At 44.5% G+C, this 71,512-nt stretch overlaps 1 protein-coding gene and 1 long non-coding RNA gene across 2 annotated transcripts; one reads left to right on the forward strand and one right to left on the reverse strand.

The window, feature by feature from the left end:
* Nucleotides 1-3,469: 3,469 nt before the first annotated feature.
* Nucleotides 3,470-27,184, forward strand: SWAP70 (switching B cell complex subunit SWAP70). The gene is made up of 11 exons (XM_026034685.1): nucleotides 3,470-3,606; nucleotides 9,084-9,257; nucleotides 18,039-18,266; nucleotides 20,337-20,483; nucleotides 20,891-20,999; nucleotides 21,388-21,569; nucleotides 22,558-22,665; nucleotides 23,754-23,920; nucleotides 24,593-24,791; nucleotides 25,104-25,200; nucleotides 26,263-27,184. The coding sequence occupies exons 1-11, from the start codon at nucleotides 3,574-3,576 to the stop codon at nucleotides 26,370-26,372; spliced, it is 1,554 nt and encodes a 517-aa protein (XP_025890470.1). The 5' UTR covers nucleotides 3,470-3,573; the 3' UTR covers nucleotides 26,373-27,184.
* Nucleotides 27,185-47,314: 20,130 nt separating this feature from the next.
* On the reverse strand, nucleotides 47,315-58,102 carry LOC112943472. Its single transcript, XR_003248599.1, has 2 exons — nucleotides 58,039-58,102; nucleotides 47,315-47,419 (listed from the first exon to the last, which is right to left on the reverse strand). It is a non-coding gene; the product is annotated as an uncharacterized LOC112943472 (long non-coding RNA).
* Between the last annotated feature and the right edge of the window lie 13,410 nt (nucleotides 58,103-71,512).

Consider the following 71,512-nt stretch of genomic DNA (forward strand, 5'->3'; position numbering starts at 1 on the left):
AATATTCTGAAATATTCTGAAATATTCTGAAATATTCTGAAATCTTGGAGGTCCAAAGGAAACTTTCTGGTGGTGAGGGGACGAGGGAGGTGAAGCTATTGGTAATGATGGCAAATGATCATGCATTGTCCTAGAAAAGGAGGAACAAATGAAGGAACTGAGTGGTGAGGTGATGGCAGCAGAGGTGAGGAGAGTGGCCCTAACTTCGTGTCCAGCTTCATGAGCTGTCAGAGCTTGGCCATGCTCTCTGCAGGACCAGAAAAGAGGATGCTGCGGAAGCCCAGATGTTAACCGTGAAATGTCTGAATAAAGTATCTGCTACATGGATGGGTAGGGGCAGCCTCTTAGATGTATTATGAAGCAAGAAAATGAGTACTTAGACATATCCTCATTGGAAATCCCCCATGCCTGTGTCAATTGGCCTGCAAGGTAGTGGTGTCCACGCTGATAAAAGAAAGCAAAAGGGAAACCTTGTGAGTAAGCTTCTTTGGCTGGCAAGCTGCTGACATGGATGTCATGGAGAGATGAGCCAAGAATGTCTTGGAATGGACTTGCACAGAGCCCCTGAATGGAGCTGTCAGCTTCTGTAATACCAGCATTTTAAAATCTTTAAAAGAGATGGGAGGGAGGAGACCCAATCCTTCCGAAAAACAGAAAGGAAAAAGAAAAAAGTACTGAAGAAATTGTTAATAGCCACTCTATGCCTAATCTCTTCTGCTAAGGGTCGACCAAATTTTTGTCAGTGAGCAATAAATTGTCTAGCAGACTTTTCTCTGGCTTTTAGAAATGCAGCTCAGTTTTATGGACAAGGTTAAATGGAACTACTCATGGTAACAACTCAGCATGTGTGCATAAGTTTTGGGAGATAATGTCTTGGAATGATCAGAGCTTAAAAGGGAGCAGCTGTGCAGAAGCAGAGCTCTGCTGGCCTTCGATACTCCAGGTGGAGCGGCATGAAAATGGGAATGAGTGAAGTAAATCCAAAGTCTGTAACAAGGGTCCACGGTGCTTTCTGACCCTCTGGTGTTCAGCTTGCTCATTTCAGCTGAGTGGCAAAATGCTGCTAAACTTCACTATTTCCCGGGGACCACTAGGAGACTTTGTTACAGAATTCTTCATTGAAAATAGAAAAATAATGCCAATAACACACCATTTTTATGGATCTTTTGCAGACTGCACTGTGTAGACTCATAGACTACAATTTGGGAAGGATTGGTCTATCAATCTGCTTGCAACACAGACAAGTTTCTGGCTTAGGTCAGGAGCTGGCTCTGGTATGAAGGTAGATGGCTGATCGTGGCATCCAGAGCATAATAAGTGCTGAAAGAAAAAGCTGCCTAGCAACTCTGTGGGCACAGGGAGAATAACTCTTACGGGTGGAAAATTTCCTCATGACTGACAGGGCTTCTGCAAGACAAGGCACACTTTTCTGTACCACAATTAAACTAGTTTCCAACTGTCAGTCTTTTTTAAAAAATGATCATTAAAATAGCTTTTATGATGATTTAAGAAATGAAATGTGATTTCAGTGCAGATATTTTCAAACTTAACCTGCAGCTGAAGAATTCAGATGGAGCTTGGCTGCATTAAAGACTGGCAAGTGTTGGCAGGCGTTGAGGAATTTCCTGAGTTATGAAAAGAACATAGGAGAGATCGCAGATAAGGCAGATTTTAGAAAATGATTGGAAGTGGAATTTTTTTCATGGTAATGAGTTGGTTGGTGCCAAAACCACATACATAGGATTGTGGCAGCCAAGGCATAGCAAGAAAACTAAGGGGGAGAGAAGAGAATTGCCAAAAAAGTACACAGTGAGAAAGTGTTTCATTGAGAATTTAAGTAATTTTGGTAATAATTCGTTTATATGTAATATAAATAATAATCAGTAATCAGTTACATTTTAAAATATTTTTATTAGTGACAGCTTGGTTGTAAAACTGAGTTCATCTTTATCAAGAATATGTCTATCTTCCATAAATCACAAGAGAAAACTTAGAGAGGGAAGCGTAATACAAGTTTTCCCTCACAGGTAAATCGCATAGACTCAAATGCTTCATTTATTTATTTATTTATTTTTAATTAAGAGTAAGTGTACATTGAAGGGGAATAGACACCTGATGGAGAGAAACATGAAATGTGAAAACTTGCTGATAAAATTATATTCCTTTGGGAAATACAGCTTTTTTTTTTTTTTTGTAGTATTTCTGATGCTCTTCTTTTTCTGTTCTTAATTTTTTGCATGTGGCTAGATCTAATTGCTTAACTTCAGCATGCAAGTAAGAAAACAGATATTTCTCATGGAAATGTGGGCTTTTCTAAAAGAAAATGCAACTTTGGAGATGTGTGTAGAGGAACAGTCCCCTGAATTTATATTTGAGATGTCTTTGGAGATTTTTGTGCTAATCGGTACTTAGACTTGTGCATGCCTTCTAACATCTATAAGGAAAGTAGATTTGTACAGAGGTTGTTTTATTTGGGGGAAAAAAAAAAGTGTGTGTGTGGCATTGCGTTTGGCAATGGAGCTGTTCTTGGACATGTGGGGTTAATTCCTTAACCCACTTCCCGTGCTGATGCCTGGTCTGTAGCAAGTGAAAGGCCTGTCTGGGAGAAAGTCACAGGACTAACCCAACACACAGGAATGTGTGAAAGGCAAAGGAAGGGGCACCTTGTCTTAGAAATGTGCTAATGGCCCAGAAATAGCCATTCTTCAGGTTTGGTGTTGCTGTCACTGGTGTGAGTTTGTGTGCGCAAAACACAGCCTATGTTGAAAAACTTAAGACGCATTGACTACCAGTCAGTTTTCAGTAATTTTGTACTTCCTTAAAACTAATCAAGCATGTAGCCTCTTCTTGAAGGTCATTTCTCAAGAAAGACTTGAGGGTGGTTGGCATTAAACTCCTCATATAATTCATGCAAATACCTTTTTTTTTTAAAAAAAAAAAAAAACTTTTAAGAGCACATCTAAACCCTTCCCCTTTTTGTGATACTGCTTTTTGTGAAGCTGCTTTTCCTCTACCAGCTGAAACACAGCATGAATGCTGAGAAGTAATCAAAAAGCAAGCATTTAATTTGAGTGGTCATTTCTTTGTAAACTTAAGGAACGTATTGAACTGTTTCTTTCATGACTTGTTTTCCTAGTTAATGAATATTTATAGTTTCAAAGACTAGAGGTTGCTAGTCATTTCCCCCCAAGTGTCTAATTACTTTGGTGGTTTTGCTTATTTCAGGCTGTCAAATGCGTTGGTATAAGCATAAAAATGGTATGTTTGCACCTATTTAGTAAAGAACTTGTTATAATCCCATATTTTGCTTTCCAACAAAAATACCCAAGGCAAAGCTCATGTTTACAAGTGAAGCTCATGCTTCACTTTCTGTGCAGAGTCTCATGGAATTGCAGATCTGCTGTGGAGGGAATGCAGTGGAATTAAGGTCTATAGTGATATCACTGATTTCTGTTCTGTTCTTAGGTCCTCTCTCACAATTTGTGCACAGTGTTGAATGTTCCCCATGATCCTGTGGCCTTGGAAGAGCACTTTAGAGATGATGATGAAGGACCAGTTTCCAATCAGGGTTATATGCCTTATTTAAACAAATTCATCTTGGAAAAGGTAAGTTTTGAATTCTTATGTTTTGTTTTCCCCTGATCTGTTTTGTATTAGCATCTTAACTCAGAGTCTTACCTCTGCAATAGACTTTTACTTGCAGGAGGCATACCTCTCCAAAGAAAAACTGGTGGTCTATGTGTGTGCGCTGGGCAGGACAAATACTCAAAGGAGTCTATGCTTTAAAATGGAAGGTTGCAATTTTTTTTTTCTTCTCCTCTTCTCTCTCTGGTTTCTTCTTCCTGTTATATCTGTATTTTCTCTAAGCTCTGCTCATGTAAAACTGTGTTCATATTACTAAACAACCTCAGTTTAAATGTGTTCTGAAGTGCCTTGGAGCTGTAAATTGCCCTGCTTTATGCTGTGGCTTTAGTAGAGTGTTATCATAGTCTGCTCTGCAAGCAGAAAGGGCAGAAATATCTTTAATGTAAAATATCTTTAATGTGGATTCACAAGGCATGTTAATTAACAGATATCCTTAAATAGTTAAAGCAGGTGATATCAGGGCACGTTGACAAGTTTGGCGTTCCAGATTCTTTCCTGTAGTCTGAGCACTGTTGAGTTGTCTGTGCTTTCGTGCTGTGTGTTGTTTTGCAGGAGCTCTGGAAAGCCACAGTGATCCCCGCCTATTCCCCTTTCCACCTTAATCTGAGCAGAGGAGGTCACTGGACCAGAGCTGTTCTCTGGGAGCTCTCTGAGATTTGAGTTGAATTTCTTTAAAGTAAAAAAACAACTTTTTGCTTTTCTGTGTGACAGCCTCTGTTGGAGGCAGTAAAAAATACATTAGGATGAAAATATGTCAGTTTGGTACCACTGATTTCTCTTACACTAGGGGACTAACACCATAGAGCTTCATGCCTTGATACTGTGACTGCAGAGATACGCATATGCTTTCTTTCATAATGTTGGAAAGCCCTGAACTGATTTATATCTGCAAAGTTCTATCTGACAATTTCAGATTAGGCTTTTTAACCCAGTTTGATAGTTGTTCTGTTTCCTCAAGTTTTTAGTCTACATTTAATACTAATGAAAAATGCAATAGCTACCTGATATGCAGCCTTGCAGCCTGGAAACGGGAAAAGCTTCATATCTCTGGCTAAGACTAGTGAGCATGGGGGGTTACTCTCTGCCCACCTGTGCTCCTACCACTTGTCAACCTCTGCCGCCATGGCATGTGCTTTCTTTTGTACCCAGTTCTCTGTGTGAGAGCTGATGGCCATTGCTACACATAAAGATACCCACTTACTGCCTTGACTATTTGCTCTTGTCCTTGCTTTGTCCCTGGGAAGGCTATCATTTCATTTCCACTTAGCGTTGGCTCTTTGAGCCTCTGTAAGATTCTACTGAGGTCAGAATTTATGAACAAAGAAAGGGCCTTATTTTATTTTGATTGAAGGATTACAGTTGCAGAGTCTGAGTCACAGGGTTTTTTTAGTGTCATTTGTGGGCAGTAGCAAGCCATTAAATCAAAGGGGAAAAAAGAAAAGGATGGAAACGGCAGTTTGTTTCAAATATAAACATGTTTCCTTGTTTAGGATGTTTATAGGAGAGAGAGTTAGGGAAATGAGGAACAGTTCTACTAATAAAACAACACTTTAAATCAAGAATGAAAGACCTGGCTACATAAACAAGTTAACTTGATGTGAACAAAGGTGTGAATTTACTGTTCTTGGCTACTTTGTCTTATTCTTGTTCTGTTCTTGGTTACCTTCTTATTCTATGGTAACTTCATATTATTTAATCCCAATTATTTTTTCAAACAATTCAGATATGTTCTGGTAGAAGTTAGTAAAATTCTGCAGACACAAGGCTATCTTTGTGGACTTTAAAAATCTTGATTGTGACATGCCTTTCAGAGATGATGTATTTTCCTATGTCTGAAATAAATCTATTCTTTTTCTGTAAGTGCCCTTTTCAGAAGGGAACTGTTACTTGCCAGCATTATGTCTGTGTAATTTGTTTTACTCTGTTTCATTACTATTCTATCATGTTACATTTTATAATACATGTTGTTCAGTGCCAACTGAAAATGTTTCCTTTATACTGATGCTAGTGGTGGTATTTTACAATATATCTTAGGAGAGAAAAGACATTAGTGGGGATGAGCAAAGGACATCATTCTAAAGCTTGGGTTATTTTGTCTTACAGTCAACGTATTGAATATTACTTATACTACTAATCTTTAGTGTATTTTCGGAATTGATTCCATCATAAATAGTTAACCCAAATATTTTCTGTATTTCTTTATATTTTAAAGTTATTTAGTTAAGCTACGAGTACTAGTATATTGTGCTTTGCATAGCAATGTAAATTTAAGATCTTGAAGTTTTATGGATATTATTGTGTTTTTCTTGTGATACTTGGAAAAGGACGGCAAATGTCTTTAAGTATGGTGTTTCTGTCTCTGTAATTTTAAGCTATTTAGGGGTTGGAGGGCTCAGGTCATCTGCATGTTTCATCATTTGGATACATACACAAGTAAGTGATAGTCTCTTTGCAGATAGGCTCTACAGTTAATAGTGTGTGGTACTATAGAAATTTTAAAACGAAACAGATACATGTAGTGTTTTGGGCAGACACAGTGAATGAAGTACAATTGAAAAAGCGTATACTAAAATCTCCTGTACAAGGATTCATTTGTTAATCAAGCCATTGAATTGTTGGCTATTCATGCTGGTTGCAAGCAGGATGAGTATTCTGCTCCAATAAAATTGAAATACTAGTTTCTCAATAGAGTTTCGTAATCCCAGTATTTTAGTTCAAATCAAGATGATATAGTGTAGGATTCATAGTAGAGTCTTACAGTAATTAGGCTTTTTTTGCAATCTCTCTAAATTGGAATTCTAGGATTGTCTCTGGCCTCATCTGAGTGTATAAATACATGTTTTGTTCATGTCATGAAAAGGCAACTTGTATTTGCATTTATGGCTCTCTGTTCTTTTGCCATCAGTTCCTCCTGTCTAAAAATCTTTACAGCTTTTCAGTTAAGTTGGAGATAACTTTATGAATAATTTCAAGCGCAACTTGAAAATCTATCCAATTATCATCAGTTTATAAAATGATGGTTAGAAATCATCTCTTACAAATTTGGAGAGATTATTTATTTAGAGTGATTAAAATATGGCCCTTAGAGTGGAACATTGCCCACCAAGCAAGTCAAAGCAGTACAGCCAGGACTTCAATACTATGGAGTAAACTCTAAAGTGATTTGGTTTTAGTTTCTTTGTTGGTGGTGGTTGTGGTGATTTGTTTCTTTGCTTTATTTTCAGCTGTAGGATTTTCTTCTTTCTTCCTTTCAGACCCCCTCAAATATTCCTGAAGAAATGATGCACCAGAAAAAATTGGCATCACTACAAGAAATAGTTGAGGAAAATTGTTGTCTTCAATAAAGAGAACTATTTAGTTCCACACACCCCAGAACAATGCTGGAATTATATCCTTTATTTAACAGCCAGCTTAATTGTTTATAGAAAACAAAAGCAAAACAGGACTGAATCATAGTTATTTTGGAGAGCTGAACTTGTGCACTAATCTGTTTATTTTTCCTGAATAATTTCTAAATAGTCTCTCTGTTTCTGGTGCCACATTGACCGTCTTTTTTTTTTTTTTTTTTTTTTTTTTTTTTTTTTTTTTTTTTTTTTTTTTTTTTTTTTTTTTTTTTTTTTTTTTTTTTTTTTTTTTTTCTTTTTTTTTTTTTTTTTTTTTTTTTTTTTTTTTTTTTTTTTTTAATKATCAAATCTGGGTTCTGATCAAAGGAGCTGCTTATCTGAGTTGAGGCGCTGATGGAACTTAGTCACCTGCAGCAAAGTGACCCTCGTGCCTCCTGCTTGGCTGCCGCCTGTTGTGGCAGCTGTAGCACCCCGCAGGTGACCTGGGCTGCTCAGGTGTGCCTGGTCCTGCTTTGCATGTGACAAAAACCGTCTTGTTCCTGCGGAGCCCGGAGCGGCTGGTTGCCTTGCACTAGCCTAGGGTCCATGCAGGGGATGTTTTGCCACCTCTCTCCCTGTGCATCACTGTCAGCTACCTTGCCTCAAAACACAAGCTGGCTGTAGAATCGCCCGCTGCATTTGTGGTGCTTAGTGTACTTGCCAGCTGGTGGCTCTAGGAAAGGAGCCACTGTACCCGAATATTCCTTCAGAACAGCATAACCACAAGGCTTTTCCAGGGCTGAGGTGTTCATTGTCTGGACTGGTGTGACTGGACTAGGTGGGGAGGGCAGTCAAGAAAAAGCAAAGGCAAATAAGTGCAGTTGTGGGATGAGGCACTGACAAGCAGGAGGACAGAGAAGGAAACCCTAGTTCTGGACCTGCCTCCAAAGAGTATTTCTGTAGTTTGCTTGGTCAGCATTTTGTTTAACGCCATGTTTCTCATGCGGATAACCCAGACGCAGAGGTTGTGGCTGTAGGATCTGGAGCTCCTGCAGCTTCCGCCTTCTTCCAAGCAGCTTCTGCCTGTGGCCTGCCTCTTGCAGTGTCACTTGCCTTGGTGTCTCATAGCGTGCCAGGTCTATGGTTTTCTTCCATGGTTTCACTTGCAGTCCTTGGGACTGTATTTAAGGTATTTGTTGGCATACAGTTGGTTTCCTCTTTCCCTCTGCCTTTTTTTCTCTGCCCACATCAGTTCATCCATTTCCTTAGTTAAGCTTTAAAAAAGTTGGGCGCTGTGGCTCAACCTCTGCTATTTTTGACCACTTACCAGACTGGGTAGGAAATCGTACACTTCACTGATCCTGTCCTTCACACATATAGAATGTGGTTTGGTCTCTCATAGGAAAATCTGATCTGAGTATTATTGGTATCATTACCAGAAGAGGTGCAAAAAACCTGTCTCTTAGATGTGCATTCTGAAACTGCAAGAGACTTCCATTGCAATGCAAAGCTTTCATGCTGGCGAAGATGTAGCATTGCAGAGCTGCAGGGTGATGCATAGGTTTCATCTCTAACATAAGTGAGGGTTTAAAGTAAAATAGAGGAAATGAGGGCTTTGCCATATGTAAATAATTCACAGATGTGTATGCACAAATATTAGATATGTTAAAGAATAACAAAAACAAGTGGTTTTAAAATCTGTTAAGGTAAAGATTTGCAGTCTGTGAAAAAATAAATTTCCAGTGGATTAACTAGTCAAGAAAAAAAGTTCAGTATCAGAAGGTGAGTTGCAATTAAGAAAGTTAAAGTGATGATTTGGAAGCTAAAACTGTTGTGCTAGAGTGAATACTGACTGCAGTATAGTCTGCCTCACATGAAGTGTGACTAAAGACTAAACCAAAAATTGGAGGTTGGATGCAGATTTTGCTGGAAGAAATTTTTCAGTTTACTGAAAGTTTACTCCTTTTGGGAAGTCAGACAAGGCTGCTGCAGTGCTCTTTTTGGGCCATAAATTTTCTTGAAAACTAGAATTTCCTCAGTGCTTTTTGTATGAATTTGCTATTATGTTTCTGTCTGTACATGTTTAAAATACATATATTTTAATTTTGTTTTTAGGTTCAAGGAAACTTTGACAAAGTTGAATTCAATAGGATGTGCTGGACACTCTGTGCTAAAAAGAACCTCTCTAAGAGTCTTCTGCTCATTAGCGATGAAGATGCATTTAAAGTGTGGGTTATCTTCAACTTTTTGTCAGAGGACAAATACCCCCTAATCATTGTACCTGAGGAGGTAAGAAACAAAAACTTCTGCTATTTAACACCAGTTTGTTGCATGTTCCTTTTGAATTATGCTAGTATTTACTCTTCTCTAGAGATAAGTACTTTTTGAATATAGAAGCCCTACTCCTCTCTTATAATAATGTAAGACCTCATACAAAAGGCACAAAAGGATATGTGTTTGTTTTGCTTTGTTTTATTTTTTATTTCCAGACTGTAAATGAGGAAAACCACAAAGAACACCTTAGATATCCATGTCATTAAAACAGCCTAGACTAGATGGGACGTGACGCTTAGCACCTAGTAGTAACTAGCTAATTTTGCAGTTTGTGGGGACTGACTGGTGACTCAGCTTCAAATCACAAGCTGCTGAGGTTGTCACTTCACTGATGGATAGTGCACGTGTGTGATCTCTGAATCACTGCACTTGCTTGTATGTTGGTACCTGGGCTTTGCACAGTTGGCACATGAGTGTGATTCTAGGGGGAAAAAAATCTCCTTTCTGCTCCATGTTACCATGATTTGCAGATGAGTGTTCGGTCTCATGTCATCCTCCTGCTGAAAAGCAGAAGTACTGCTCTAGGAGGACTTCTCTGATGGTGTCTGTTTCTGAACAAAAGCAGTGTCTGAACTCCTCCTGCTTGAAATGGTTGAAGGATTAACAGTAGTGGGCAAAACACCAGAGAGATCTCTCTGTACTTTAGGTGCATGAACAAGTACAGGCAAAGTTTGAATAGGAATTTTAACCCTAGAGGAGAATTTTAATGTCTTCCAAATGTAGTGCTTTTTCCATTGAGGGAAGATCGGGAAGATTGGATCTGCAGGCAGGAATAACCTCCTGCAAAACCCTACACAGAAATCCCAGGACTCAGCAGTTCTTCACAAAGTACTGATTAATATGTTTTGCAGACTGTTAGCATTCAGAGATCAAAACATTTTGATTTGTGTGTCAGAGCAGTGTAACTGTGCAGCTTTAAGTTGTTATGCCAAACTGTAAAGCAGAGAGAGTTCCCTTCCCTAGCAAAATGAGCAGCTCAGCTCTGCCTCATCACTTACTTTTGAACAGGATTATTTCACTCTGTAAGATTTCAGGTTTTACCCAGATTGGTGATGACAGGGTCCTACCTGGCATGCTTCTTATTTCTAAGGGAAAAAAAAAGGGGACAAAGGGGACAGTTTTCATACATTCTTTCCTTCTTCTTTTTTTTTTTTTTTCCCCTCTAAGTTTGGGAGATGGAAACATTTTTGAAACTTAGACAACTCCCTTCTTAATGGTGTCGGATTTAGCCTTGGCAGAAGGTCATAGCCGTGAAATGTACAGCCTGGGACTCGAATTCACTCCCCAGGTGTGTCCTCCCTACGGTCGCCCAGCTTTTCGGGGCGGGGGGTGAGTCTTTCACCTCTCCGTATCCCTTGGCATGGTTAAAAGCTTTGGAGCTGCCAGCTCCGGGTGCTGGCAATGCTCGCGTGCTCTCCTGCTGCCAGAGAACCTCCCGCACTCCTGCTGCCAGGTGTGGGTGTCGCGGGGTAGGTCCAGGGTGTCTCTCCGTGCCGAGGGCTGCGGTGTTGGGCCAGAAAGATCCGCTCCGGATTTCAGAGTTGGGGTCATTCTTTCCTTCCCGTCCTTGAGGTCCGGGGTAAACCAGTGTTGCTCTTTCACTTGAATTGCTTTAAATCTCTTTGAATAAACCTATGTCTGTATCTTCTTGATTACAGTAGGATTTAAGTTGTGCAATACAGTTTAAAGAAAGCTTATAAGGCCTGGCAAAGAAAGGCTGCTCTGTTCTTATCATGTACAATGCCTGCATTCACTCTCTAACCTCTTGCCTTGCCTCAGACCACACAGGTAATGTAATCAGGCAGCGGAGGAATGCTGTCTGGTGAATGCACTGCTTTCTGTTTTGCATCAGACCTCCTGGGTTTTCTGTGTTTCTGAAAAACTCCATGTTTACCACATTTATCCTTTTACCCAGAATTCCAAAAGCATCAAAGCAAAGTCTTAATTTTGGTCAGTTTTGCCTTTTCTCTGTGTGACCTTTCATGTCAGCCTTTTTAGTTGTTTTGTCCGTTAATTTTTAATTACCAAAGCTGAACACCAGATGAGATTTCCAAAGCATCCTCTTATACAATCATTAATGGTGATCCTGGGGCTGACAATTTTTAGCAGAAAATAATCCCTTTCCGTAGTGTTCAGAATGATACTGCTTAAGTATTTTTCTTCCATTTTCTTTTTATGCATCTGGAGTTCATAAATACAGTTTGATTTTAATGTCTTGATAGATTATGTAATCTTCACCACATTATCGTCCCTTCTGTCATTTAATTAAAAAAACGACTTGTGCATCTTGTTTAAATGAGCTGCAAATGGGCTGTTTGTCAGGGTTGTTTGTAGATAGGATGATGATAGAGCTGTTGTAATTCTGTGTTTATGTTTTATTAGAACAGATGTAAACCTTTCATGTGAGTCGGGATCATTTTCCAGCCAGGGAGAGAGCTTTCCTTTTCTCCCTGCTTGTTTCTGTTATCGTTGGCTGAGAATATCACCACACACAACTTCTGCTGCAGAGTCTTCCCTGTGGAGCCAGTCTCTTCCCCTCCTCCCTGTCTTCCGCCTCCTAGGCTTTGTTTTCTTTTTCCCCTCCTGCTTTTATATAATTAGGAAAATTGTCTCATACTATCAGATGAGGAAGGTGATCTATCCCTTGCAGATTTCCTATCCCAACTCATGGATGGAAAGATCTGACCGGTAGATAGGAGGGAACCCCCTGGGTCTCCAGTGTGTTGGTACAACTTCATGTCACTATGAAGAAAGATGTGTCCTTCTCCTACTCAGAGGAGGAACTCTGCTCCTTGAGATTTTTGGTGGATCCTTTTTGTTTGATTATTTATTTTTAATGGCATAGGCAGTCTCTGCACTTGCTTGAATAACTACATATATTGGTTGGGTGCAGTTTCATTTTCTTTGCACTGTTTGGATTTCTGCTCTTCCGTGATGGCTTTAGGTCCCTTGGCTCTTGAGCGGTGGTAGGAGGCTCTCCTGTCAGAAAGTGGCTTATGGGGGAGGGTTTCTTCCCACCTCCTTCCCAGAGTGTTAGGGCCAGATTCCCTGCCCAGCTGGGCAACAACAGCAGATCTGGAGCTGCTGCAGCGTCTCCCTCGGAAAGACTTCCCCTCGGACACACTTCAGAGGTGGAGGAAGGCTTTAGGAAGAGCAAAGCACGGAGAGCAGGTGCAAAGTGGGAATTTTGAAGCAACAACGCAGGGGGCTCGGAAGTTGTGCAGTTCTGAGCTTCTTGTATTTGGGTTAAGCCCCAAGGTGGCGGCCGGCCGGGCCTCCCTGCCCCTCTGAGCGCAGAGAGGCAGTCGGGCTGCCCGGGCGCTCAGGGAAGGACTGGCCGGGCTGGCCTTGGGTCTCGGAGGGCACCGTGACGGCCGCGGCCAGGGCCTGCTCCGCCTGCCCCCGAGCGAGCTCACTTCGAGGTGAGAGCCCTTGCTCTGCACACAGCAAAAGGTTTACGAAACTGGGTGAAGGCGGTGGCGGGGAGGCTGAAGGGCTGCAGAAAGGTTGGAGACAACAGCAGTTTTGTTTTCTCAAGATAAAATTAGTTTGTCCAGGTTGTTCAACTGATGGGGAGTTTTCAGAACTAGCACAGGCTTAGCTAGGGACATGGCCGCCTTCTGTGGCCATGGGGGCGCCCACGTTGGGGCTGTCCCTGCTCCCCAAAGCCAGGCTCTTCCTCAAGGTTCCCTGATTGTGGGCATCCAGAGGGCTTTATCTTCTGATTATCTGTCTTGAAAAGGAAAAAACAAGAGAGAAGATGGAAAATTTTGCAGTTGTAAGAAGAAAAATGTTGCTTATTATTTTGCCTAGAGCTTTCTTTACAGCTCCCGCCTGAGTCGTTACAGACTCCTTCGTCAGCCTTGGTATTGTTTAACCAGGCGTGTTCTGTTTTGTGAGAAGGTCTCCAAACACTTCCCCTTCCTTTTTCTGGACACGTGACCATAGCCTCGGGAATGTGGTACCGCCTGCAAGCTGCAGCGTGTGGATGGCTGCGTCTGTGGGACGCCCTCCGTCGCAGACGCGGCAGAGCTCTGCGCTGGCAGCTCCTCTGCGGGTGCAATGCACTGTTCAGGTGGCTCCTTCTCAATAAGCCAAATATGCTCACTGAGTTTATCCTCCAGCCTTGTCAAGTGGCATTTCTAGCTCTCCAAATCTAGGACAAAGAGGGCCCAAATATTCTGTGGGTTTGCTGTGCATTTGAAAATGAGTTTTTTTTAGGTTGAGGAGATGAAAATCTGAAGTTACCCATTGGTGATTCTTTTGGAGGAGTTTCCTAGAGGGGTGTGTTGTTTTTTTTTTTTTTTTTTGTGATCTCATTTGCTTTGCTTTCCTGTTCTCAGAATATCAGAGTTTGGCTAAATACAATTAATTTCATTAATTTTATGATTTATAATAAATTCAGAAATAAAGTGAAAACTGCTACAACTAAAATGAAAGGTACTTGAGTGGGGTTGTAATTCATCTGTGTCCTCTACAAGTTGATGATGATGGTCAGAAAGAGATGAGAATGAGATGCTGGGGTCACTTCTTCCCATTTCGCTTCTCCTTTCCTTGGTAGCTGCTGCAAAGAACAAGAGATTTTTCAGTTTATGCAGCAGGTTGTCCTTAGGGTTATCAGGAGTATTGAGTCCTTTGTTCTGTAAAGTTTAATGCGAGTTTAATGCTAAAGGAGTAAGTTTAGGCTGGATCATGAGCACAGTAGCGTGGGTTTTTGTTTGTTTGTTTTAACTACTACTCTGGTTCAACTGATTTTATTATCTACAAGAGTATTATACATTATAGTATGGGGATTTTTTTATTGGTGGAAACGAAGGAACAAATATTGAATAAGTTATGTTCTGGTGGGGAAAAAAGGAACTGGAAACAAGATATAATTGTTTTCAGGGCCCTTGCTGAGCTGCACATGCTCGCACAGAAGTTAGTTCAAGTCTGCTGTGCTAATACTGCAAACCTTGTCTGAATGGTGCAAGGCAGAATAGCCGTGTGCGCCGTGCTCTGCTGGGCGTGAAAGCTGCATTTTAAAAACTAAAATCATCCTGTAACAGGCCTACTGGCACCTCAAAAAATACATGAAACAGGTATGATGTTTCATAGTCCCCGGAGAATTGTGCCAGGAATACCTGGAAAAGAAAGACAGTAGGCACTGAAGTGAAAAAAAGGATACCAAATAGACTGTATATCTAATTTTTAAAAGCTTCTTTTCATTCTATTCTGTTTGTTTTCTCTTGACAAATTCTAGCTAGAAAATTTTTGTTGATTTGGGCTGGAACCAGTTTCTCATAGTGCTGGTACCAGTTGGTGCACCCTGGTGTATGCAGTGCTAGTTCCTCCTGAAACAAAAGCCTTGTGTCTTTACATCTGTGTCAAAAAGTGAGTAAGGCCCAGCCAGAATAGCAGCGAACATTGCTTTGCATTTGTTATTTGACACACTGCTTTTTAACCACAAAAGTGAGTCGTGCCAGAAGACTTAATTTGTCAGTTATTTGCTGAGTTGTCGTGTCTCGTTGTGGAGGAGGGGAAATGCACTTTGCTCTCTGAACTTCCTCATTTGAGCTCTAAATGAATGATCTCTTGTTTGCGTCCACATTTACCAAATCCACCTCATTTCTTCACTTGTCTTATGCTGCTCCACATTTGTATTTTCTTCTCCCCGACACTCACTGTTGCCACAGAGGAGATCCACTGGACGAAATTTTTGTGCAGATCTCAGTTGGTTATGTGCTTATCTCAATAAAAGATCAAGCTTTATTTCTTTCTATTTTAGAAATTGCAGTATGCATAGCCTAGTTTGAATATCGTTAGAAATAATTGGATATTTTATGTACTCTAAGAAGATTTAGCATATTTGTGGTGATGTTAGTGACTTGTAGGTGGTTGGTTAGTAGTCTAGTGTATAATCTGTCCAAGAATAAAAATACAATAAAGGTTAACCAAAGATGTTTTGGCTTTCTGTTAGCTCATTGCGTGTCATAGCCAACCGTTTGCATTACTTACTGCGCTTCCAAACCATTAGTTTGATGCCCATTTTGTTCACATAGTTCTGAGTACAAAAGAGTGGGGGAGATGGTGAAATGTGTGGTCTTTTTTGTCCCTTTTCTGTGAGTCTAGCACTTGGAAACAGCTAACCAGAGGGACTTCAGAGCTGCACACCTCAAGCAGCCTAACAGGTTGCAAAATCTTGGAGCAAAGCTTGATGAATTTTAATTTTGCACTGTATTCTTTTTTTTTATTATGTGCTGCCCTGCATGGTGGGCGCAGCTCAGCAAGTCGCGGCTTTAGGAGCCTCGTTTCAAAACAAGCGGTGGGCGCTCCTGCTCGCGTGCATGTGGAAAAATCTTTGCTGCTTTTTCCCTGGCCTTTCTGTGGCGCTGGGCTGGCGGGAGGAAGCGAGCTGCCTCCTGCCGCTCGCCGACTGTGGGGCACGTGTGGCGTTTGGTGCTCCGAAGCCTGGGGCTGCTCCCGCTCCGTGTGCATGCACTGGGCTGCAGCAGGAGCATTTTTGAGAGTCGCAGTCGGCAAAGCACACCTGCATGGTTCTAAAAGGAATTAATTGCTGAGTTTAAAAAATTCAAGCCACTCAGAACCAGCACTCTCTACGGCTTCTGTGCCAAGCTTAAAGACCTGTTTCATGCTTGGGCTGGCAACTCCTCTTAAGATACTCTGGCAAGGAGCACAAGCCGCGTCTCAGGAGCACGTGCTTCCTGCCCAGTCACAGTGGGAACTTTTACTGTAGACCGGACGGTGACTTTAAGGAGCTCCTTCGTTTTGCCCTAGCCATGCCTCTCATCCTACCGGAGTAGGGCTGTAAGACAAAGGGTTACTGCGCAACTGAACGGGGAGCCGAAGGCCGCCCAGCTGTAGGGTGGATTTCAGCTCCAGTAAGTATCTGCGGTGCCGCGCAGCACACGCTCCGCTGCGCTCGTTTCGAGCTGGCAGCTGTGAGGGGGAGGGGGGCTGGCGGGTGCCCCATGCGGCAGAGAGGAGCTGCGGGTGCAGCGCGGGGCCTGCACGCGAGCCCCTGCGGGGACAGGGACGGGCAGCTCTCCTCATGCCCCCGCGCAGCGGCTGCTGCCTGCGCCAAAGCCCCTTACACCAGGGGGAAGGACATGAGGGCACGGCTGAAAGGTTCATCTGTTCTGTAATCCACCGGCTCCATTAGCTGGGTGTTCGAGCCCATAGGAGACATTGCATTTTGTCCGGCATTTTGGGGGTAGCGATAGGAGCCAAGGTGGCGAATAAAGAAACGAAGCCTTCGAGAGTATCCAGCTCCTACGGCTTCTCAGCAAGGCGCACTCACCTGCGCCCTGTGTCCTGGCTAGTGGGAGTCAAGCTCCCGAATCACTTAGCGCTTCCAAAAGCATCACCTGAAGTAAGCCTGCTTCCCGCTGACCCCTGCGGGTGTCCCGGTCAGCAGGGTGGCGCTCAGAACGCGCGTCCGCTCCTGTGCGTGCAGAAGGGCGCTGGCTGTGTCCAGCTACGGTCTTTCCTCGCTCTGCTTCGGAGCCTGCGCTTCCCAGTGCCTCCTTTGGAGCTGCAGGGCTGCTGTGTGCAGGAAAGGAGCAGCTGGAGCAGCCGCTGCCCACTGGGCAGACATGAGAGGAGGTGGCTTCCTGCTGCACTTGTGGTCCCGGAGAGAACGGAGAGCCCAGGGGAAGCCGGTGCTGCTTTCTCTGCCTGGCTCCGGTGCGAGCCGCGCGCTGGACGGGCCTGTCCCGGGAGCGGGGCTGCCCAGGGCAGCGCATCAGCGCCCTGGCCGCCAGGGCCGTGGTTGGGTCCAGGGGACAGTCAGGAGCCGGCGTGCGAGGAAACGCAGCGACCCGCACCCGGCAGGGGCAGGAGGCACCGATGCCTTGTGTGTCTGCAGCACTGCGTTAGACCTGGGCTTGGCACTGAGTCGCTGCAGCGGTCGAAGCCCGGAGGTGCGGCCCTGGCTCCGTGATGTGGAGGCCTTAGGAGGAGGGCGTTCCAAGCTAATTTGGCTGAAAATGCTCTGTGTGTGCCTAGAGGTGCATGTGGGCTTAAAATACTGTGTTGGTTAGAGAGAAAGCTGCGGTGAGCTAAAAACAAATAAAAATAGAACCCAGGAAAACAAAGAAACACAGCCGCCTTTCCCTCTTTTTCATTCTTGGGTTTGTTTTGACTAGTGCTATTATTAGTGTGCAGTTTGGTAACGTGTATGGCCTGGTGAAAGGTGAAAAGAGAGGGAGAGTCTGTTTTGGAAGCAGCAAAAGCAAAGGTGAGAATTGTGATGGTGGTTTGACTCTCAGTGAACGTTTGCCAAGACTGTGCGCAGTGACGGCGAGGCGAGGTGGGGAAGAGGACTCTAGTGAAGAAGCCCAGCCTGCCACGTGTTCTGTAGGAGTCTGAAATATTGAACAGGAGGCTCTCGGGTCCATCTTTCTTTTCTTCCTTCAAATGAACAGAGAAGATGCAGGCAGGCTCAGCAGTCAAAAGTTGGACCTTGTGAGATAAAAAGCTCTGGGAACCTAAATGTTTTGTTATTTAGACCTTTTGCTTTTGGAGGCCTAAATGCAAGTGTAGGAACCTGGCTATACAATAAAAAATAGACATTAAAAATAGAAATAAATATAAAATAAATTATAAATATGTATAAATAAATACCAATAATAGTCAAGTATGTAGATTAGCCTCTAGAGAAGCTTACTTTTCAACTGTGAAACACTTGATTTCTGTGTCTGAAAAGGATTAAATTGTGTTTCTGTTTCTTTACAGATTGAGTACTTTCTTAAAAAGCTCACGGAAGCGATGGGGGCGGGCTGGCAGCAGGAGCAGTTTGACCACTACAAGGTTGCGCTCAACACCAGCCGGGAAGGGCTTTCCGCGTGGGAGCTCATCGATCTCATCGGAAGTGGGCAGTTCAGCAAAGGCATGGACCGGCAGACAGTATCAATGGCAATTAATGAAGTCTTTAATGAGCTCATATTAGATGTACTCAAGCAGGTAAGAAATATGGAAAACGGGTATTTTAAAAGAGAACAGGTTTATTGCACGATTAGAAAATGTTCCTTGGTACTGCCGTTTCCTTCACAGCAGTGGGAAAACGAGATAAATTACATCTAGGGTTTCTTTATAATATCATCTTCCTGTAGGAAAGGAGTTGTGGTGCTGTCAAGATTGGTGTAATTGTTACAGTATTACAGTATTATGAATCAGTTGCTTATTAGGAGGACTTGTTTTTAGAAATAAAGTGGGCTTCAGACTTGAAATGTAACCTTTTATTACTGGTGTCAATTACTCATAACTTCACAGACAGCTACAAACATGTTTTTTTGCCAGTTCTTAAAAAGTCTGGCAATTCCTGGATTTTTCCGAAAATGCCGCTTTCCAGCTGCAGTTAGATTGTAGCAAACGACTGACAGGTTGTGCTGATAGGACTTCTGTACTGGACAACATGGTCCTGACAAGCCCGGAGCATCTGCTGCGGAGCTGACACAGCTTAGCAGGGCAGAAAGGTACCGCTGAGCTCCGGGGCTTTGCTCTTCTCTGCTCGGCAGGCGGCTTGAGTAGCGACTTCCCTGTGCTCAAACACAAACAGTAAGGGGAGCCTTAATATTCTTAGCAAATGTCTATCAGTCTTCCATTGTTTCAGGTCTCCAGTGGATGGGTTATACGGTTACAAATGGCTTTAAAACTGCACATTTCCTCCATAGGAAGTATAAATTTATTAAAGCTCAGTGAGTCGCAGGCCAAGTTACCTAGAGAGCTAGATAAACTTGACTTTTTTTCACCTAGGGAGTGTTTTTTTCAACTTTGCTCCTTGGTAGCAGGGAAACAAAGGCTCTCTTGGCAGACTTGCCAAGCCATTCTGAAGAAAGCATCAGCAGGTCTCGGCACGGGAAGTTCTTTCAGAATATCCACCGAACAATGCGATGCCAAGGGCTATTTTTGGTTCCCCTGCTTGCTCATCGGAGGCGAGGGCTGGGAGGGGGGACCTGCTTAGCTGAGGACAAGTGAAGTCATTGTGCTCGTTATGGACATCGAAATAGAGAAACCGCTGTCGTCAGGCCTGCCTCCTAAAACCTGAGAGCAAATCTGGCTTCTCTGGAAAGGGCAAATTTTCGTTTTTTATGCTTTTTTTTTTTTTTTTGACTGTCTCCTTTTTTTTTCCCTCTTTTGGTGAATAGTCTGAGTACCTTTGAAAATAGATCCTTGACATGTGAAAAAAAAAACATAAAAATAGTTTGCGTGTTTGAGTCAGGAGTTGATCCAGCTCCTCCTGGGAAAACAGTGCTGCCCGGGGGAGCTGCACCTCTCGGCTCCGTCCCGGCAAGGCCCGTTCCTTGCTGACTGGCGCCGTCGGCAGCGCGTTTATTGGTACGTGATGGCATCGGCGTGGAGTTAATGAGACACCGTGTGGGCTCAAAGTCTCATACCACCATTCCTGTTGAGCGCTTGTCCTGTCATCTCCAGTGTGGTGATGGGTAGCAGTGATAGTTACATTTGTGACAGTCTTCTCTTCCTCTTTCCTGAGACATATCTAGCCTGCATGTGATAGTTGGGGTGAAAAGAGATCGCTAAGAGATACCAGAGGACTATTAGAAAATGATGAGAAGCTTCTGCACAGACACAGGTTTAGCATGGATTTGGAGGGGAAAATAGTAGTCTTGGAAAGCAAATTCACCCCGTATATAAGGCAGGAGCACGGCCAAAGTGTGGAGGGTTGCTCCGTTTGTGTGTGTATTTGTGTGTGTGTGTGTGTGCATATGTTACTTGTGTAGACAGAGCTGTGTATATGTATTTTTTAATATCCATGTGTACATTATATACTCTTTATACAAAACAGACAGCTAAAAGACTTTACAGAAGAATGTTCCTTGGTCTCCTTTCTGACATTTTGATCCTCTTATTTTGGAGCACTTTGAGCCTGGGAATGGAAATGTCGAGGTGAAATATGTTAGGGCTGGGATCAAACAGTATCAGCTTGGTACAGCGGGCCATAAACCACATAACTGCAAGACCAAGCGGTTCCACAGGGACCAGGCGGTTCAGTTGCCCTCTCCCTTCTTGCAGGGCTATATGCTGAAAAAAGGCCACAAAAGGAAAAACTGGACAGAGCGATGGTTCGTGCTGAAGCCCAATATTATTTCCTACTACGTAAGTGAAGATTTAAAAGACAAGAAGGGAGACATCATGCTGGATGGCAACTGTTGTGTAGAGGTAAAAGAGAACAATTACTAATTTCTCCAAAGAAAAGAATTTGTTCTTTTTGTGCGTGTATGGGATGCATTCCTCATATCTACCATTAGCACGGAGGTGAACTTGGGTTGTCTGTCCCAGGATTTCTGTTGAATTAAGTGTCTCTTGGTACTGAAGTGGCTGCTTGTGTTTGAAGTGAGAAAATCACCTGATGATTTCATGTTCAAGACATTTTGCCTAACAGACTTACTTTACACACAACTTTACTTATAAATTTGACTTTATAGGAAAACGGGCCATAAACACTCTTTTTTTTATATTTTAAAGCTGTTTTTTGTAGACTTGTAACACAAACTGAATAGAGGGGTCCTAACAATGCAGCAGACAATTTAATGTTTGGAAGCATAATCCTTTGTTATGGATTCTAGGCCTTGCCTGATAAGGATGGGAAGAAATGCCTTTTTCTCATAAAATGCCTTGACAAAAGCTTTGAGATCAGTGCCTCTGATAAAAAGAAGAAGCAGGAGTGGATCCAAGGTAAGGATCCTGCAATCCTGAAGTTGCATCCGGTGGGTGGTGGGAAACCTTGGAGCTGTTTTTCCCGGCTAGGTGTGCAGGTGCCTCGCACCGCACACGTCCTGGTGCGTGCGCTGCCTGTTAGGAAGGAATCAGGGTTCGGGTTGACGTAACGGGCTGGCCCTGCCCACGGTCCCCTCCTGGGACACAGGCAGCAGCGATCGCCAAGAGTCTTTTACTTTTGATTTGTGTTGGCAGCTAGGAAAACTAACAGTTAATTTTGATTTAAAGTAAATCCATTAGAAAAAAGAAAAAACCCACCAGCATTCACCAGGGCTGCCCAGAAAGTTTCCGATTCCCTTCCCTTCTCTTACTCTTCTCCCGTTGTGTCTCGCCTGTTCCCTGCCAGCCATACAGACCACTGTGAACCTGCTGCGAGGGGGGAACCCTCCTCCCCACAAGGAGGCTCGCCAGAAGCGGAAGGAATTGCGCCAGAAACTCTTAGCCGAGCAGGAGGAGCTGGAGCGGCAGATGAAGGAGCTGCAGGCGGCCAATGAGAACAAGCAGAAGGAGCTGGAGACTGTGAGAAAGGTGGGCGAGCGGCGGGAGCGGCCGGCCCCGAGCGCCGGCCCTGGAGCTTCTGCAGGGGCTTTGGGCTGTTGGGGCGTCGCACGCAGCGCCGGGGCCCGGCGGGAGCCGCCTCGCGCGTTACAGGAAACTGCTGGTGTTGGTGTCGGCGTCCTGCCGCGCACGAGGTCACTTTCTTTTGGGAATTCTGCAAAAGGATCATTTTCATTTTCAGCACTGTTACCGTTTTGGCTGACGCCAGTGCTGCGTCAAAGCCTTCTTGCAACACGCGCTGGGGGAAATAGAAAGCGTCGCCGTATCTGCTTGTGGGGGGATAAAACCATTCAGCAGGGGTGAGGGTACCAGCATCTCAGGTTCCCTCTGCTAAGCTCTGATTTGGCTACTCTTTTTTTTTTTCCCCTGATTTTAAGTGATGATTCTTAGCTATAATTTTATTTACCTTACATGGCAATTTAGAGGATGTTAAAGGGATGTGATTCACAAGAGCATAATCACTCGTTACAGTCAAACTCTGTGACACTTCTGCTTTTCCAGGGTAATTTAGTGCTTCTCACTTCTGTTTCTGTGTGAGCTGCAGGCATTCCAGCCTTCGTTTCACTATTGCTGGAATTACTGTCTAGGACAGCCTGCAAATGAGTGGGATGTGGTTTTCCATAACTGTATCCTCACCCATATGAATTAGAGAAGGAAAGATAGTGATTTTTGTTGGCTGTGCAAAGCAGAATGAGCAGGAAACCCGGAGGAGGTAATTGATTGCTTTTGAATTTACAAATTTGTAGTTTGCAATAACAAGATTAAAAATCATATTTATAATGTTATTTAGCAGCTGAGAATAGATTTTTTCTTTAAAAAAAGAAAAAAAAAAACCTTGAAGATTCCTTCCTTGAAAAAAAAGAGTTAAATGAAATTCAGTGTTCCCCAAATAGCTAAGTTTTGACAAATCTTTTTTTCCTTCCTGCGGTCCTTCCTTTTTCCCCTCTTCCCCCCACAGCAACTGGAAGCAGCAGCTGCGCGTGCTGCAGAGGAGGAGAAGAAAAGACTGCAGACTCAAGTGGAATTACAAGATCGATTCAGTCTAGAGCTGGAGAGAGAGAAAATGGTGAGCGGCACGAGTGGCTCTGTGCCGGGGCCTGCGGTGCCTTCGCCCGGGCCCGCGCTCTCAGGAGTCGGGCACCGTTTGCAGGAGGTAGCGGGTGCAGCCGGGGTCGTCTCTATTGGAAATGGAGAAATAAATTAATTTTGTGAGTGCGAACACTGGAGCAGCCTGCATACATGCATGAATAGCGTTCATGGCTGAAATGGTATTAGAAAGTGGGGACCCAGTTTATAAGATTAAACTCAGGCTGAAGATACCCTTGCACTTTTCAAAGATGGAGACCCTAAGATCAGTACATGCTACAGGAATATGCAAAATGAGTATTTTTTTTTTTAACTGTTGGATTTTTATGTGGTTTATGTAGTTATTTCAGGTTTTACATACATACATTTTACAAATACATATATATATGTATTTGTGTGTATATGTATACACACATATATAACAGCATTTAAAACTAGCATGGTTCTTATACTTTACTACTTACATACTATACTTATATGATATATATACTTATATATATACTTATACTATATAGTATATTAAGTGCTGTGTGTATACATATATGTATCTACACACACATGTGTACACATGCATTTGTGTGTTAAAAGCATGGCAGCTTTAAAATATTGCTATTATTGTTCTCCACACCCTGATTTCCAAAATAACTAATTTTCAATCTTGAAGGCATAAAAGGGATGGCTCTGGCACCCTGCTGGCGCCCCCCACCCTCGGGTCCTGCTCTGATCAGATAAAGGGTGGCCTGTGAGGGGCAGAAACCGGGTGGGTGACCTTAATGTGAGGTTCTCCCTCCCCTCCCCCTCTTTTTTCCAGGGACATGGCCCTATGCTGGAAATCAGGTTTAAACCACTGTAAAAATCCTGTGCTGCAAGAAGTAGGCCAGTTCAAGTGGCGTGCATTTTATTTATTATTTGATTTTATTTATTTTTTTATAATGCTGTTAATCTCAGAGTCTTGCACTGCAGGCAACTGGCGATGTTCGGTATTTGGAACCCTCACCTGAGGGAAAGCGGGTGCTTGAGGCACCAGTTAACGGGTAGCTCAGCTGTGTCCTCTATTTGTGCTGCCAGGTAAGACAGCAGATGGAGGAGCAGGTTGCCCAGAAGTCGTCGGAGCTGGAGCAGTATTTACAGAGAGTCCGCGAACTGGAAGAGATGTACAAGCAGCTGCAGGAAGCCCTGGAGGATGAGAAGCAGGCGCGTCAGGACGAAGAGACTGTTAGGAAGCTTCAAGCCAGGTGAGTTTTCCCTTTTTTAACCTAGCAGAGACTTATTTCTACTGGTTTCCCCTCTGCCCTGCCAAGTAATAGCAAACAACTGCCGTATTTTTAAGAGATTTTTATTTCTTTATTTATTGCATCCTGGACACGTTGCTGCAAAGGGAGAGAGTATCTTAAGGTAAAGATGGGATAGATTTGTTTCCTTAAGGTGTGAAGTCTAAGGCTGGTCTTTATGGTTTTATAAATGTTTGATTTCTTAGCCCTCGTAGGGGGAACTCTCACCAGTCCAGTGGGAGCACTCGGTGGTTTCAGGGAAGCGGCGCATCCCTGGTGTGCATCGGGCGTCGTGCTCGTGCACTTCTCAAAAACTGAGCCCACCGAGTGCAGACAGCTTGTTGGGTATTTTATAAAGCCATAACTGTAAAATATGACCTTCTGAGTCAGCTTGTATTTTATCCCGAGTCAGCTTGTATTTTATCACAGGTTTAAATTCAAATTGATAAAAGAGCTAAAAGTCGCCCTTTCTCTTATAAGGTAATCTACTAATCTACTCTTCTTAGAGTAGATATTTTTCTTCATGCATTCAATCCCACTGTGACAATAATAATAATCTAGGCTTCTCTGTGTGTCTGCTACATCCTGGCTCCAGCTTGCTTTACAGCGCGGTTTACCTTGCCATCTCCACTGCAGGTTACTGGAAGAAGAGTCTGCAAAGAGAGCAGAACTGGAAAAATGGCACTTGCAGCAGCAACAGACCATTCAGATGACAGAAGCAGAGAAGCAAGAGCTGGAAAATCAGAGACTGATAAAAGAGCGGGCTCTTCAAGTGGCCATGCAACAACTGGAGCAGCTTGAACTGGAAAGGAAGGAGGCGCTTGAGCAGTATGAGGTGAGTGGGTCTTTTCCTCACCCCCTCAATTCAGTGTTCAGGAGTTTAACTGAATTTCATCAGTGTCACGCTTGTTTACAGACTGTTATGATACAAGGGTTATGAAAACGGGTATTTTTTTTTTTTCATCCTAGACCAGTGGATATATTTAGAGTGCAGAGCAGCTTTCAGACCTTTTGCCCCTCTATTCTTTCATCCCAGTTTATGTGCAAGGCAGTTTAGTCACAGCCTGAAACACTGCAAATCCTTCTGTCTTCTGCTACAGACTGTCTGTATGTTCTTGTTTTTTAAATGGGTTGTGTTTTATTTCAGGAGGTAAAAAAGAAGTTGGAAACAGCAGCTAATAACACCAAAAGTTGGAAGGATAAAGTAGCTCATCACGAGGGACTAATTCGACTAATACAGCCAGGTACATGTAGTCAAAAAAATCACAAATTCACATCATCCCCTATACAGCACATCACCTAGATCACTAAGTCTGCCTTTTCCTGGCAGCCAACGTACTGGTTTCACAACAGCCTACAGACAATAAATTTATTAAAACAGCTGCCTGTACTAGGGTCACTTTCAAAGTGGTGGCAGTGCCAGTGTGCTAAACACTGCGTTCAGAACCACAGGGGCACGAGCCCAAACAGATGTGTGAGCCCCACTAAATGAGCATGTGGTAACAGTCTCAGCATCGGGTACGAGCAAGACGGCGCGCAGCCGATGGTGCCAGGAGAGGGTGGTTGTTAAGATCTGTGTCCCTGAGGAGCTGGTCTTGATTGTAATAGGTAAGTGATGATCATGGGAGCAAATCGAGGCTGAATTGCTCAAGAGGAGGATGACTGTTTCAGCTGGGTACCTAAGGTGTGCTGAAATCTGAACAAAATTAAAAACTGGAAACTTTTAAGTCTTTACCTTATTGGCCCTGCTGAAAGAAAAAAAAAAATAAAAAAAAAAAAAAGAAGAAATTAAATGTTTAAACACCTGGAGCATGGCATATTTGGTTATCTGATGTAGTTAACTTGAATACCAAATGCAGAAGCAAATACACATTAAAAAAAAAAAAAAAAAAAAAACTTTGATTTTTTTTAGGAAAAGCTTTATTTCTTTAACTGCATAGTGGGCCTGCCCAGAGGAAAGTGTCTCTGTGAGGCAGTGATGGAGGGGTCCTTCAGGTACATCTGTACAGGCCAGAAGGGAGGGTCCAAAGGCCCAGCTGCTCTGGAGAAAAGGTGGGAGACAGAGACACAGAAGCCTGCAGCAGTTCAGAACTGCTCTGGGATGTTGTTCTCACTGACTTTGCCTCAGGCACTGCTCCCTCCTCAGCTAGGAGAGCTGCAGGCCACTCTCTTGAGAGAGTTTCCGGTCACAAAAGATGGAGTAGTTAAAGATAACCCCATAGAGACACGTGGCCTCTTCCACCGAGGCACGTGAGCCATGTGGTGGCTGGGAATGTCTGGCTCAAGGGTTCTGCTCTGTCTTCCAGGCTCCAAGAATCCCCACTTGATCACAAACTGGGGTCCAGCCGCCTTCACTGAAGCTGAACTTGAGCAAAGGCAAAAGAGCTGGAAGGGGAAAAAGGCCATGTCTGAGTAATCATGGTAGCTGAAATCCCATCTGCAAACGGAGGCCCCCGGTTGTTCCTTCTGCTTCGCACAGACCAGCTCATTGCTCGCGCGGATCTTAGTTTGCTCAGCACGCTGGGCCTTCCTACAGTGGAAATACCATTCACCACATAGGAGAATCTGCTCAGAGCTCAGTAATTAGAATATGTGCTGTCTGACAATACTTGCCATTTTTTCCTCACATGTCTAGCAATCCTGTTCTTTCATAGAAAAATTTTTAACTGAATGTTTTTATTTAAATGTAGCTTGTGACCGAGCTGATGCTATGTTGGCTTGTAGCAATCTGACAGCATCTAGTCAAGCAGGCAGGGTCACTTTCAAAACATGAGGGAAGCAGCTGTTATGTTGGTTCAGTTCGTGTAAGAATTCGACCTACAGGATAAGTTAATTCTGAATTTTTGTACAGCTCTGAGCTGGAGCAGGACCTTTCCTCCCAGTTAGTCTCCTCTTGTTTTTACCTCTGTCCATTTTGCTCTTCACCTGGTGACGTCTGTGCTCAGCATGTTCTGCCTTGGTGAGGGGCAGACCGGCCCCAGCGGTGCCGCCTGCTGCTGGTCACCAGTCTGCTCTCGTGCTGTTTCCAGCTGCTCACAGCAATCCAGACTAAGAAATTAGAAATAAGCAGTGCAAAAGTGTGCTGAAAAGCATTTGGGAAAAGCAGGAATGCAAGATTGTTCTTGTAGTGCATTGTAACTGGGAACTACTAAAAAAAAAAAAAATTGAGAATACTGGGAAAACCATATGTTTTGCCATACATAGTTTGCAGGAAGGCACAGTTTTGACTTAGATTTCTGGAAAGGATGAATGTAAGATGATGGCACATATAGGCCAAATATCATCTTTAGCAAATCTACATTTTTTGCAAGAGATCTGATTAAAACTTACCTGTGTTCGGATGCAGCAATTTGTCTTGTCTGGTTCTTCATCAGTGCAGATTTAAAAAAAGCAGTAACAGGAAGAAAACTACATTTCACATTTTTATTTAAGATTAAAAATGACAAATGTGTAGCAATATTGCTTTGGAAAAAAAATACTTAGTGTTAATGAAGTAATTTCATTATTTTCTAGTAACTAAAGCACTCCCAAAAGCTGACTTACTGCTTTGCCTCGGAATTCTCCCTAGGAAATAGGCAGATACTTCTGTTTCTGTAGAGAAAGGGACCAAGCGTGAGACTTCACGCTGTAGAAGCTTGACACTCGAGCTGTCACATTTATTGCCAAGTGAAACACGGTTCCTGCTGAACTGCGCAGGCCCTTTGCCCAGTGAGAGCTCTCGTGAGGAGCAGGTGCCCAGAGGTGCCCCCCGTGTTACTCAGCCTTGACCCTGGCGCGCCAGGCGTGCGCACCCCTCGCCAGCGCCTCCCTGCTCCTGCTGCTGCGGGTTCAAGTAGCTTCAGTAAAGAGGCAGTGAATGTTTTAGACAGATAACCAGTGCCTGCAAACGCTGCTGTGATGCTCGGGTCCCAGAAGGGCACGAGTTCCACAAAGCCGATCTTAACATTCAAAAGTCAATAGCATTTCATTTGTCTGTTAACTAAGACTTACCCAAATACTGGATCTTCTCAGACATTTGCTCTTTGTGATTTTTTTTTTTTATACTAATTGAAATCTTTAATATTTTAGTAAACAGTGTGCTCGTCGGACTGTCAAGAAAATCTATCATCTTCCTATTTTGTATTTGTATTTACTGTACAGGAAAACAAAAGTTCTTTAGCTTGCTAACAAGGCCTTTTTAAATTTGATTTTGTTTACAGGAGAAATGTGAAAAAACTGTAACAGAAATACTAATGTACATTGTTAAACTTTGCTAAAGGAGAGGGAACAGTATTTATAACTACCCAATACTTTTTTTTTACACGGGAAATGGAAGGTGTATTGAGCTAAACTTGTTTAATATTTTTCTAACAGTCTTTGCTTTGGACAATTTTTTTTTAAAAACACCAAATGATGCATGTTTTCCTATTTTTTATTCTTCTTTAGAATTGGCTATTTAATAAAGTAATACAAAGTCATTTACATTATTGGTTCTCTGTATGTTCTGGTGGGTCTTTCAGAATGTAAGCAAATGTCAATAACTGTTTAGTGCAAATACTAATATTCTGAAGAAATAGATTCTTACTCATCTGATTCTATGGTGTTTAAATTAAGCCATAACAGAGATATTGGTGATACGGATACTCATGGAGGTTGTCTTAACAGCGCCATGTTTCTTACCTGTCCATATGCAGTACTCCTTAATACAGACCTACTTTTGGGTTGTTTTTTTTTGTAGGCAAAACAGCTCTCAATAAAAATGTCATCCCTGTAAGTCTTTCTGTAGTTTTGTCTTTAATCACCATTTATCAGAAGGAAACCCCTTTCATGTAAGTCCCCTGAAGCTAATCATAGCCCTCGGGGAGGGCAGCGCTGTGACTCAGAGTCACCAGGTCTCCTGAAACAGCAGCGTGGAAAAACAGCCCCCAGGCTGAGCCCAAGGGCTCCCACGCTCCGAGGCCGGTCACGCACCGGCACCTGCGGAGGTGAGAGATGACAGTGGGCCAGGAAGTTACTGAGGATCACTAGTGAAACGCAAACATTCCCACGACACTACTAAGATCATTTTAGTTCCCCCACTTACCAGGTAAGGACTTTGCAGTGCTGCCTGGGCGGTGCTGCTCCTTTTGCTTTTCCAGCTTCTCCCGAGGTGGGAGCCCTGGGTTGCGCGCCGGGTTCAGGGTCATGTCTGAACTGCAGCTGCCACCTGGTGGCAGCTTCTCTCTCAGGCACCAGCGCTTCTTCAGCGGCTCATTATTAACTGAGGGCGTGTGTAACACTGTTGGGGTGTGTTACACTGTTGATGTACTGTGTGTGTTACGCTTCGGGAGTATCTGTAACACTGTTGGGGTGTGTGTTTGTTACACTGTGGAGTGTGTGTGTGTTATTTTGTTGGTGTGTGTGTGTTACACTGTTGATATAGTGTGTATGTTACACTGGTGTGTGTGTGAGACGGTGTTGTGTGTGTTACACTGTTAGGGTGTCTGTTACACTTTGTGTTACACTGTGTTTGTTGGGGGGGTGTGACATTGTTGATTGTGTGTTACACTGTTCATGTGTGGGTGTTACACTGTTGATTTTTTTTTCTGTGTTACACTGTTGATGTAGTGTGGATGTTACAGCGTTGGTGTGTGATACACTGTTGGGGTGTGTGTGTTACTGTTGGTGGGGTGGGGTTTTTGTGTGTGTGTGTGTTATGCTGTTGGTGGTTTTTGTGTGTGTTTTACACTGTTGATCTTGTGTGTGTCCGTGTTACACGGTTGATGTGTGTGTGTGTGTTACACTGTTTATGTGGTGTATGAGTGTTACACTGTTGGATGTTTTGTGTGTGTTACTTACACTGTTGCTGTATTCTCCATCCCGAGACAAAATAAAACAAAGACCATTCAGCTGATGTGGTGCTGCCCTCTTTTAAAAACCTCCCATCATCCCCCTTCAACAACTGTAACTGCCATTTACATGGAAAAGTTCAACAAATGACATCAAAAGCCCAGATCCAAATTAACTGACACAGGCTGAGCTTGCACTAAGCCTACCTTGCTGCCAACATCATTGTGCTTGGCCCTCAGTGGTGTTAATGCCTAGTTCAGGTCTTCTGTCTTCTCATGTTTTAGTATATGCGATCCTAGAGGTGGCCGTGGATCCTAGAAAATTATTTTATATTATCAGTGTTACCATGGGCCTACAAGGAAAGTGTACGCAGGCACTTGTGTCTGTTTTAGGTATATTTTGGAAGGGGGATGAAATAAACCCCACCAGCTCTCCTGGGGCAGAATGCGAGCACCAAGGGCCACAGGAGGCAGCAGCCCCTGCCAGCAGCAGCGCAGCCCGGGCGGCCACAGGCCCTGCTAAGGGCAGGAACCAGCAGGACACAACGTGGAGATGACGATGCGCACGAGAGCCGAGGCAGCAGGGAGGGGTAAAGACCTGTTACCTACCTGTGACTGGCATTTCCCAAGTGCCTTGTCTGTCTACAGACCTGATTTATCTTTCACCACCTTCAGTTCTCCCTCAGGCTCTCCACGTGCTCACAGGATGGCTGGCTTTAAAAGCAGCTGAGGAGGCAGGAGCAGGGAGAGGGCGGGTGCCAAGACACGGATGTGGATGCTCCGGCTCACACGTACTCCCCTTTTGGCGCAGGACCCAGTTCCACCTCTTTAAACCTCAGGAGAACAAACAAACAAAACAGTTTTAAATTAAAAGCTTTGGGGCTTCCCACCTTGCCGGGTGAGTGGCCATGTAGACACCACTTCCTAAGGTACTGAGCAGGCCTGTTGATGTGGCCCACGATGTACTTACTTCAGAAAGCAAAGAAAAAGTTTTTAACAAACACTACAGGAATTTAGAAACTATTGGTATTTTTATAGATTCTCACTTAAGTTTCAGCTATTTGGAAATGCCAAGGAAGTTGAAGTGCTTTACAGAAGCAGTGCTGTAGGAGCACTGGCTTTCCATGCCGGATACAAGTACACATTAGAAATCTATTGAAAAATGGCAAAACCACTGGCTGTTTTAACACTTAAAACTAAGAGATTTGGACATGGGAGCATCTTCTCTACTCCCAAACCGGACTAATATGATATGATACTCTGCCAAGTCCTGAGAGTGACCTTTAAGGGGACAATTTTAACACCTACAAAATCCCAGAAAGAAAAAAAAGTCTTAACATCCCAGCCCTGCTCTTGCTACATGATTCCTGCAACTTTAGCCAAATCAGAGAAGTAATGTAAAAGGATATCTGCAACTGGCCCACGATACTGATAACAGAAAGCTGATTAAAAAGCCACAACAAATAAACAATTGCACTGACAGGCTACATGCTCAACCCTCACTTTTGTCCAATAGTCATTAACTCGTTCTTTTAAGTTCCTTAGCAATAACAAAAAGCACACCAAAATGCTGCCTGTCCTTGGGCTCGTTGCTCTCTTGCCTGGTCAAAGGAGCCTGCGCCAGCACCAGCTTTACGCAGAGCTGCTACCAGCAGCTAAAACACACACACACACACACACACACACACACACACACACACACACACCCCCCCCCCCCCCCCCCCCCCCCCCCCCCCCCCCCCCCCCCCCCGCTACCTTCTGCAGGCTCAGCGCATGTCTCCACACACACACTCATCCGTCAGCATTCCCAGCACTGCCTCACTTCTGAGCAAGCAAAACCAATGTGTTTGCATCACATGAACTGTCCCCCGAGAGCAACAGGGGGGCGTTTGTCACACACACGTTTGGCCACCATTAGCTGGACCACAAGGTGCCTGTGGCCTTTACCTGTCTTGGCCAAGTCTAATCCAAATACACCAGCCCACAGATGGGATGGCCACCTCGAGCATGGCAAGGCTTCAGGAGCAGCCGGTGCTCCACAGGCTGCCATTCCTAAGTGACTTTGGTGCCTAGGACAATACAGGAATTTCCGTAAGTCTTTCCACTCTGAAATTGCTTCTGCTACTCAGTGCTGAAATAACTTGTACAATGGTGTCGTATCAGCCTTACCCTGGTAACGGGGAGCAGCTTTGGAGGAAGAGATTATTTCTGCCTGTTTATCTCCAGACAGGTCTCTATCTCAGACCACCTGGTTAGTCCCCAACCAGCGCCTCGCCACACTAACTCTATTCCTGGCTTTTGCACATGTGGAAAAAGGAGGCAACTGGGCATAAATCTCTTGTCTATTGGGCTCTTTGCAGCCATACGTGGCCCCTCTCGCTAGAGAAACACACGTGAGAGCCACGCCGCCTGCTGCTCTTGGTGCCTTCCTCATTTCCAGGTCTGCAGCACAGGCTGCTTCCCCCGGCTCCTTCAGATCTCCCTTGCACATGGCACATGCCAGCCCAGCAGCTGTTCCAGGGCCACCTCCGGCTGGGAAATCCTCCCCCGCTGGTAGGCAAATATCCACAGCAGAAATCCCACCTCCGGGAGACAGAGTAGCCAGGGGCGAGTGCAGGGCATGAGGGCGGAACAAGAACCGGCCACGGAGGCACCCGGGGAAGCCCCGGGGGGCCGAGCGGCTCCCCAGCAGGGAGGGCTGCACCCATCGCTCCCGCTCTGCTGTCTCCTTCGCGCTCCCGGGCTCCGGCTGCTCATCCCGCTGCTCTGAGCCCAGGGCACTGCATGGGAGGGACAGGGGCTCGGGCACCGTGCTGCCCCGCGCGCCCTGGCAGCCCAGTGGGGCCGCTGCTCCTCCCTGCTCCCTTCTCTCCTCATTTTCAGGAGGCAGCCCCACTCGGCCAAGACGCGCTGCAGGAACCGCATGGTTTTTCCAAGGCCCGGGGCTAGTGACCAGGACAGCCGCGCAGGAACCAGCCAGCTCCTGTCCCAGCAGGCGGGCCGAGCATTTGCAGCCGCTCCCGGAGAGAGCGGGAGAACAATGGGAAATACCAGCGGTGCCGCAGGAATGCGGGAGATACCGTGGCGGGGGGCCCTGGGCGCCTGGGCAGGATTTACTCACAGCTTGGCCGCCGACCAGAGGTTGCCATTTCACGAGCGCTGCCGTCAGGGCCAGGGTGACATCAGGAGCGCGGCGCGTCCCTTCCCGCCGGCCAGCGCCGACGCCAGATGGCAGGCGGACACCGCCGCGCGGCCCCGGCGCCCCGCGAGGCCGCCTTCAGAAACGGGGCCCGTCTTCTGCAGCCCGCTAATTAATCACATCTGCAGATCATGTTTTGAAAGGCAGATTCACACAAATCCTGTACAATGTTGTTGTGTTTAAGCTGAGTCAGTAGCAGCCTTGGAGCCGTATGGGTTGTGTACGTGCAGCGCCGCTCACCAGCAATGCATGAGGAGACGCTCCCCACTTACGCGTCAGGAAAACACAAGTGTCACAACCCAAGCCTGTGCACGAGGGCTCTGACCGCAGGTCTTACCTAAGGAAAGAGCAAGGACCAGGGCACTAACGAATGAGAAGGGCCCCAGCCGGGAGAGCCGGGCACTCGGACCGCACAGGGAGGGTTGTCCGCGGCGCTCGGCGCAGCCCTTCCTACCTACCACGTGCCCGAAAGCAGGCTCTGCACCCAGAGCTGTGAAGGCTCAACTTTACTTCGAGTGTCAGACAGTTCCTCTGTTGAGTAACATTTTCCCTAAACAATTTACGAACCTTAATCCAATTTCGAAACGCAGGGAAGGCTGACATTGCATTAGATTACTTCAGCTCACAATTGCTTGTGTCATAAACTCTTGAGAAGTGGTGCTGGATGGGTTTTTATTCCAGAAACCTTTTGTTGGCTCACAAAGTCCTTAGTTCACCAACCAAAGGGGAGAATTTTCAACCTCCAAAAATAAATCAAAGCCACCATGATGCCTGCAGGGTATTTGTTTCTCCATAGGAACGTGAACCTGGTGGTTTAGTTTAAGAGAGATTAACCTAACTCTCACATTTTCTGCATTCCTCTTTTTCCTGACATATGAAGATCGACAGGTTTGAACTGTTGTTCTAATGAAAACCTACTACTCCTGAGAGGGTTTCTTGTTTTAGAAAGACGATATTTCAGAGCTACAAAATTCCAAACAGTTTGACTTGCTATCACCTTCGTCAAGCCCATTATTCAGCCTGTGCCCCACTCGCCCAGCGCTGCAACGTGCCCAATCCTCATCAATAAAACAGCACTGAGGCCGGTGAACGTTTGCAAGAGCCGCTCCTGCTGCTACGGGGCCAGCTCCCCCTGAGGGACGGCATGAGGGAAGCTGCCCACAAGGTGCCCTCCGTGGGGCAGCCCTGCGGGCGCCTGCAGCCCCCAGCGGCGCCGGCCCCTGCCCCTCTCCTCTAGCTGCTGACAGAGGCAGGCCAGGCTCCTCTGCAGGCACTTCCAGCCCTTGCCTGCGACGAATCCTCCTGTGAGGCACCTGGTAACACCCGCAAATACAAGTAGCCTTTAGCTCTCCTTCAATAACCAGGGCTAAGTCACCATGTTGTTAGACCCCAAGTGTCGTGAAAAATCAAAGCAGCCGTCACGAAGCCGCCTGGCACTCTGGCCAGGCCCTCCCTGGTCATCTTCAGAGTGGGTTCACGAATCAATCCCATGTAAGCCATGCCCTCTCTTGTGGGTGTGCAGCACAAAGCATCCTGGGGACATCTGAATGTGCCAGGTCTGCATACTCCACCCCTGCACACCGTTTTTGGAGCCTAGGTCAGAGCAAGGAGGCTCTGTTAAAGGCTCAGGTATGCGTGTTAAGCTTGCAAATGCAACTGGATGCCCCTCGATATGTTTTCAGTTTAAAAAGAGTGATCTTCGGCTCCCAGTTTTGTTAATTGTGCAACCTGCAATGTTATTTCCACAGGTCTTTCTCTTCCGCTAAAGATAATTTAGGTTTTAGCAACTGTTCTAGCAATTAAGAAGCTCTCCTACGTAAAAACCCTTTCTTGTGTAACAAAAGTGCCTCTGAATTGTAAAATGCATTACAAAGGAGAGGCAGCCAGTCCTTTATACACTTCTTGGGCTGCTGTCCTGGCAGAAAATGACCACTGGCAGCTTGTAAGGCATGGAAAAAAAGACTTATTGCCCAAATCCTGGAAATGTAGTCAAAGCTGCCTTGGCTGGGCAAACAGGCTCTCACTTCTCAGCACTAGTCCCCAGAGACCCATGTTTGCTGATGTCAAACTGTCATTGTTATTGCAGGGCTCGCAGAACTCGGAACGTTTTATCTGCAAGCTGTATTCCAGCCCGCAGCGCAGAGAAGCTCCTCAAATGTTCCTGATAGGGACGTCTGGGACACGGGAACATTGAGTTCCTTCAACACCTCCCTGCTAAACATGCCCTACCCCAGCAATGGACTGCTTTAGGGAAGCTCTGCAGTACATACTTTGAGAAACCAGTTGCTCTCCTGTTTGACTCGGAAATCTCTCTGGAATGTCGCCGCTTCCTGTTTGAACTCTTCTTTTAAAGCCATGTTTTCTTTCCGCAATGCCAGAGAAGCCTATAAAGGAAGAGAATACAGCAACACTTAGCACTCATTTCATGTCCAAAAGCTCACAGGTGCAACGCTGAGAGTTACATGCCCATTAGGCAAATGCAAAAGCCTCTTGTAACTGTCAAAGCCAGCCCTTCTCCCTGTCATTTCTATCTGGATATTATCTGGGGGAGACTTGAAGGTTCTTGTGAAGCTTCGTCAGGTATGAGGGAACGTTTTTCTGGTTTCTTACCCCTTTTTTTGCATACACCCATATTCTCTATTTTCCCCTGATCATAAAGCACAACCCTCATCCCTCCACCTTTCCGGTGGCCGAGGCACTTGCGGAGCCGCTCGCTGGGCCTCACAGCTCTCCCTGAGGCCGGCACTGCGGGTGCTGGTGGAGGCCCCGGCTCCGGTGTCTCCGGCACGGAGCCGCTCTGTCCCCGGGCACTGTGGCACAGGGGCCGCGTGGGACCCGTCTCCTCCGCTTCCCCGCGCTCTGCAGTGCAGACACCCCCTGGGGTCCCGGAGTCGCAGGCTGAAATTCTGACCCTTCCTTTTGGCCCACATCCCGAGCAGACACATGTGCACGCCGAGCACGTGAGCGGTAACATCATCTCCAAGGAGTCATCCACGTGCTCGAGCCAATGCACATTTGGGAATGGTGGGGAGAAGGACAGCGGGTTCTTCGGCTGCCTGTTTTACATACCACTAGCAGAGATCCCACCCCAGAGACAGCCGTGCATCGGGATGCAAAGATCTGAACTCCACAGCTATTTTTATTTCCATTACTTGTGGCCTTGCTGAGACCTGTCGAGAATTATCTGGGATATTACACCCCAGACGAGTCGAAACAACAGGTCTTTCTGCAGACTGTCTGCATTTAGTGGGATGATTTAGTTACTGCTTTTCCCCCACCCCGTCTTCTTCCTTATTCCCATTAGTGACACGCTGGCTATAGAGAAAAGTTATTCATGCTCTAGAAATGTAATATTTACTCAAAACAATTTTTATTTGGCTTGGCTTCTTCCCAGTGCCATAAAGTGATAGCCAACCCCAAGTGCTTACATAGACAACATGTGCATCTGAGTCATATTTATGATCCCAGTTATAAAAAGCACACAATCCTGTTGTTTGGTGCAATAGGATGGGACTGAAGGCATCAGCACGTCTTCAGCATAGCCTGTCTCTGGAATCTGCAAAAATTTGCCATGCTCCAAATTTAGAACTTGTGGGTGGACGCTATGGAAGGAGCCAACTTTTTATACCATTACATCACAGAAATTAAGGGCTTCATGCCAAAGGATCTAAGAAAATTAATAAAGAGCAGAGGCTCTCCAGCTGTTTGAATTTAGAGTCATGGCAAAGAGGTAATTATTAATAAAAGTGGCTTTATTCAGAGCATAGTAATCTCATTGCTCAAATTGAACATATCCCCGCTTTAGTGCAGTTTACTATTCTGCCGGAACTTGTAAAGATAAAAGTTAAGAATTAACATCTGTAAGAGATAGGCACAGGGGAGCCAAGAGCATCTCGATAGCTCCAGCTGAGCAGCGCTCTGCTCGCTCGCACACGCGTTGGCCGGTGGCATCGCTGCTCTCCTGGCTGCGGAAGGTGCCTGGAATGTGGCGTTGCTTTTTTCCAGCTAGAACACATGCAGCCTCAAATGGACAGTGATCAAAGCCTCCTCCAGCTAATTTGAAGAGTAATTCAATTTGTTTGACCTCCCCGAGCTGGGGCAGCCAGTGCAAACTCAAATGTCACAGCCTCCGCGGGCGCAGGCGCGGAGCATCAGGGCGCCTCACCAAGAGGCAGGAGGTGAGCTGACCGACCTTGAAATTCATTACGTGACTCACAACTGTCAGGCCGAGGCCCAGGCCTCCAGAACGAGTCCAATTCCCGAAGCCTGCTCCAGCCTTCCCCCTCGCACGCCAGCAGAGGCCGGGCAGGCCTCTTCTCCATCGGAGCCCCAGCTTGGGCAGACGGCACCTCGGAAGCGCAGGGCACACGACAGACACCTCCCAGCCCCAGCAACTAACCCGCTACCTCCAGCAGGGCAGGCTTCACAGAAGGCAAAATTTAGGCTTGTGAATGAAAAGGGGCTGCAGGGAACTAAGAACAGTCTTGTCACACAACTGCAGTTGTCTTAGGAAAGGGGGCTCTCCTGACCTTCAAACCACAGATTCATCAACAGGCAGCCTCACGCAGTTCCAGGCTCTGTTCAAGCATTTAAGAGAACTTTGAATAAGTAATAATTTACATTTGTGTTTTCTAGGATGTTCCACTCTTCCCTTTTTATTGATAAATAAACAGAGGTGGGAAGTGACTAAAAGTTTACTCCCAGGAATGATACTGCCTACTGCCATCAAATCAAACAACAGAGTTCCAAGGAGACACCCCTGCACCCACATGTATCATATCACGTTTGCACATGCAGCTCCTGGAGCAACACATACCAAAGTGCCTGGCGGGCCCAGGGCAGCAGCGCCAGCAGAGCAAAGAGCAGAGCCTGCAGCTCCCAGCACCAGCGCTTAGGTTTAAGCACCCACACACATCCAGCATCCCCATCTCCAAGGAGCAGAGACTGAAAAAACAATTCAGGCAGAAAACACAGCATCACAATTTCCATCATAGCAACAAGACAGTTACTGTTAGGGAAATTAAGGGCTAAGTAACAGGAATCAAGTCATTCTGCATTTTTTGAAAGTGGAGTTTCCACCTGCAAGTGCATGTGTGCGTATGCATGAGGTGCTATAAGACTTCAGGCTGCTCTAGATTAGCAGGCTCTGTTACTACACAAACTTCCTGTATTTTATCTAGAAAAATACTACACCAACCATTCATATTTGCCAGGGAATCCACAGAGAGACCTTGGCTTCTGTTCAAGTACTAGTCTTTGTATTTTTTTCCAGTACATAGTTAGTTTATCATGCTAATCTGTATATTTGATTTCTTGAGAATTACTGTGAACAGCCAAAGATTTAAAAAAAAAAAAAAAAAAAAAAAAAGGCTTAAAGGCTTATTTACTACCTCATCTGCAGCGAGGAAACAGTAGCATGCATGATGCACAGCTCACAGCAGCAGGCTGAGGTGCTGCAGGCGAGCCAGGAGAGCTGACAGTTGCTGCTTTTCTTTTCTGTGAGATGTGAGAGGCTTTGTGGACCTGAAACTTGACTTGCTCTAGAGGCCGGCTGGTCTAAGCACCTGTGGACTGAAAGCATCTGTCTGATGTTATTGCATTGCTGTAGCTAAGCAAAGAATAGCAGGAGGTGACTCTGAGGAGGGATAATAAAGGGCTTCCCTAGCACTGAAAATACCTGCCACATGGTGCTGCAGGCATTGCAGGGCTTAAACTGCAAGTGCAATCCATAGAACTTGAGTCACTCCATTGCTGACCAACACTAAGCCAAGGAAAAGGAAAGACTGTTTCCTATTCAGGTGCCACAAAGTAGGCTCAGTCTTGAAAATGTAACAAGTTTACCAGCAGTCTTCATGCTCTCCCTGTACAGCTTTGCAGTGCACTCTCCACCTTGCATGAGAGAGTCTATGAGCAAATGCCAATGCCCTGGTGATGCATTTATATAAGACGTGGGGAAGGAGGTTAAATGGGCACCCTTAAACTTACTTCTTTATGGATCCCTGGTACAGGGAATGCCCAACTGCCAGAGTCAGGTCCTTGATACTCAGAATATATTAAATACATAGATAATGTGATATGCACACACATAAATATATGTATATAATGGAAAAATATATATATGTATATAATGGAATCTCCGCCATTCTTTTCAAATACTGCAGTATAACAACCTCACTTCCTGGAGTTCTGCAGAAGATAAAAAATTGGAATGAGCATGTGATTCTATGGAAAGAGATAAAACACTCTTCAACAGAACTGAGTGTCGCTATGAACAACTTTCTAACCATGGCTAATCTCCAGCTCTCTTCCTGCTCAAGTCAGCAGCAATCCCTCCCACCACAGAGTCATTAGAAATGCAGCAAGCTTTTAAAAATCTGGAGACCTTGCCCATTCCTACAACTGGGTAAGAGTCAGACTTCCAAAATGCTATTTCTGAGGAATGGAAACCTCCTTCCCAGAAATCCCTTTGTTTCTAGCAGAGAATCCCTTCACTAGCACCCCTAGATGCAACCATGCATTAACCTATTTAAAAGTTGTTGCCCTGGCCACCACCTTCCAGCAGTGCTGACAATAACTACATTTGCTGATCCAACTTACCTTCCGTTGAACTAAGATCATGAAGTGGGCAGCTAGACTGGGCATCTGCTTTCTCTTCTGGCATGGTAGCTTGCAAAAACAACTCAAATTAGTAGCACAGAAATTAACGTGAATATAAAAATAAGGAGAACATTTTTATGAGATGGTGGATCTGTGGCTTTCTGATTTGACTTTTCCATGCGATTTTAAAAAGTCTCCAACCTTGGAGTTAAGGAATCTTCGTGGTGCCTGCCTTGCTTCCCAGCAGCTTCTTTAAAAGCTGATTCATTTAAGAAGCATGGAAAGTATTGGAGTCATAGCTTTGATGTCTTTAATAGAAATTTGGGATGGATTTGAAAGAGGCAAGAAAGCTGCTGTCATTTCCTCCTGGAATGGCAGCCTGACACGACTGCTGCTGTTGTACAAGCAGCAACCCAAGGCTGCGCGCAGGCGAGCCCAGCAGCGGGCCCATGAACCCGGTCTCCTAATCAAGTTTATAGTTGGAGTCTAATAAGCTCTGCAAACAAACGCTCGTGTTTATTGTAATGGAATGAACAGAATGTACTACAGAGAATATGAGTCACTTTTCCATAGGGCGCCTGCCTATTCTCTGGGTTTAAATAATAAAATATTGCACCTCTTCTTTGCAGTTTGTTTTACAAAATTTTAATGAGTTCATCCCAACGAGTTGTAGGCCTGCCACATAAAAACTGATTCATTTGCCCTGCAAAAATGAGCGTGCCTTTTGACAGGACACTCTGCACCGGGCCCTACTAAATCAGCTCTGGAGGTTAGACTCTCTCACAGGTGGTTTTAGTCTTGAGCACTTTTTGAAAATGAAAATATGCGCCAGTTTCAGCAGTACATAGGCTGTTTTCCCTTGGGCAATAGGCTATCCCACAGGCTATCCCCCTGTCTGAAATTCCTCTCCTCCTTTGTACAGACTTAATCTTTTAATTTGGGGCTTTGAAAACATTAGTTCCTATAAGGAAATGATTTGTAAGAAGGGCATTTAAGAAATTATTACATTTTTATTAAAAAAAAAAATGCCTGTTAGCTCACAGGAAATTCCGATTAAAGCCTGGGAAAAGCAGGTGTCCTTACAAGACCCTCACAAAAGAAATTCAAATGAGGGGGAGGGAAGGAAAAGAGATTTTAAGTAAACAAGTAAAAAGAGCCAGGGAAAACAAGAGCTATGAGCAGAGTCTCAGGTGGCTAATTTGGCATTGGGGAAGGAAGGAAGAGGCTGTGGGACAACGAACTGCCAGCGCTTACAGTAGTCGAGGAGCCTTGAGAGCTTGTGACTTTAACCACAAGTCTCCAACATACTGTACACTCCTTCTCTCTTACATTCTGCCCCTGTCACATTGGGAAAGCAACTCCTAGGTGGAAACGATTGCTGCAGGTACACACTGAGGACCTGAGCAATAGGCCAAAGCTGCAACCCCCCTTGGGAAGCGCATAAGGTACTGAGTCACCTGAGAAAGCAGAGAAGGTGCTTGGCAGCCTCTGGAGTCGTGGCTGGAAAAGAAGATTCCTGACTTGATCTCTTCGCCTGTGGATCGGGGAGGGCTTGCAGCAACACACACAGGAGCTGAGTGTGGGCACTATGGAGCCGAGGCCAGCTCTGCCTAGAAGGAAAAGAAGAAGCTTTCTGAAGTTGGGACTTGCAAGTACCAGGAGAGAACTGATGGTGAAATGGCTCCTCTGTCACCTACAGGTGACAGACTCAGAGGAGAGGAAAACACACGTGCAAAGCAATGGATGCAAACTGGTAAATCGGAGATTGCTGGTGGCTTTTTACCAAACAGTGTTAGTTACTGCTAAAAACACATTTGATAGATCCTTGCAGAGGAGATTAGCTTTGGCTAAGAATTTGCAAGTGAGAAAATCACATCAAGCGAAGAAATGAAATATTCCCCAGGTAAAGATTGCTCAGGTTATGTCTCATCCCAAGGAGAATTTTTAACATGGATCTGCAGTTGGATTTTGCAAATCTGCAAAAAGTTACTTGAATGCCCTCTCAAAAGCCTTGAATGCTAGCTGCATTAATGGAGTAACTAACTGGAATGATGGAAAAGCAAGCCCTAGAATAGTTACCACTAACAGCAGGAAGGCCGGGGGGGGTGTGATCCTGTGGTTTTCTGTGCTCGGTAGCGATGTGTCACTGTAAAGCATGTACATTTAAGTACATCTAATGGATGGCCGTTGGTTGCTGTGCATGCTGTCACCTTCCCAAGGGCTAACTGTGCAACAGCTTCTCCAAATTGCTGCATTTCACCACTGACACAGTTCATAAAGAAAAAAATCATTATGCAACTGGGAATTATAAAACTCTGCAATAGCCTTGATGCCAAAGGCCTTCATTTGGAGGCACACCTACGTTTCCAGTGCTTTGGAAGCTGGCCTTTTCCAAAAATCTTCTTATAGATGCTAAAGCGAGGATGAGCCTGGCTGCAGTCCTCTCACCACGAGGGATTGTATCTTAAAGGGACATTCCCTCTCTTGCTTTAAAACTTGCAATTCTTCACATGTTTCTATTTATAAAAAAATAAAAAATAAAATAAAAAAAAAAAAAAAAAAAAAGAACCAACCCCTGTGCCTATGTCAGTGTCTTAGCTCTATAAATTTAAACATTCCATTGTAAGCTAAGATTATCTTGCTTCTTGCCCACTGAGACGTGTGGGTTTGGCTTTATAAGACTTCATAGCTTGCCTGCTTGAACCCTGTCCAGTAAGTTTTCATCTGAATTGATTAGGACTTGGAACATATTTTCTTGGACAAATTGTGTTCTAATGAATAGAACACTCCCTCACAGCTGTCCTGCCAGAAAGCCAAGATTTTTTCTGTCTAGAAATCATCCCAGAGTGACCCTTAGATAAAGTTCAGAATCCATTTTCATTTTTTAATTAAGAAAAGGTTTGCTTACTTCCATTCCACACATTTCAGTGCTGGGCAGCTGACACACAATTTCCCCCTAAACATTTCATCTTAAAGAATTTAGCTGTGATGTCAGTGAGATCTGCCACAGGCAGCACATTGCTAAACACACCGTACACGTTGAATGCAAAGCATGCAGAGGACCTCAGCACGGGGAGCAGCTTCTCCCATCCGGGTACCTGTAAGATGGCACACACAGCAAGCTCAAGGTCAGCCCCACTCACTATACAGTAACTTAAATGCCACTGAGGACAGCCAGGACACACTGCTCTAAAGCCCCATGCGGCACCAGGGGCTTCCCCGATGCCCTTCCCTAGGGATTGCTCCTCCCAGCCCATGGGTGACTCGGTGATCTCACCTTCAAGTCGAAGGCAGCCACACTAAAAAATCCTCTTGTTAACAAACAGTGACCAAATGAAGAAATTTCCCCTCAATACAGGGCCTTGGGCACCCTTAGGAGCCTCCCTCAGTCAAGAGGAGCAGGCCACTTCATATCAGCAGAGCTCTCTTCCAGAAGCCCCAGCTTGCAACCTAGGCGTGCATTTCTCTTCATCATCAGCCCGCCTGGAATTTTTATTTTATGACCATTCCCATGGTACACAAGGAGGGTTTCATTGAATCCAAAATAGCCAGTGCATAGCCATGATTACATCATATTGCTTATCTTTTAAGAGGGAATTTCTAGGAACCAGAAGTGCAATTCAAGACAAGTTCGGACCCTTTCTGGTCTCGCAAAAGACCAATCTGACCCATGCAACTGTGTGGCAATCACTCACTTCCAGCAGGGATGCAGGATTTTGCTAGCACATGGCACTTGGAAATTCAAAGCAATACAACTTTCCAATGCTTTAAACATTAGCTATATCTTCAATAAGACAGGAAACTGAGGCAAAGTTACTTATGCTCAGCACTGAATGGAATTTGAGTCATTTAGCTACTAGCTACACTTTAACTACTGTATTGAGTTTCTTCTGGCAGAAGAAGTAACTAAATCATGACAAACTGCATTGCTACAAAAGCAATCAGTAGAATTGCATTACGGTGAAAAAGAGGTCATACAGAAGGCAAGAACGAGAAGCTTCCTCTGCTCTCAGCAAACCAGTTCCTCAAACGTCCAAGACACACAGAACTGCAGAAATTTACCTGAAATCCCACAGAAAAAAAGCAATAGCATCTGGACTTGTTCTCTCTATATAGGGCTGATCCAGTCAAAACAGTCAGTACAAGTAGATTAAAACTCTCAACCAAACTTATGTTCCTTTGCAAATAGATTCAGACAGAAAAAAATGACATACCTCAGCTAGAAGCTCTGCCACCTTTGCTTGAGGACTGGGTCTTCCCAGGTTATAGTTGCAACCACAGCAATGAGCCCCTACATTTTTGTGTGTGCTCTTAAACCAGCTCATCAGAACCAAAACATTGTAACTACAGCGAAAACACTAAAACAGTACTTGCTCACACTTTGTGGCACTGTATTTCTACAGCCTCCTATTGTCTGGAAATGTGGTTATAATGGGTAAGTTAGACAATATTAAATCCTTCTGAGAGTGTAAAGGGAAACTCTGAAATAATCATGCTTGGAGCAGTTATCTTTAAACACAAGCACGGGTTCAGAGCCCAGTGGAGGGTGGCAAGCAAAGTTATGGGCCCAAGGCAAAACAGTGACCAGCTGCCAAGAAACATCCTCATTAGTCTTTGTTAAAGTTTGTATTTTTAAAGTCATTGTGCAGTTCAATTAAGTTCGTAACATCCATATGAGAAAGTGGAAAAAAAATGTGAAGACGTAGGGAGATGAAATGCTAAAGCACTGGAGGATGTCACCTCCTGTGTGAAATGCTTACATTGTGAAATAAAAAGAGGAGAAAGAACGAGTCATTTTAGGATACAGTCTGGAATGACAGATAAGACCACACTATAATCTTCAAGTGGTCTTTCACAAAACCTCTTTATTTGCATTCTACATCATGTGGTCTGGTCCTGAACACAAATCAACAGGGCACTAAATGGAGAACTGACAACATGAACCGCAGTCTAAGAAATCATGGGATTTTGGGACTCAGTGGCACTTTCAAGACCCCAAAGGCTAATTCCATGTGTTCCCTGAAGATGCTAACAACATTTATTAAGCAGACCTGAATGTTTCATTAAACTAAGTCATCAGAGAATGATTATCTAGGAGGATTATCAAGGATGTAAACAGGATAATAAAACAGGAGAGAGAATGCAGACTAACAGTCAATTCTAATGACCGTCGCTGGTGGTCCCTATGTGCTACCAAGTTGATCACAGTCTTTAAATAGTTTTGGTTATGTTCCAGCTTCTTATACACATTCAGCTCCTCTCCTCTGTTTATCTGTATTGCAGTGTTGGATGCGTGAGCAATATCATGAAATTACATAAAGCTTTAAAACAGACAGCCAAAAATGTTGAGAGAGGAACAGGCAAATTATTTCTTGAGTTGAAGAGGAGATTTCAGGCCAGATCCCAGACGTCACGTCCAGGTTAAGTCCCTTTTGCACCATTCTAGAAGAAGAGAGAACTTAAAGCTGTCCTCAGGAGCAGCTGGGAATTTCCTTTTCCTGCAGGGACCCACGGGTGGCATCAGGCCAGGGGAAGGCAGACTGGAGCCGTCCGCTCCGTCCCGCCGGGTGCTCCCCAGCCGGCGGCCAGCAGCAGGAGGGGACAGCTGGCACCAACCGCGGGGCTCCCCGGGGAGCAGCACAGCTGGCTGAGGTCACCCACAGCACTCGAGCATTTCCTGTGCTTGCTCACGTAACAGCGCGCGCAGAAGCAGCTCTTGCCTCCCCACTTCCAGCTGCTTTTGCAGGTATTGCAAAAGACACCAGAGGGAAAAAGGCAAGCAACTACCACGGGAGCTGCCAGGTTTTCTGTCCCTCATCTGTGCAGAAACCAAAGGACGTTGCCTCTGCTCGGGCTCTTCCACATGTGTGGCTGCCCTGCTGTTGCTCTGTGAATCAAAGGCTGGTGCTCCACAGCCTCCCTCAAACATCAGCAGACAGGTAGAGGGAGACTCTGACAGTCAGGCCGGGCATTTCATCGCTTCAACTCTCAAATACTCAGTAATTAACTGGCAATTTGTGTCATAGATGAGCACGCGCACTGCTAACACCCCCAAGCTGCCCACGTTCAGCGGGCTACCTGCCTGCAGAATTTCCACTGCACTTAAATGACAATTTTCCTAGGAACTTAGTCTTAAAAATAAAGTAAAAACTGCTGAACACAATACAAGCTCTTTGTCATTAGTCATTGTTTTGCAAGATCCATCCTTGTTGAAGGACTGCAGGTTTATATCCTCTGTGGTTAAATCTAGGGAGAGAAGGTTTATAGGAAAGGCACACTTGAACTCTGCTGTCAGAATATAGCACTGCATGGAATGAGCCAAAATGTCAGCACTAAGGAAGCAAAACAGAGAACCAAAGAGAGATGGGAGTGGAATAGAAAATTCCGAATTAGGGACACAAATTAATGAACCAGCAGTTCTGGAAACGGGAACAAGCTGTCAGAACTTCATCTCTCATGAAGGACAAAAAAAATCATAATTTCTGAGAGTTTTGATGGAAACAAGAGTTATGCAAGACTGATATTGTTCACACTGATTTAATTAAGACTCTGTCAGCACTGTCAAACTTAATTGGTCTGGTATTTCACATTTATAGGAGTCAGCTACAAAAACGTGCTCTGAACTGAAAACCTGCATTCTATAAATGGTCCCAGTCCTAGAAGGGTCATCTTTTTGGCACAGCAGGCTCTTGAGAGCATCCCACTTATGTGGTAAGATAGCTTTATCTAGCTGAAAAGATTATAAGGTCATATCACATTCCTTGCCCCTACAGTCCTCTCACCACAGTTTGTGGGAATCGGGGGTGTCCAAGGAATGCAGAGTCAAGCTTCATGGCAGCAAACCATTAGGGAAATTACTTTACAGAGAATTAATCCCCAATTCTAACACTTCTTGTCATGTTAGATTCAAATCTCTGCATGTGCTGAGCTGTGATGAGTGTGGAAAGGCAAGGACTAGACAATGGTTTTGCACCCCACTCTTGAACATTTTGTTTTCTAGGCTGGTTAGTGAGAGCAGCAGTTCTCCATGTAGAGAAAGCAGTTCCTCTGGATGTCCGTCCATAGACAGGGCTCTTCTGCCATATCTCTCAACTACTTTTGTGTTCAGCCCTGTCCAGCAGTGCCAGAGCAGCTCCAGTGCTGAGACCTGCAGCTATGGAGCACACCCTTCTTCAGACTGTCACGGGCAGCAAATGTACACAGGGCCTGGAGCCACCAGTGAAATCAAGGTCCCTAGTGGGCTACCTCAGAGACAGTTACAGATTGGATTTGAGAAGAGGCAACAAAATTAGTATCAGTGAGAACAAACAACCACGCTCCCAGAAACTCCTATCTTCTGTAATTGTTATTGCTTCATCGGTGACAGGAAAGAGCAATGTTTTAAAATAGAAGTTCACTTAACTGAGTTTCCCTCGAGGCACAGAAAATCAGCTTCCATGAAGTGGTATAAATTATTCAACAATAACATGCTCTCCTGACTGAAAACTGGGTTAGGAATTTGCATTGTGTTTTCACAAAACATCATTCTTAGCCCAGTTTCCTCCTCCTCCTCAAGATAACTAGTCAGACTCCATGCCAATGAGTACTGAATTAAGACTACGTGGGTCAGTTGGTGAGCAACAGACGACCTGCTTGTTCACATCCCTGCTTAATGGTGGTGCTGGGTCCAGTGCAGGATCTTAGATGCCTGCAGATATTGAAGGAGTTGGTTGTTTAAATACCTTTGCAAATGGGCACCCTTCTCCTTTGCACTGCAGGGTTCAAGGTCCAAGACTCTGTCAGCCTAAGGGAGGTCAGCTGCACACAGGGCTCATGTCTGCATCACTCCTGAGTGCGTTCAAAAATGAAGAACCTAGGAAACTAAAAAAAAGTGAAAGAAAGGAAAACTCAAAAACTGCAGGACAGTGAAGATATATGCCTCATTTGGATAATACAGAAAGTGTTAAGAACCAACAGTCATGTGTTTACCTGTGAAATATTATCTTTCTGAAAGTTTGTCATAAATATGGCTCACGCTGCAGGGATGGCCATGCTTTCCAAGTTTGTGCAGCAGGAAGAATATTGCCTGGGGAATAAGGTCAAAATATTAGTATGCAATTGAGGCAGTATGGGCCAAATTAATGATGTTACTACTCCATCACAAACTTCCATACATGAAATCTGAGAATGTGGTTGTATCAACAGCACATCAATCTACAGCATTGGTCGGAGCAAAAAAGACCAACCTTTGCTTTCAAAGTTCTGTTCAGCTTTGGCATAGGAAAGCTAACTTTTTTTTTTTTAAGCAGTGCTTCTGAATAGATAATGTTAATTAAATGTTTGCATTCAAATCCTACTATACAGTGCAATAAATTTGCTTTCTATACAAACACAGTGTGTCCAATATGGAACGGAAAGCTGCAGGGGGAGTCACTAATGAGTAATAATACTCAAATCCCATGGCTACTTTCAAAACTAAAAGCAAGAACAGAGGGATGTCTGCCATCTTCACACTGTGTGTGTGTGTGTGTGTGTGTATGTGTCTGTCTCTAGTTTCTTCGTATTCTCCATATGTAAAATTGTCCATTTAGAGGTACATTCTCCTACTCAAATGCTGCATAAAACTCCTTTTCCAACATCACTGGTGACACGGCCAGTGGATGTAAGCTATAGATGTTAAAAACAGAGACCTTGTAGCAGCACTGTGCAAGTCAAATGCCAAGTTAGCCTGATGTGAGGCAAAGCAGCTAAATCATCCAGCCAGCTGGGAAATGTTGACAGTCCCTTCACTGCCACGGTTCGAGTTGTAATATGGAGAGGTGTGCGATTTGGCTTTGTTGAGCAGACATCATGGAACTATTTATTCTGTCTGCAAGTCTAACAGGAAGTTTATTAAACTTGCCTTTTGCTGGACATATCACCTGGCTGCTGTGTTTCATATTGGAATGCAAAATTGGACAGTCTGCTTGTGTACTGACGTAATGTACTACCATGCGGAGGATTTCTTTTTGAGCCTAAGACCTATTTCTCTGACCCCAGGAGCACACTGGATGTTGTGCATGCAATTCCTGACAGGAATGTTTCATTTTGCTCTTGAGCAACCATTTCTGAGCAAGCCAGGAGCAGAATCCAGCTCTTCTTGGCTGGAAGAATTGGGATGTCCCAAAATGGGGCTTTTTAACAGATGAGTGAAAAAGCAGAGAACCCAAAGGACTATCCTTCTCCAAAGAAAATCATACAAATCAACAAGCAAAAATTCCTCACGGTAACTATGCTAGACTTTCTAAGCTGGTGAAACAGCTGTGTGCTGTTGGGCTCAGTTGTGCTGCTGCATACCCTGAACATCCGCCTGATTATCTCCACAATGCTCCAGCGGGGCAGAGCGAGGCTCCAGGGACTGTCCTTGGCAGATGTTGGACAAAGTTGATTTTAAACCTGTCCTAGATTTCTGCTGGGAGACCAGCTTGGCCAGGCTACTCGTTCTCGCAGCAGAGCCCTGCACCCCTTTGCTCGCCCTCGCCGTGGGCAGACGTCGGCCTCTGCGGCCGGGCAGAGCCGCACACCTCAGCTCCCTCCCTGCCGCCGGGGCACGCAGCCCTGCCTGGGCTCCTTGCTGGAAAGGCTCCTGATAGTGGTTGTGGGGGGACACCCTCATAAGCAACTAAGGGCCCCATGGGGACAAAAAGGGTGTCACAGTCAAGCTCTGCACATTTCCCCTGCTGAACCATCTCCTTCCCTGCAAAGCACCTCAGAAAGAGCCAGGGGAGCCAGAGCAATTCCTGCAGTTTCTCCTCCCTACGCACTGAGCTACTGAGGTTGATTATCCTCTACTCAGCAATGTTAGCTGCAGGGTAGGACTGATTTTTCACCATTTAATGGCCTTCTAAAAATAATTAACTGTTTGATGCCAAGCCAAAGCAGTTTCTCCACATCCCTGTGAAAGTTCTCTCTACCAATAGCACTGCCTTCAGCCTTAACTCCCTTCCCCCACGAACACCCACCAAACATCCTCTCAAAGTGGATATTTCAAAATTTCCCTTGTTTTTAACTGAAACAGTAGCAAACATACTAGATCTTTTGTCCAAAGACTTCTTCCCAGATTTACAGCAGGCCAACTAGATTCATAAGCTGTTCACAGAGTAATCAGAGCAGAAAATGTTTCCTATTTTAAATCCTTTCATGTTAAGGTTTTAACATTCAGATGACAAACACAACATCAGTGTGCAATAACATTTAACAACTATATAAAGATCTCTCCCTGACATAAAATGGTCTGCAAAGGCCATTTAAGACGTAGGCATCTTTTGAAACATGAACCAAGAAATACTCATCCAAAGCAGAGCATTTTTTGGCCTGTTCTGAACAGAGAAATTTTAACTAATATAAACATTGCAAGTAGGCTGAATACCTCAGTAAATGGAAAGTTACATCCTTCCATTTCTAACTTATCACGAAGCCAGGCAAGAGGGAGCAGATGTACAGGCATGCCACTCACCAGGCCTGCGTGGCACAGCTTCATGCCATTGTAATTATTCCATCTGTTCCTGTGGCTTCCTGCTCACTGGGCTTTAGGTGTTTCTTACCCTTGGCATCATCTCCATGAATTACCACCATGCATCACAAAAACTACTTGGCAGAGCCCTCTGGATGTTACCTCGCCTGACCGCCTCCTCCAAGCAGGACTGTCACCAGCACTAGAACAGGGCAGCACTTTGCAGCCACCACCTTGCTCACCGGGAGGTTTGTGCATAAAAACCACAGCAACGTTCAACTACCACCCTGCCCAAACTGGGGACTGCTCAAGGCACCGCTGGAGTCGTTATGGGTGCCAGGAACTGCCTCCTGTCAAGAACACAGGGGAGAAATGGGGGAAAACCAGGTACACAGAAGTTACTGCTGCTTCATCAAGTCCAAAAACATTGTGAAATATTACAAGCTGTAAAAATAGCCAGATTCCAGGCTTTTAGGGGAAAAAGGCTAACTACATGCTTTGATCAATTTTCCTCAGACTTAGATAAGTCTGCGTGTACCCAAGAGCTGGGGTTTAAAACATCTAGTACAAACCAGAGAGGAACTTAAGGCATGCTCACTTATTTAAAACAGCTTCTAACATTCCTGGTTAAAGTAAATGCACACCAGACATACATTAGTGTAATAGTGGTTTTCTTTCTCTACAATATTTTTTAAACTGCTGGTCTGTCTATTCCAGAGAATGGCCATTCAGCTGGATGCCGCCCTTGCTCAAAGGACAAGGGCAGTAGAGTGACACTGTACAGGACATTCCTGAGGTGCTGACCCAGCTATTGGCATCCCTGACTGAAGGGAAGGCAAGGCTGGTATCTGTTATATTGTTTGACACTCCTCAAAATCTCATGCTTCCTCATGCAGCCTGGAAAAAACAACCAAAGAGGGAGCTCCTTGGCCAGCTCCAGGGTGGCCAGGAGCTGAGAAACAGGCTTTAGCATTATGTGACACACTTTCTGATCTAAAGTTTGTGCTGTTGGTCACAAAACCCAAAGAGATAAGGAAGGTCTTACAGTAAAAGTTCAGATATTTCCTGCAAGTTCATCGAAGTTCAGTCAAGTGCCTTTCTCTCTTTGCTAGGAACATGTCTCCCTGAGCTGGAAAACTTCCAGGCAAAGTGCAAGTTTTCAACAGAGCAGTCAGTACTTGTCAGACCATGCAGAGAGCTCCCTTCTCAGCAAGCCCTTACACCTTCCTCACGGCTTCTGTGGTTTTACACGTGCCTGCAACTACATGCCCCAGAACCAGATTCTCGTTTACAAAGGCAAAATATTCTTTTTCACAGTTTGAACTTTGGCTTCGTTTTGAAACCTTCCTCTTTTTCCCGACTAATGCGGCTCATGAAGGAACACCTCCCTCAGGCCAAAAGCATGGAAGATGCTTGTGATGATTTTCCAAGATTTTAACAAGGGCGTCCTAAGCACCTCGAAGCAGCTCGTCAGTGGAATGTGGACCACATTAATAATGCTTTAACTTCTCTGAACATGCTCACAGAGAGCCTGGGTGCCAACCCACAGGGTCCTGAGGGCAGAATGACTGCATCTACACAGGCGATTAACCTCAAAGACAAACGTTCACAGTTTTTTTTTACTGATCTCCTCAAGTACTTTGCATTTTGGAATCTCCTTCCTCATAGCCACGCTCACAAGCTGTGGAATTACTTAGTGTACTTTGAAGGAGACTAGTCATGAGCTGGCAGCAATTTGGAGACCTGTCACTTGGTTACCATAGCACCATCTGCATAAACCAAACTTTTCAGATTTTTATCATTTTTTCAGATTTAAAAATTAATGACTTCATCTACGAAAGAATGCAGGCACATGTGGAACCTCTCTGAATAGCAGCATTTTGGGGGGTGTAGGTGGGGTCACAATATGCCATATCACGATATGCCTAGCAAACGTTTCTCTGCACCTCCAGGAGCTTGCATGGTCAGTATGGAGCCCTGATCTTCCACCCTGTCCCTGTCCTCAGGCAATGGAAGCAGGAGAAAGCAAGGGCAGCAGTTCATGCTGCGTTACAAAGGTAAACAGCCTCTTTCAAAATATTTTGTTAACACCCAAGCTGCAGGAGTGCAGACTGACCACTTGCAAAAAGCAGGCCAAGTCCTACAGTCTTCTCCGGGACAGAAGCCACAATGGCAACATGAGAGTTTAAGGACATCTTGAACTGGACCTATATCTTTAAATTACTTAATCAGAAAGATTGTTACATTATGGGCAACAGGGAATTTGAACAGGGAATTTGAACAATCACATAAAAAAGCCATTTTTTTATTGGTCTTATCGGAAAATGTTGCAACAAGATACTTCGTGCATTATGTACATTTCCAAAATGATGAAACCAGAGGACAGAACAAATGAAACTAAAGGGCTGTGTCATCTAGTTTCTATACCTTGGCAAGACAGACTCCTAATACTCCTTTACACCTTTTTCTCCCTACTCCCAAAGAGGGCAAAAGAGGACACTTCAGCACAGTTGCAAAAGCAACACTTAGCTTTAGGTCCTCATGTCAGGATTGTTAAGAGAATACAGCAGTGATCCTCCTTGTGCCTAGAGAAGAAAGCTGACATAAGAAGGTGAGGAAAATATCACCAGTACTGAGAGAAAGAACAGTAAGAAAACAAGTTTAGTGTTACAGACCTGTTGCCAAGTGGAGGCAGATCTTTCCCCGTTGACATGACACAGATTTTACTCTTGGGCTAGGTGTGCTGTACAGGAACGAGCTGGGATCCCCCCCAGCTGCTCCACTGGTCTCCATCTGGTTAATCTCTACCAGCAACACACTTGCCAGCCCTCTCCCTCTTATGACCATTGTAAGCACCAAGGTTAAAGATCAAAATCTGAAAACAAAACATGTTGAAAGACTTGTCTTCTCTGCAAGTGAGAAGAAAGCTTGACTAACTATCCAGACTGCGTGCTTTTCAGTACAAGCATGCTCGATTATCAGAACGTACACGACAGCTTTCATCAGGGGATCATACAACACACTGCAAACAAGCCGCACGTTAACCCTCCCAGGCAAGGACACAGCAAGATTTTCTCAGTTTCACTGAGTATTGACTGAAGAACAATGGAGTTTGGGGATTTGTTCAAGGTCATGTAAAAGCAGCAGAGCTGTGAAGTAAACCTCCAACCAAAATAACATGGATACATACTAAAAATTCCAAACTCCACTTCATAGTCTGATTATCACGGGATCATAGGTCCTAAGACTTCAACAAGTCAAGTAAGCCGGGGCCTACTTAAGAATATACATTCCTTTTTTTATCATTTAACTACTATGTAACCTTGGCAAAAAGTTCAGAGTTTTCTTTTCTCTGATATTGTCTCTTACTTTTAAGGGCAGGGGGAGGTGGAAGCAGCCATGAGACTCAGGTGAAGGACACACACAGGACTGTCACTCCAGCCCACTTGCAAACAGCATCGCTGCTCTTCAGGTCAGGCATGCAGGAGCAATTCTACCCTACAGCCAGCACACAGCAAGACTCTCATTAAAGGACGATTACCCTGCAGCACTTACGCAGTCAAAAGCAGCATTCTAGCACACACTAGGAGAGTTGCCCCTAGGCACAGCTGGACAGAAGTGAGAGCTGAGGATGCTGCAGAGCAGATACTTGCCATGCAGACGGGGAAGGGCTGCTAGGCCCTGCACGCCCCCATTACTGGGGAGCTGGGCATCCCCCTGAAGAGCTGCAGCATTAGCCCCTTTTCTAGGCCACAGAGAGGAGTGCAGGAGATGCATGAGCAGGTTTTCATTTGGTTCTAGGAGAACAGCAAGAGGGCAACCTCTTGCTTTACTCCTAGACAAAAAAACATAGCTGTTTTTACCACTAACACCACTGGATGTTATGAATCTAGTGATTCAGCATTTCACATAGGGGACAAAGGATTAAAGCCTTTGCAATGGACAAAAGGTTGTGAAATCTGAACCCAACATACATACCCTTCCATAACTCAAAACATGGCAGGCTGTGCTTACAGATCTGCCAGGAAACACCTCCCCTGAACTTTGCAGCACCTAATGGCCTTTTTATTTGCAGCACACATACTTCTTGGGAGATTCATTCTTCTCAGGAAAATGTTTTAAACTTTTTAAACAATATAAGGTTAAAAATGGCATACTGTGACAATATGTAACCAGACTCTCACTCATTTCCCAGAGGAACTTGAAGAGCATAGGAAGGCCAAAGAGATGCCTCTCATGAACCCTTAGGAACCCTTCTTGCTTTCTTATGTCTGAGAAACTTTTAATTCCAAAGTGGAATTCACAGAAATGAGAACAGACAAAGAAAAATTATCCCTAGAGAGTTAACCGCATTAGCAACCTGCCTCTCCCTGCTTGAAGCTGGTTCAACTAGAAGCGCTAAATCCCAAACCTGGGAAATTATGAGTATGAATTTGTAACGCCCTTATAGGCATGGCAGAGATCCCAGTGATTTCATACAATTAGTACTCAAGTTACAGAAGCTGGATCTGGATTTACAAGTGGCATCAACTAAACTTTCAAATCCAAACACTGATAAACCTTCAAAGTCCAGACCCAGATCTTAAGACATCTAGCTCCTTCTTTTAGCATGGAAGCATGAACATATAAAAGAACAAATGATGCTCTAAATCTACTTCAGTGAAAAAATACACAGTCACACGCTTGAAAAGTCAAAAACTGAGCATCCATTCACTGTTTTTACCATATTTCAGGAGGCATGGGTGGATGGAGAACTAACTATTGCCAATAGAAACATCGTTTCATATTCACAAGGACATGCAGGAACAAAACCAAAATTACTCAGAACCAATAGTACTGAAATTACTCAGGTCAAGGACAGTGGAGCCAAGAACACCCAAGAAGGGTGGGACCAGGTACCTTATGTCATCGTGTCATTTTAAAAGGACTCTTTAGGCTCTAATTCTCTTGCTCTTGTGACAAAAATCACTTACATGACAAAAGTCTCTCCTGTTCTTGTAATCTTTGAATGGATGAGACAAAATCACTGAACTGAGAAAGACAGGCTCCTCTGACTTCTGCATAAGTGCAGGACTAGAGCTGCTGAAGTCAGTACCTGCGCTACTTGCAAGAGCAACCAATGCAGCACAGCAGAAGGGTTCGGTAACCAGCTGAGGACAAGGTCTAAAAAAGGCTAAAAAACAGGACTTTTGGTTTTGTTTCCTGCTAGTTAAAACTGCATGAGCCATGTCAGTAGAACCAGATCACAGCAGACTCTAGAGTTAACCGAACTGCAGTTTTGCCTCTTACAGCTACACTGCAGCTTAAGCAATGAAACTGTAGTTTGTGCAGAGATGTGCAAGCAAGTTTCAAACTACCATCCCAAGGAAAGATATAGAAATGACCCAAAATTGAGGTCCCCTAAATATATTCTGATTTCTGTCCAGGTTTTACAGGCTGTAATAAACTTGTGGCTGCAGCTAACACAGGTACAGGGAACAGAGTTTCAAACTCCCCCCTAGGGTTACAGGTTAACCTCCTGTTTGAGCAATAGAGAATTTGTTGGATTACAAGATGTTGTTTGATGTTACCTCCTGCTAAGCCCGAGTACAGAGCAGGCTGTCAGTGCTACAGCTCTGGTCTCACACTCCCGGTCCGCTACGGCACGTGAGTGTGGAGCTCTTTGCCCTCCTGCTCTGCCAGTCTCTAGCAGAGGCAGCGAGTGCAGGTGGGCAGGCTGGTGGGCAACCTTCCTGCGCTCCCCTTCCCGCTGTGCTGCCTCAGCCCTTTCCTGGGGGCCGCCAAGGCTTTGTCCTTGAGGTAGCCTGTGGGAGTACTCACTCTAAGCACAAGCACACACAGACTCCGCTTGTTTTCCACAGATCTGCCTGCACGGATCATTTTGCGTAACAACTCATCGGTGCAGCCCTTAAGTCTTTTTTCCACTGCTCGTGTCTCATACCTCAGCAAGCCCCGAGCCTGGCGAGTCCAGCTACCTATCTATTCCTGGCAGTTTGCTACAAAGGATACATAAACCAGCCAGTTCACAATCCCAGATTAGGAAGTGTCACCAGTTAGTATCACCTGATGGTATTGTTTAGCTAAGGATTTTTTTAAAGATGTGTTTATAGCAGTCATTTTGATAGAATAATCACAGCACTTAGAGTTGGCTTTCATCTCCCTCATGTGACTCACTTCTTCCATTTTCTAGCGCTCAGCTGTGATTGCTGTAGTGGTTTAGCTATCTGCACTAGTGCTAGAAACAGGCTTGGGCCATGAAGTTTAGATCTAGATCAAAAGTGCTCAAAGTCTGCAGGAGTTCAGATCGGGAGGTTTTTATCATTCTGCTTGCAAAGAGGTTAACTTATCTCTGCAGCTGGCTCTGTCTGCATATCTGCTGCCTGAAAAGGGACAGGGACAACGCAGGGCTTAAAACAGGCAAGACAGATTTGGCTTCAGTCTCATCTCTAAATACATGCTCTGCTTTTAGAGATATCTTTATTTTATATATAATATAAATAAGTATCTAGAGAATGTCAAAGCACATTTGAAAGCTTCCCTCCTCCTGAAAGACTTACTCCCACACAGAAACAGAAGTGGCAAAGGTACCCCCACTAGATGGAGAAAACACTTCATTTTGGAAATCACAAGAACTTCCACAGGTTTCTGAGAGAAACCAAGAGGCTTCACTTGCCCACACTGAAGGTGCCAACAGACCAAGGGGATGGTGTTTCCTTGTGTGTGGGCTGCAGGTTGGAGGCATTTGAAGCCCCGGGGCCAGCAGCCCCCCAGCTTGGCCTGGGAGAAGGGCCAGGGCGTCCCCCATGGCCGGGGGCAGCCAGAGTCGCCGTCCCTTGCAGGCCAGCACAAGGTGGCTGGGCACGGCGTCCCAAAGCCTTGACAGAGCCGCCCTGAGCAACGTGCTGGGTGGAAGAGAGCAGTCACCTCAATTCCTTGTGGAGTTTCATCATTTTGGGTGCCTCCTGGCTTTTCCCAGCAGCATTGGAAACAGAGTTAGACACAGAGATTGTCAGTAACACTCTTTCAGTTCACTTTCTTGCCAGTTTTCAAGAAAAACTGCCCATATTTTATCTGCCAATTTTTATGGAATTTTGGCTCAAGTGATTTTTAACTACTTAACAGAGATCTCATTTATTATCATCATCAGTGGAAAATATTATCTTCTCAGATTTCCTTATACTATAAGCAGTGGGAATATACTTAATTCATTCTGCAATTTTACCAGTATTTAAATCCACTACCAATACATCATCGAAAGCATTTTCTCAAATTCCTATGCTGTTTGCAGCTTTGTTTCTGGCAGCGCAGATATCCTTCTGCTGATGATCAGATTGCCCTGCAGCCATAGAATAATCCCTGGAATAAACCTATTGAATAATTCTCCTGCAAAAGACTAATTTATATGTCAATAGGGAGCTATTTGCATTGCTAGGGACAATTTCTTTCTGACATGTGCACACACTTTGACTTCACATTTGATACATCTCACAAGCTGCAGTCAAGTTTGACTAGCCATCCATTATCCCAGTGCAGCTCAAATGCTTCCCTTACAAGAAATTCCATTAAACACTAGGGGTCAGTCAAATGTATTACAAACATAACACAATTTACTATAGTATACACTTAATGGGGCTTAAGGGAGAGAAAAGCAGAAATTATAGCTTTAGGAATCAGACCTAAATCTACACTACATAAAGTCTAAAGAGTTTGTGATGAATCCTAAATATAACTTATGTTTAAAATCTTTCACCAGACTACATAACCTGCACTGTATCATCTTTTAGAGTCTCAGGGTTTACTTATATCTATAATTTACCATGTGTTGATCAGGAAAAAAAAATCCAACAGAAAACAAACAAACAAACAAAAAATCGTGAATGCAAGTTTTGCTGCTGCTGCTGCTGCTGTGAGAGGGAAGAGATGGGAGTTCAGTCATCCTTCAGTTTCCCAGTGCCTTGTGTGCTGCGATGTGTGTCCCGGTGTCACCACCATTGTGCTGGGAACTCACCTTGCAGGGAGAGCTGATGTGCAGGATGGGATTTGCTTTTGCAGTTCCAGCTCATGAGTATTTTGGATCAGCCTCCTCACGTGCTGGGCGAGCACGGGTGGCTCGTGCCTCTGTGCACAGCAGCATCCAGGCCTTCGGTGTCGCTGACCTCTGTGCAGGGCTGTGCAGCAGGACACGGCTGAACTCCTACCACTGGGAGGAACAAATCCATTAAAACGGTTATTCACACAATAGTGCCAACGGGATGCAGATAATTTGAGTACTCACGGAAACCCAGGCTTTATGGCGTCCTGAACTGGACTTGTAATAAAACCCATTGCTGCAATTTGTGTCACTGAAGAAACCTGGTGCTACTGCAGGTTTCCTGCATTAGGAATTCCTAAGCAGAGCATCAAAACTGAGCCTCAGCCTTGGTATATTCAGCCAGAGAACAGATCACTGGGATGAAGAGAGAAACAACATGCACCACAGGGTCAAAGGTGGGACTGTTTCTATTATGTCCCAGCTCCTCTTGCCAGATGTATCACTGAGGCAGCCTAGCTCCAGGGCCTTGTAAGCGCTGTCCTGTTTACCCAGACTACCCCCACCTTCTTTGTAAAGATATGCATAACTTTTCAATCCAAGCAGAGGCTTTCCTAGAAGTGGGAACCTTTTCATTTCCCCTTACTAATGAGCAAGAACAACTGCTTCACTTGCCTCCTCCTGCCACGCATTATGTGCCTGCTTACACCATCTTTCTTTAAGCCATCTCTCTTCCCCTCCACCCTACCTGGCCATCTAAGTAAAGGCTGCTGCAGTGTTGCACAAACTAAGAGGACAGAAATAGAAGCCTAACTATAGTGGCAAAGATGTAGCTGAGGATTAAAAAAAGATAGCCAGAGATGGCAAAAATACAAATGATTCAAGGCATGACCAGGGTTTCACACAGCTCTTTCTGAACCGCTGTCTCACTTAACTTTGTTAGGTAGCTCATACAGATTGCAGTTCTTAGGAAAGGTAGAAGAGAAAAAACAGAAACCTGATTTAGTGAAGAAAATTGCACAGAACCTCTCTCAAAGTGACTCATACAGCTGGAGTCAGTAGTCTCCTTCCACTACTGTGTAACATCTCAGCTTCATGCTTTGCTGCAAAGGGATAGCTCAGGGCAGCCTTACCAACACGCACACAAACCCCACCTTGCCTCTGCACGGACTGCGGCTTTGCCTTGCCACAACGCGCTCTGCGAGAACAGGCACAGACATCAGTCTGCTTTGTGCTGTTTTCTAATCTCCTCTCTCAGAGGTAGCCCAATATTCGCCCTCCTTCAGAGGCGGAAGATGCTGAAAATGATTCACTGGCTCCATGGCTGGCAAGAACCAGCATGCTGAAACAAAAGGGGAAGGGGGGGCAACCCAGGCCCTTTGTTCCAGTTGGCACCAAAGCCTCATTCTTACAATAGCGCATTTTCTCCTTCCCCCCAACAGCTGACAACTCATGGCAACTAAGGACAGGGCTGCTATTGTCATTAAGCAACTACTAGTCCAATCTACGTAGGAAAATTAAGAGCTCCAGGGATGACGACATGTTCGAAGTGCTCACAAGGGCATCCCATGGGGAGCATAAAGAGACGGAGCAGTGGAGGAAAGGGTTCCTGAAGGCTGGCCGGCGAGGCAGAAGCGGCCTCACAGACACAGCTGCAGCAGAGGTCGAAGAGTCAGCCTGCCCGCCCGGCGGCGGCCGCCGCATCCCGCGCGAGGCCCTGCCCGCGCAGCCCTTGCAGAGGCCACAGCTGGGAGCGCCGGGCACGGCGAGGGCTCGCACGCTGCCCTGCCGGCAGCGGGGCTGCTCTGGAGCCCTCACTGACCGACACGCACTGAGGACACATACTTGCCATCTTTCATAAATCATTTCTTTAGAAAAAGCAAAGCAACAAAGCAAACAAACAATTCAAAAAACACCCACACAAAATGTGTTTATTATTAGAAATCATCTCTTTTTGTACAAACCATGAGCCCTCCCCCTTATAAAGCATTTTTGCATGTTCACAACTCCAGTCACACACTCAAGGGGAGGACAGAGGCTATACATCACAGCATTAACATGTGGGACGTATTCCAAACAAAGCACAACACACATTCTTCCGTGAACTGTCCTAATCCTCGAAGCAGCAGCATGAGTGACTGTACTCCAGCCACGGTAATATTTGTTTAATGCTCTGAACTGCTATAGGACAGAGGCTACCAGGCTACCAGGCTCCCTCCATCCCTTGCACAAGGTTACAAAGAGCAACTCACGCAGCTGCTGTAAAGGTGGATGGTGGGGTGCCTGCCTCGGCCAGCAGCAGCCACCAAACCTGCCTCTCATCTGCCAAGTGATCTAGCCAGACTGCGATGCACTGATACAGGTGATCTTCCTGCAGCAGCTACAGGCTTCTGCATACAAGTCCTCTTCCTTATGGAGCTACTTAGGGGCTTCAGGAAAAAGTGAGAGTGATGCAAACAAAATCCCAGGAGCTCCCCAACACCCCTTGTGCACTGCCCTGCCCCACACGTGCCTGGCAGCAGCAAACAGCTCCCGCGTCTGCCAGGCAGGGCTCCACCAGCGCAGCTCCTCAGCACCCAACCTGCAGCTGGTTGAAGAAGCATCCTTGGAGATGGAGCCACACGAGGTCTTAATATAACTATCCTCCTGCCTCTGAAGGGCAGTCTGTGCAGGCTCTGAGAAGGGCTTTTGAGGAGGGTTACCTTAACTTGCAACCTGACATCTAGCAAACTAACTTGCTACTAGTTATTACTGGCTGCCCAAGAAAGATGACACTCCAGCAAGCAAGGTTGCCCCAGCAGCGCCGAGGGGACTAGAGGCATCCTGTCTGCTCGATGTTAGTCTCCTCTCTGGCTGCCCTTAGTGCCCTGGTCTTGCAAACTTTGCATGACTTCAGACATGTTTGCAACAGCCTGTTTATATTCATCGCCATGAACATCTCGGTGCTTGCCAATGTTTTGAAACTGGTGCTGGCCGGGTTGCAAAAAGCCAGATGGATGCGAGATAAGAAGAATCATGGGAATTTAAATCTCACTCCAAGCCCCAAAATTCCATCATCCTGCAGCAAACGCACAGCATGCGGAGCGCCGGGATCGCAGAGAGCAGTGCAGAGCAACGCAGCTCGGCGAGCCCCATCGCAGGGCTAAGCGCTTGTTTGGCAGCGCTGCAGCAGCGGCAGCCACAGCGACACGCAGCTGCGGCTCCTCCGGCTGCAGGACGGCGCAGCGCTCCCTGCACCACGGCTACAGACACACAACTCAGCCCTGTGAAACCGCTGCCCGGATCACGTTACCAGCCCTACGGCGGGACCCTTCAGCCAGCCTCTCGCTGCGGACGTTCGTGCTCTGCCAGCAACGCAGCGGCGCATGCACTGCCGCAAGACATGGCCACAGAAAGCTGCTATTATTGTGCTTGCCCCCAGCGATGCTTTCACAAAAGAGGAGGGAAAAGTCGCCTTTTCAGGCTGATAGACTCCTTCCCAGAACACTCTCGTTCAGTTCTCCTACCAACTTTAAAACTACTGAAGAGCTTTGAGCTTTTCTGATTGTGAAATACCTAAGGAGCCACGGCAGACAGGCACTATGCAAATAAACAATCTCAGTACAAGAGCAGCTGCAGAAGGGCAGTAAACATGCAGCTTGGCCTTCCCCGGCTAAACACTGCAAGACGAAAACAAGAAAGCATCCATGATTAGGGAGATTTATAGCCTAAAATAAACCCCAAGATTGATGAAGAGCACGAGACTAAGAGAAACTATTCCTCACCAGTTTTGTAATCACTCTGGAACGAGAGAGGAGAAGAATTTAAGAGATTAGGGGAGAGTCATTCTTCATTCCCCATAGGGCTGATTCAGACCTTACTGAAGTCAATGAAATGATTCCCACTGCAGCTCCAGTAGATTTTTAGATCAGGCCACAAGAGACAATTACTAAAGCTGCTGGGCAAGGAGACCCAAGTGTGTTGAAAAAAAAAAGAAAATTTAATCAGCATTTTCCTTTAAGGTAATCACAGACTCCATGAGACAGTAAAAATCCAGTGCACCAGCCTTTGCACTAAAGTATGAATAGCATTAATATAAGAAAACAACATGTTCAACCTTCTTGCACCCATTTTCTGTTAATGTGCCAAGGATGACTAGAAGTGGTAATAGAATATCATGTTCTTCCATATTTTCCTTCCATCCCACTGACCGTGTGCACTTGATAACATTTGTGCACTTTTGTGGCTCTTTTACAACAGAGAGGAAAAAGAATGTTAAAATACATAAAAGCTAATAGCAGCTGACAAAAAGTGTAGGATGCACATGCAGATTTGACTTAAACTGCTCTTAATTCATCATTTACAGTTGTTTGGCTTGCAAGTCACTGATGACTCTCTAAGTTGGAGTTTCCCCTGAAATTCTGCCTTTACGAGCAAGTTTATTCAGGACTCTGTCCAGAAGGGGGAAATTAACGATTCTTGGAAGCACTGTTACCTTTTGGGTCATGTTTTTGTCTTATATGAGCTTTCTGAAACAAAGGCCCAGTCAAGAATGGTAGTGGTTTCTCAGTTTCAGTAAAAGTATTGTAAATGACATGTTCTAAAAAAAACAAAGCTGCAAAAACACAAGAAAAAGAAAATCCCCCAAAGCCATATCGTGCAAGGTGAAGCAATGTTCAGTGATTCCATCCAGGTGATTTCAATGACTCAGTAGTTGTCTACATGTGAAGCTCCACTACAAATATTCCTATTTGTAATCTTTCCAAGACGGAACTGCCTTTTAGATGGTTGTTTCAACAGGGGACAGTGGACTATACAGATTAAAAATCTGAATACAGATTAAAAATCTGAAGACAAAGTCAGCCAGCAGAAAGCACATTAAAAGCAGCAGTGCTTAGCTCATCACGATGCAGAGCAGCAACTGAAAAATCAGGAGTTACATCGTTAAGTTTTCACGTAGGCAGGGAGACCTGTAGCGCTGCTGCCACTTCCAGGGCAGTTCCCATGTGAGAACTACACTCCAACAGAGCTGTATTAACCCAGGGATTAGGACAAAGCTGTAACCAATATCCCAGCCTCTGCAACAAGGAGAAAGGGTCCCTGTTCTCACCTAACTGTGAGCTGCATTTGGAGGTTTTCCCTCCTTGGGTCGTGGACTTAGCTGTATAAGTGAAATCTATTCTGTGGCACCTGCCACACAGATATTTTGGTAAAGAGATCAAGGCTGGCCACCCTTCACTAAAAAGTTGGGGTCTTTCTTTGGATTCTCCTACCTTAACCCTGAATTTACAAACTCCCCTAGCAAAGGTATTGCCTGTTATAATGGTCTATAGGAGCAGCTTATCAAGTCCTTGTTTCAGTAGGTCACTATAAATCCACAATCAGCCTATTGGCTTTTTCCACCATATGTCTGCTATAAAATCACAATAAGGAAATAAGGATCTCTCACTCTTCCCATCTTTTCCTCTGACATTTATCTAGTTGCCTTCCATTTCAGCTTCCATCTAGTGTGCTTAAGCTAAGCTTTAGTCTCATTTTGTCTCTGCCACACATAACATTTGTGAGTGCATCTACAGATGACTACAAAACAACTTTTCTGTGTTCTTGTCAAAATGCAAAGGATATGACACTCTCAAACAATCAGGCAGAGGCAGTGTAATAATCTAGATCATTTAAATGATTTTGTTATTTTGGAGAACAAAAACTTATCTGAGTTGGGTGGCTGCAACATTCAGCATCCTTTCCCAAGTACATGCAGCCTTATTGCAAAGGTATTGCAAAGTGCAACTCCACTTTTGCTTTAACATTTTTTCCCCCTCTATATTTGTTATGAGCAATCCAGATTATAAAGAAAAACCATACTGTTTGTCCTCAAAATATCTTAGAAGCAATGAAATTTATAGAAGGAAATCCTTCAATTAGGCTTGCCTCTGCAAAGCATACTTCACCAACTCAAAGCTCTGGAAAAATCTGCTTGCAGATTCTAAAATCAGCATCGACTCCTGCTTGTCATGCTGGAGTGACCAGGTCCTGTTCCACCCGATCCAGAAAAACAACTCAAAAAGATGGTCTCTTGGGGTGTTTTATGTAGGTACACACTCCAGTATCAGTGTGACTAATCTTATCCACTCTCCCCAAAGTTTTGGGTGAGTACAAGCTACATGCTAGCTGTGGCTCTCCCAACATAATGACACCATTCACATCTACTTTACAATGCAGAAGAGGAGAGATTCCTCATCAATAACTAAATGTTATTATCCAAGCTTCCCTGCTCTGAGGACGCAGTTGTGGTATGAAAGCAAGTACTTAAACTCCAAGTGAAAGAGAGCTTACTACACCTTTGGACTACTAGGACTCTAGGAAACTCAACTTTGTGACAGGTTCAATCTTTAAGAAGGTTTTTCTGCAGGTCATGTAGACAAGATCGAGGCTTCATCTGGCAATGATGCAGTTCATAGGCTGTTTCCTTGAAGAAGTTTGTTCTCTGTTTTAATGATCTCAAAGACTCTCATGGGAAATCAGTCGGTTTGTCCCAGCTCTTTTGAAGAGAGCAAGAGAAGTGGCTCTGTTTCTGAAAAAGGATGCAGATGTAGAAGGACCAGATAGAACAACAAAGGGTTTTTTTTCCCTCATTGTTGTTTTACTTTTGACTCTCAGCTTCCAGATAGGATCTCTGCTTGTATCCTAAAAAAAATGATGAAGCAACCACTGCCCAGGAACAGCTCTTCTGATTTTGAAGCCCCCTTCAATCCTTTCTCAGGCAACATTTCTAGTGACATTTGACCAGTCAAATGCACAATGGTACACTTCTGTATTTCAGATGTCTGTCTTTTGTCAGTATATTTGCACACTTTTAGTTTTCCAGGACACATTGATTCTGGAGAGGCAGCAAGCACTTGAGGAGGCTGAACTGAAGCACAAACTGACCAACTACAAGAGCAGCAGCAGTTTCTGTTGAGTCAAATTCCTACAGAGCAACCAAGCTCTGAGAGAACCTCAAAGGTGAAGACACTAAAAATGCAAGTGATAAAGCCCATCAGCCTTACATACTTTGCCTACATACTTGGTTATTTTCATCTCCTTAATTATTTTTGTAAAACACTAATGTTTCTTGTGTGTGGGAAGGAAAAGTGGAGAAAAAAGCACTCCGGCCTTGAAATAGGTCTGTGTAAGGATCTCTCTCTAGATATGTCCCTCTACATGACAACATACAAAGCTTCTAACCTGTCCTCTTGGGAAGATGCAGCACTTGCAAAGCAGGTGTTGATGCACACTTTGCTATAGTTTTTTAGTGTAAGTTACAACACTTCTGCCAGGTTAGCTCCATTATGGGTCTTCCACTTTGTCCTGATCTGATCCGCCCTGCTCTTATGTTTTTGATTTAGAAAGCAATTTCTAAATCAGCACTATGAAGAAAGAGGGACATGCCATCAGTCTCTATGGCCTATTTGAACTTTGTACTAGTCTGAACAACATTCACTTGCCAATAGAATTCCAAGAAAGTATGGAAGATGCTTTAAATTTGCTTGTGAATATGCTCCTCAGCTGCTACACAGGAAACAGTCAGCCCATCCACTGAAATTAGTTTCTTGAGACCAGATCTGAAATATTTTATGAAGTCTAACATTAATTATGTGAGATGAGGAAAATATCTGGATTTCCTTGAGACCCCACAGATGGGCGAATGAAGGACAAACAAAATCCATGCTGTAAAAGACAAACAAACATGCCTGCAAACACATCACAATGGTTCGCTTTGCCTTGAATTACAAAACAGCATTTTTCACATGGCTGGAGTCTTAGGTCACAACAAGTATCAGTGGAGAAGAATTTGGAGAGGACAGGATGCAATATGCTAGCAGTACGTCTGGTAGGACCTGGCTTTGCGAGTAACTTTTCTCGGAGAAATAATAAGCAAGTGTATCACATTTCTGCAAACACACTGTTAAGGTCGGCAGAGCAGCTGGCAGCAAGGCGAGTGCTGTGACCCGCTTCTGAACCCTTCAAACTCATTTCCTGTCAAACATCAGACCCAGGAGGACAAGCAAAAAGCTGTTAAGCTCTTTTCTAGAAGAGTCTTAGATTAGAATTCCAGTAATGGCTCAAATTCCTTTCCAGTTGTCCTGAACTGGCCACTTCCAGCTCTGAAGATTGTTATGCCGTATGGCAGCATGGTCCTCCTCTGGGGGAAGGAAGGGAGAGCGGGGGTGGAAGGGAGGAGTGAGGCCATGGAAAATACCACACAGCTTCGCAGACAGCAAACAGGAGAGTCAGAAGTGCTTTTCATTTAAATAAATCAGAGTGACTTCCGGTAGATCAGAACAGCCTGTGAGACCTACCCTTGTGAACACAGGTAAGGCTGAACGTGACTGCTGCGCGGCCTCCTCCCGGCAACGCACGTCCCGAGCCCAGCCGGAGGCTGGAAGCTCCCGAAAGGCCATGGGCAGAAGCCGGCACTCGCAGCCACCTCGCACAGCAGGGAAGAAAGGAAGGAAGGCTCAGACTGCATATTTCAGATCCGTTAGAAAAGAGATGCTCCTTTTGCCAGCAGTTGTGGAGATGCTTGCAGTGGGCAGGTAAGAAAGGCTGTAAATGTTGAGCTGGCCATTCTCCCAAAGAGAAGCACCCAACAATTTTCATGATTATTCAACAGTAATGAACTTATGTAAGCTTTACAGAAAAAAAACTCCAAAGACTGAGTAATGTTACTATAGACTTTCCTCAGTTTCTACCTCAAACTGGACTAGAATTTCAGAAAACAAAGAGCCTGGCAGGTAGCAGCCATCTGCTCCTTGAGCATGGACACTTCCCAGCTTTCCTACAGCAGCTCTGCAGGAGAGTCCAGGTTCACAAGAAGTCACAATGAGTTACAGGATCAGGGCAAACTTTTCATCTAATTCCCTGCTCGGTCTATGTGGAATCCAGATGCTTCAGTTCTATATGTATCTAGCTATAGAGAGCGAGGTTGAGTGCAAGGTCAGGAGATTCCCTTCCATTCCAATTAATAAAAAGAAGAAAATAACCCACAAGTTTTTCTCAGTATACCCCTCACTCTACTCCTTTCTGTTAAAAATTCACTCTCTGCCATCATCGACCTTCCTGCTAGCTGCATACAGAACTACCACTCTTATGGCAACAAAAATATAACTATGATGAATCATAAATTCTAGTTTTATTCTTTTCAGAACTAAGAGGCACCAGAGATCTGAAGACAAATTTAATAATCATTAATTTATTGCATCTCAGGAGCTAGCTTCTATTTCATTTTTGCTTCCTATTATATTGTTATAAGCAAAATGATATATATAAATATACAGCAGACTACTTATATTAAGACATAAATCTAATAATAAAGAAAAATGTTAAGGAAAACAAAGAGAACTAAACTTGCAGCAAACTAATCAAAACATTTGCTTTCAACATTGAGGATAAATGTGAATAAATCATTACGGACAGAGGCTTGCAATTTTGTTTTTGTTTCTCTTTATTATTCTGCCTATTATTGCCGAGACTTTATTCATCTCTGGACATGAATCAACTTCTCATCAAAAGCACTTCTCCTGCAGGTGTACAAACTGAACAAATTCTATCATCAATAAAAACTTAATGTTTGGCAGCGTTCTTGGATTTGGAGCCTGTTTCCCCTAGTCAGTTCATTAATATGAAGTTTAATTGCCTTTCTTCCCCAACCCAGGAACAGCAAACAAACTCCCCTTTTCTCCCATGTCACACGGCTCCTAATCACTGGTTTGTGTCCCAGAGACTTTACTGGCTGCACACAAATCACAGTGGTCACCACATGATCCTTCATGTCAGAGAAGCTTGAGAAGGCTTCAGTGGGATTAGGTACATTTTCCGGATTTATTGCTTGAAATCCATGGAAATCTAGGGACAAACACACAAACTAACATTTCATTTCAGCTTACCGACTCTTTGAACTGGCTGAGCAATGACTGACCTACAGCCTGCCCATAAAAACACTGGGCCAAACAACAAATAAATAAGAAAAATGCCACCCCAGAGTGAGAGACTCTGTGCTCCTGTAGATAGTATCAGCGTAACCCAAAAATCAGCTCCCTCGCCAAGAGAACAGTCAAACCGCACATTTTGCTCACTGCAACTCTGACATTTTGCTGCATGAAGGCTGCAAGACGTGAGAGAGCACCTGGAATGCTAAAGGAAGGAGAACAGGAAAAACAGGACTGTGTCCCCTGCCCCCTCTCCCCCTCAGCTTCCTTTTCTGAGAGGAAAGAGTTCCTTTCATGGATCAAGATGGCTTTACATACATTGATGTAGCCTGATGAATAGCTATGGGAATTAACAGTGAACTTCGAGAGGCTCTAACTGGGTACATATTCTGCACCACTGTGTATGTTATTTGGCTTGCAACTCACGTCCAATCTTTTAAAACACTTGGATCTAAACTTGAATGTCATGGCTCCGTCCTGGTCTTTGAGAAACTTTGGATTAATTGAAGCACGTGTATGACATTCATTACAGTCAGTTTGAACTGAATCAGGTAAAGGCAGTTAAATTTCCTCTTAAAGAAAGAAAATAGTTATAAGCAAAAATTTTCACCTACCAAGCTGGTTTAAAAGAACTGTATAGAGAAATAAGGAGAGTGGTTTATAACTAATACTTTGAATATACAAAGGATTGTGCTCCCAAAATACTAATCATAATGCATTAAGAGGCCTAGGATGCAGACCAAAAATGATTTTTTCTTTCACTTATGTAGATCGTTTTGTAGTAATCAAATCAAAAACTGTCTTGACAGTGCCAGGTCTTATTGACCTCAGTTCAGGACAGCCATAAATATGTCTGGCATAATTAAGTTTGATTTGAGCTAACAAGCACATATTTGCTGCTGCTTTGAGCAAAAACATTTGCATTTTTATCTATTTTCACAAGTAAGGATCTGCAGAAAGCTAAGAATTCAGAATACGTTATCAAAGTATAAATGAAGCACAGAGAACAGAAGGGCACACATGTCTCTGCACTGATATGATCATGGCATTTTATGTCTGATAATCTCTAGGATGCCATCTGAAGTTTGTTCTTGAGGACCGATACCTCCATAAAACTGAAAATAAACTTCACTACAGCCGCATTTCAGGTTGCGGTACTTGAATGTTCTTGGAAGATTAGAACCTGAGTCACTAAGGAATTTTTCTGGAAGCAAATTTGTGGATGTCTAATATATGTTTCTGCCCCATGGTTTATGGGCCATTTCAAAATATATTCACAATGTATTTATTGTGCAACGGAGTCCAGAATTCTCCTCACATAGGAAAACAGGGCAATGGTAACTCACTGTTATACTGTTAAGACTATGACTAGTGAAGCAGGCTACTTCCATACTGATACTGATGATACTTGCACAATGTTACATCCCTTCCCATTGCCATTCTGAGAAAAACATAGAATGATACCTTTTATTGAAAGGCTTTTCCTAGATCTTTTTTTCCAGCAGAATCATCATTTCCTTAAGGAAGCCTTTAGCCATTCAACACCCTGCCCTGCAGAGTGACTATCACCCCCTCTTCACATGTACATGGAAGAACAGAGATTTAAGCTACAAATTTTCTGCCTCAGCACTTCTAGATGTAGCTCAGGATTCTTATGTTCCCATTCACAAAACAACTGAGCACTCATAGATTTTAAAGAGCTCGTCTTGAACACTACCTAGTTGATTAGGGGAGCTTCTTTACAAGCTATCACACCACATAAAGCTACTACTTACTTACAAGAGGAGCCCTTTCGAGATGCACTATTGTAGAGATGGGCCCTGAAGGAGTCATGCAGCTGACGACAGGCACACATGTGGCTCAAGGGTTCACAGCAAAACTGGACACCAACCAAGCAAACATGCTGGTATCTAAAGACTTCACACAGCTCTCTCCCTTTGAAGCCTAGGTAGGCTTGCACCAGCTGTGATAAATTTGACAGCCTTTCTTTTCACTTCTCAGTATTCTTAGAAGAACAGTAATGGCTAAAGAGGCACATCAAGGAGTGTTAAGTTTGATAACAAGCATCAATGCATCTTGCAGGAATAACTTATTTGCTTCTTGAATGACGGCAATCTCTTGACAGAGTAAGCACAGATGATTTAAAGATAGTACCTCATAAGACGTTTGTTGTTCCCCTCACCACCCAAAGTTAGAGCCATACAAAGTCAGCTAAAACCAGAAACCTCCAACTGGATTTTGAAGGTTGTCAAGACTAGCAGAAAGAAACTGGAGCATAGCTGTGCTGTCTTCCTTCTTATTTTGGCACTGGCTGATCAGAGCAAGCTGGGCTGCAGGGAGATGCTGTGAACTCGGACCATTTTGGTCGAGGTTCCCTCTTGCACAAGGAACTATGCAGATCACTGTTCAGGAAAAGGAAGCTTCAGTGTCAACCCCACATCCCAAAAAACTGCGCTGTTAACTAAATGAAGGCACTGGAAGATGCAGAAGGGAGAGTGTAAGGTTAGAACACAAGACTAATTTCACATTGAAGTGTTTGTAACGGTAGTTCCTGAACAAATCAAAGACAAGAAAAAGAATTAGGTGCAGATGGCCTGCTCCCAAGTAAACTGCTCTGAGAAATCTTTCACAATACACTGTTGAAGCATGAATATCTATACTTAATTTAACAATACATTTAAGGACCAAAAAGAATGTATGACAAGGTTAGACTGGCATTATTTGCCACCAATGAGAGCTATATTTATTTAACCAAAGACTAATGAAAAATGAGCTGAGTCATATCACAGACCACATTGTTCTGGAACAAACTTTGGTCCTTACCAAACAGCTTTCGGAAATACCCAGTCAGAATAACCATACATGGCAGAGGTTTGGGCTTTACTCTTCTTTTATGAGCAGAGAAGTTTTCCAATTAACTATGCCAAGAAGAAACACTCAGGATAAGTAAAACAAGTACAGCATTGGAATAACAAAGAAAAAAACCTCGTCATTGCAAGACTGAAAGCCTGACCCTGGTGACATGAGATTTGCTTTATGGCATTAGAGACTGCAAACAGTCCAACATCAGTGACAATCCTAACAGGAGGGGCAGATCCAGCAGGAGAGGGTGATCGTCCATGCTATGAAGTGCCAGTTTTGAAGACTCTGGGATGAGGTCTTCCCATATGGTGGGAGGCGGGGGCATTTTAGAAGCATCCAGGCCACGCTCTGCACTCCAGGAGTCTGTTTTGCTGAATCACATTTCTTTGAATACAACATTGGGATGCAGATGTTGTTAGTTACTGTATAAACATCCCATGTGAAAACTGGCTGCTAGGATAAAAGGTGAAGGGTACTCAACTGTCTGTGATTTGTGGCTGTGCTTCTCAGTTCACATTTTTTCCTTTCTTCCACTACAAGACATTGATTTCAGTTGCTAGTTCCAGATTTATTTCTTCTTCTTTTTTGGGTCAAATACACAAATACTTTACATCCAGCCCAAGGTTCTGTGATCCTGCATAAAC

This window comes from Nothoprocta perdicaria, unplaced genomic scaffold (genome assembly GCF_003342845.1).
Source record: "Nothoprocta perdicaria isolate Ctin4 unplaced genomic scaffold, notPer1 scaffold_15, whole genome shotgun sequence".
NCBI classification, from domain to species: Eukaryota; Metazoa; Chordata; class Aves; order Tinamiformes; family Tinamidae; genus Nothoprocta; species Nothoprocta perdicaria.

Bases quoted from the DNA above. Each gene is read 5' to 3' on its own strand.
- SWAP70 (XM_026034685.1), top strand. From the start codon at position 3,574: ATGCCTTATTTAAACAAATTCATCTTGGAAAAG. The intron at 21,570-22,557 runs GTGGGCGAGCGG...TTCCCCCCACAG, and splicing joins AGCTGGAGACTGTGAGAAAG to CAACTGGAAGCAGCAGCTGC. The intron at 24,792-25,103 runs GTGAGTGGGTCT...GTTTTATTTCAG, and splicing joins AGGCGCTTGAGCAGTATGAG to GAGGTAAAAAAGAAGTTGGA.